General features: G+C 35.2%; 4 protein-coding genes across 9 annotated transcripts; 2 read left to right on the top strand and 2 right to left on the bottom strand.

Annotated features, from left to right (window-relative positions):
* The first annotated feature begins 24,574 nt into the window (after positions 1 to 24,574).
* On the top strand, positions 24,575 to 32,641 carry LOC132640747 (NAC domain-containing protein 19-like). Of its 6 annotated transcripts, XM_060357500.1 has the most exons (4): positions 24,575 to 28,423; positions 29,022 to 29,071; positions 29,768 to 29,886; positions 31,159 to 32,641. In XM_060357500.1, exons 3-4 carry the CDS (start codon positions 29,859 to 29,861, stop codon positions 32,019 to 32,021), a joined length of 891 nt encoding a protein of 296 aa, XP_060213483.1. In that variant the 5' UTR covers positions 24,575 to 28,423; positions 29,022 to 29,071; positions 29,768 to 29,858; the 3' UTR covers positions 32,022 to 32,641. The 6 variants fall into 6 exon arrangements, with proteins under 6 accessions (XP_060213483.1, XP_060213481.1, XP_060213486.1 ...); XM_060357498.1 differs by having other exon boundaries at positions 29,022 to 29,886; XM_060357503.1 differs by having other exon boundaries at positions 24,575 to 29,071; positions 29,768 to 29,881.
* An 8,253-nt stretch (positions 32,642 to 40,894) lies between these two features.
* Positions 40,895 to 45,017, top strand: LOC132640745 (small ribosomal subunit protein uS15-like). Its single transcript, XM_060357496.1, has 5 exons — positions 40,895 to 41,017; positions 41,104 to 41,176; positions 43,154 to 43,292; positions 43,394 to 43,580; positions 44,658 to 45,017. The coding sequence occupies exons 1-5, from the start codon at positions 40,995 to 40,997 to the stop codon at positions 44,689 to 44,691; spliced, it is 456 nt and encodes a 151-aa protein (XP_060213479.1). The 5' UTR covers positions 40,895 to 40,994; the 3' UTR covers positions 44,692 to 45,017.
* A 9,091-nt stretch (positions 45,018 to 54,108) lies between these two features.
* LOC132640744 (UDP-glucuronate 4-epimerase 3) lies at positions 54,109 to 56,458 on the bottom strand. Its single transcript, XM_060357495.1, has one exon. The coding sequence runs from the start codon at positions 55,857 to 55,859 to the stop codon at positions 54,546 to 54,548; it is 1,314 nt and encodes a 437-aa protein (XP_060213478.1). The 5' UTR covers positions 55,860 to 56,458; the 3' UTR covers positions 54,109 to 54,545.
* A 7,055-nt stretch (positions 56,459 to 63,513) lies between these two features.
* LOC132640743 (3-phosphoshikimate 1-carboxyvinyltransferase 2) lies at positions 63,514 to 71,881 on the bottom strand. Its single transcript, XM_060357494.1, has 8 exons — positions 71,507 to 71,881; positions 69,537 to 69,781; positions 68,580 to 68,733; positions 66,934 to 67,148; positions 66,735 to 66,852; positions 65,794 to 66,004; positions 64,559 to 64,620; positions 63,514 to 63,981 (listed from the first exon to the last, which is right to left on the bottom strand). Exons 1-8 carry the CDS (start codon positions 71,825 to 71,827, stop codon positions 63,763 to 63,765), a joined length of 1,545 nt encoding a protein of 514 aa, XP_060213477.1. The 5' UTR covers positions 71,828 to 71,881; the 3' UTR covers positions 63,514 to 63,762.
* Positions 71,882 to 72,089: the final 208 nt, after the last annotated feature.

Raw genomic sequence — 72,089 nt, 5'->3', positions numbered from 1 at the left:
TTTATTTTGAAAACTTGTTGAAATAACTTACACCTAGTTTGTGAATAGTCAAGTCTATTTACACCTGAGTAAAAATAAAGTAGGATTTAAAGGTCATTAACAAGAAGTATGTCACTTAAAGAATGAAGGATTATAGGTGTGATTTACCTAGGACTAAGAAGGAAGGGAAGAAAAGTTAGAGTTTCTAGTCAAATTCAGTCAAGTCCCTTTCCATTTTTGTTGTTGTGGTTTCCCTATATGAAATCATATATTAAAGGATTAATATGCTCAAATAAGTCATTTTTGTTGAAGCCATCCTTTAAAAGTTAAGTCTCACTTCAAAAAGTTTAGGAATCTATGACTTTTTACCTTTTAGCATAAACTGTGTATTTGAAATAGTTAAGTGTTGCCTTTTGTTGGGTTGACTGCCATGAAAACCCCTTTATTTTTTCTTGTTTTGTTGTTGATATACATGCTATGTATTGAATGTATGCGAAATATACATGACTTGTATACATCATGATGTATACAAAGAAGTATATTTTGTATACCTCATAAACAAGTTCTGAAACCTGTTTTATGTTGGGCCAACTCTTTCCCTTTAAGTATTTATCTTATGGGCCTGTGTGTGGATTGTGGTGATTTGGTCTTCAGTCTAACTCATTTGGGCCCAATCATATCTGTTCTCTTTGGGCTTTGAGGAAAATGTACTCGTTTGTTTGTCTGAAATCTATTAAGAATATATGTGGACTGTGGATGTGTATTTATGTATCCACGTCTACTTTAATGTTTTACTTACTCTCTAAATTTTTTCTTAGTCTTATAAGATAGTTTAGATACTCCGTAACCATACCTTCTTTTTCCCCCTTTGTGTTGAATGGGATTTCTGCTCGGATCGATTCTTACTTGCATAAGTTTGTTGGGCCTGAGGCCCAACTATTTTCCTTGATTGAGTCCAAAAATAAGAAAAAAGGGAAGCTAACATTATTGAAGGCCCATCCATGGGTAAAAATAGTTGGTGGGCTTAGGTCGGCCCATCAGCTCAATTCTCTTCCTTTCTCTCTTATTTTATATTTATACGTCATATGTGTATGTAATTGTGAACACTTGAAAAATTATAGAAACCCTTATGTATGTGTAGAACCTAGGCAAAAACACTTAGTATTTTAGGAAGACACTCAAAAACATTTTCAAACTCGGGTAAACCTCAATCTGGTATGATAATGGATACTTGACTCATTTTCTAAAAAAAAAATCAAAATTGTTTGGACATGTCTAACCTGAATCATTTTCAAAAAATTGGCTAATCTCTAACACATGCATGAAATTGGTAGTTAAACCTCTTATTAGATTTTCCCTTTCAAAAATTCTAAAACTGGTTTGAGGGTGTGATTAATATGAAACTAACTTGTATTTTGGGCATTCTTCCCCTTGTGAAAATCTGGAAACGAAACAAAAAACAAGCACAAACTTAATTTGCGCCTTAAGCTCACTTGGAATATTTTTGTCACGCCCCGAACCACGGCCTGGACGTAACACGGTATTCAGGTCTTGCTTGCATGTGTCCGAGCGAACCTCATGGATTGCTTGTCAACATGGGCATCAAAAAAATATAATCTATATGATGCAATTTAAATGAATCATGAAAATGGAATTTACGGAATAAAGTCTTGAAATTATCTCATAGCATGAAATATCATGAAAACGTAATAGTCTGCAAACATGAAAGCATAACCGACTCCATGTTGAACCCATAGAGCAGTGGGGCTCACCAATAAGCTGATAACTGAAGTGATCCTATTGCGCAGGTGTATGCTCCTGAAAATCGGTATCTACACCGTGAAGTGCAGGCCCAGGCAAAAGGGACGTTAGTACATGGTGAATAGTACTAGTATGTAAAACCTGCTGAAATGAAGAACATGACACAACATAGGTATCAGACATGAACTGAAACTGAATGTAACTTGAACATGAGCATGAAACGTGAGTAAAGTCTTAAAACAATAAATCAATGGAAATACATGTATGTAAAGCTGCTTGTAACGTGTCCTACCAGCAGAACACTCACACCTTGCCAGGGATATAAGATTTAAGTAATAATAAGCATGTAAGGTTCCAAACTGCAAAATGAAGGTATTGCCTCATTGCTAACAACCCTTATCCTCCGGTGGCTACGTAGTTTCAGGCTTTACTGTGCCTTCTCGATTAACTAAGAAAATCCCAAAAAAAATATGAACATGATATAGTTGGCTAAGAAGCCCATGATTTTCGTGAAATAACTTGTAAATAACTTGTAATCATGACTTCACGAAATAACTTGTAACATGGTTTCATGAATTATCTTGTAAGAGATAACTTGTCATAGTCTTGCAAACATGTTCTTGATTCGTGAGTAATAACAATAGTTCATAATTATATATATATATATATATATATATATATATATATATATATATATATAGTTGACTTGAAAACATGCTTGTAACTTGCTAGATAAAATCATAAATTTTCATATAAACATAATGAGAACACATGAGGAAGAATTCATGATTCATGGATTAAGCTAGGGTTCCTATTAACCGTAATGGTAGATTAGGAATACAACAACGAATATAGATACAAAATTCATGTACATAAATACATAAATACGGGCTACCAATATGTTGGGTTTAATTCCCTAGGATTTGAACTTCATGGACATCAAGAAACGGAGCATGGGGAAGAACGTAGAGATTTTCACATATGGATGGAAGTTCTACATACCTTAATTGCTCCAAAACTTGAATTAAAGACTTGAATTTTGGAGAAGATTTCCTAAATCCTTATTCTTGAACCTTGAGGTGGGTTTTCTTGAAAATTCTAGATTAGGAACAATAATTTCTTGCTTAGATTATTAGAGTATATGTTAGAATAATTAGAGTAGGCTTACCTTGGTGTTCTTGATGATGGAAGAGGGTAGGAGGTCGTTCTAGGGCTTGAAGGAATGAAAAATAATGATTTGAACTGATATGGATGAATATATACTGTTCTGGAAAAATTAAATTTTTTGCCCAGTTAAATACTGGTCGTATTTTAAAGTACGGGCTGTATTTTGAAATACGGTATGTATTCCGTATGGACCGTACTGCGTCTCTTCAGTAAAATGGTCATAGCTCTTTGCACAGATGTCCGTTTGAGCCCCATAATATACCGTTGGAAACGTATTTTAAAGATCTACAAGTTTCATCAAGAAAATTTCCGAAATTCCAAATAAGTTTTGAAATACGGGTCATATTTTGAAATACGGTCCATATTTAATAATGTAACATCCAAATGCCAAATTCCAGAATGTTCAGAAATCTTTGGTACTAGTTTATGACTTGAAATACCGCCTGTATACTGAAATACGATCACTGTTCATGGGCGTAAAACCCCCATCTTACAGCTCAACAGGAAAATTCCAATTCTCACATTCTTTATCTAATTTTCTATGTCTAGGATCATGGTCAAAGATTACGTTAAAGGTACAAGGTGTTACTGTTTTCTAAGCCAAAAATGTATAATTGTTTTGTCACTTGGGCCTTAGCATTAGATTGGACTGAAATTAAACTTCAATGAAAAATATGGATATTTCATGAGATGGAAAAGATAAATTTGGACCTGGAAGCCCAAAATTAAATTTGGACTGAAACAAGATTACTTGCTGGACTAATTTTGAGACTAGGTTGGATTTGGACTTGGAAATAGGTTGATCAAAACAAGCTTCAGTGATAAAAAATTGGACTTGGACAAACAAAAATTGTATTTCATATATATATATAATAAAACCTAACAATCATTTTATTAGGACTAGAATAGTAGTGACTCTACTTGAGAAGAATCTCTGGTGTGTCCTAGTCCGGCAATAAAGTGAGTTGAATGCTTACACAGATTTTTAAACAAAAAACCCTTTTTATAAGGGGAATTTTTGCAATTTGTTTTTCTAAAATTACGATAAAGAAATGAAATGATATTTTTGCAGAAAACTAAACACTTTTAAATAAATAATTATAATAAATCATACATTGACCTCCTGTGCCTGTGAATTAAAGAAAGGAGGAGGTCAATCAAAAAGAGATGTTAATTAATCAAAGGTCCAACTGATCACCACGCAATTGAAGCTCATAGGTCAATCGTATTCTATGGATCTTTAATACTAGGGTGCGTAAAATCTTCCTTAGGGAATCACCAAAACCCTTATCTCTAACTTTGGTACCAAAAGGATTTCTCTCTTCCTTGAAAAATCATTCACCCGATTTTCCTAGTTTTCTTTAATAAACTAGGTGGCAACCTAAAAATAATAAAATCCAACTAGAGCACCAATAACCTCGTAGTAACTTTTATGCACCCGCGTAAAATAAATCATAACACTCATGCTATGAAGCGATAATCTCTATTCTTAGATAAACAAACAATATTAACCAACAATAAACAATACCTATTAGTATTCTAGGGTTTTCCTTGGTGTTTGTATTCTACCCTTCAATTCCCATTAAAGGTCCTTTTGGTTGAAAAAGAATGAACTAAGAACATTACACATAGAAGTTAGTGATTAAGGCTTACCTTTGATGAAGAATAGTGCCCTAGCCTTAGAAAGTCGCCTCTATGCTCTTGGGAACTATTTTTGCGATTATCTGAGGAGTGGGTCAAAATAAGATATTTAAATCGGGTTTTTCATTTACTGAGGCCCGCTGCAGCGAGAACTACCCTCACTGCAACGACCATTTGAGAAATCGAACATTCACTACAGTGGGCCCGCGGCAGCAGAAATTCTTCCGCTACAGCGGTGAAATCTAGGCAGTGAGCTCGGAAATTTTCCACTTTTTATACATAGTCTTAAAATAATCGTTCTAAGGCTGTATTAACACAGCCAACACAGAACAAGTTAAAAACACATCAAAGAGTCAATTATAAGTCACAACCATAACATAAAATACACCCCAAGTTATTTAGGTCCACTCATTCCTAACGTCGAGAAAGTACTGGCAAGGGTAAAATGGTCAATGCACGCATAACGACTAAGCGGGTCGTTACAGAGGGCCATAGAATTTGACCCTCCATTGCTGTCGATGTTGCCATTAATGTTACTTCTGCTTCTGTTCCATCCATGGGTACTTGCTGTTGCTTTATGGAACTCAGGTTTGTTGCTTGTCCTCCTCCTTGTTGTATCCTTTTTTCCTAGTTGTCTCGATTGAAGATGAAATAATTGTGCTTCTGTTCCGATATTATTTGTCTGTTTTTGCTAAATATGTATTGTCCCCGATTATGTTTTGTGGTTGCACTCTTGGGTATTTGTAGTTGTCACTTGTTGTGCATATGTGTATTTCACCCTTATGCTAGTCATTTGGTTCCTCGATCAGCAAAATTGGTGGTTTTCATTTTCGAAAGGCCATATTTTCTAAGGTATTTGTTGGATTTATGGTCTTCATTACGTCTCAATCCTGTAATCTTCTCCAGTTCATAGTGTTATTGTCTGCTGATTTCTTGGTCAAAAGATTGAACATTTACTAGTGAATACACCATGTTCCCTGTACCTGCACATGAAATAGCTATTTTTGACACCTAATTTTTGACCTCCCATAATCTGTTTTAATTTTATTGAAGTACTTGAATTTTGAAGGGGATAACATATGTTTTCATTTCTTTTTTTTTTAGAAAAAAAAATCAAATCAAAATGGTTTTATAAACTATGCAAATAATGTTTTGCTCGTATTGTTTGGTAAAATAATTTCTATAATACACCATTTGGAAATTATTTATTTTTTATAACAATTAATGATGCATTTTACTAATTTCAATAAAAAAATAGTTAATTGTCCAAATTATCAGAAATTATTCAGTAAATATTTATCCCATTTTAATTTAAGGAAAATTGATTTATCAAATAAATAATCGCTTCTACCCCCAAATTTTAATTCTGCGCAATTATTTAGGTGGACAATTTTCAAATTAACTACCATTAATTGTGTTTAATATTTATAGTTTGCTTATTATGTGCTTAATTATGGCTACGATTTAAATAGTCAATTACTTAGCCAAATAGGGCCATGATTGAAATGGAAAATTCATTGTTTAATTAAATTAAGGCCATACTTGGGCATTCATATTTTGTGAAAATCAATTGCATTTCGTTTTTATTAATTGGTTATTTAGCTTTAATTAAATTATTTAGTAATCAATCTTTTTACTACTCTTTAACTCGCATTTTTTGTCCTTTATACACATATTGGAATTATTTTATATATATATATATATATATATATATATATATATATATGTGTGTGTGTGTGTGTGTGTGTGTGTGTGTGTGTGTGTGTGTGAGAGAGAGAGAGAGAGAGAGAGAGTGTAAAGGACAAAAAATGCAATTGATTACATATATAGGCATACCAGTCGGGCTGCCCCTCTCTCGTTTAAATGGACCGAGTCCAGCCTAACTGGGCCAGACCCAACCCAAATTGTTAAACGCATAAGGGGGCAAAGCCCCTCTCCGTTTCTTCAGAAAAACAAAAAAATAAAGCCTTAGGAGGTTTTGAGGGTTTCACCAAGTGAAACCCCTATGTCTCCGCGGGGCCACCTTATCTCTCATGTCGTTATTCCGCAATTTTTGGCAAAGCTGTAGAATGGGTAAGGCTTTTACAGGTCTGGTTGGGTCAATTTTGGGTAAGGCATAAATTGCCTCCTCCGATTTTCACCTATCTCTATCCAAACAAGGTGTTATCTCGTCCTTGTAAGCGTGTTTTTCTCTATTTTGTGAACGTTGAACGTTTATACTCTATAAATCTTTAATTGATTTTGGTCGTTTATGAATTTTGAACCTCGGGTTGCTATTGGTTCATTTGGAACCTAAAAGATCGACCTTTTGAAGGTAATATCTGACCCTTCGTTTGTTTTTGTGTCTAATCCTAACCCTCCAAAGTAGATGTGAGGAGGAAACCCTACAAACGGGAGTTATCCCATACCGAACGGGAAGGGGTTTTGAAGTTCTAGGTTTCTCTATTTAAAGGGCCCTATTTTCTTTGTTGTAAAAGAGGCTTTGAATATATTTTTTGAAAATATACTCATTCGGACTCGAAATACTTGAAGATTTCTTTCAAAATTTGATTGAAGTATTTTAAAGAAGTTTCTGAGTCCAGTAAAATTTTAAAGAAAAACGGGAAAACTCTTCTCTTTTTCTTGTGTTTGTTGAGTTCTGTGGCTTGAATTTGGGGTTTTGAGGAGTAAATCTTCAAGTTTGAATCTTGATTAGTGTCTCCACTCACAAAAGGTAACCTCTTTTCCATTTATTTGCTTATGAGTATAAAATTTCTAGTTTAAATATCATTTAATGTTGTTTCTGCTTATTGTGTTTAGTTCAAGTTAGTTCTCTTGTTTTCTTGTTCTAGTCATGTGCCTAATGTTTATGTGATTATTAGCTAGATAAGAATAGCTTAGTTTCATTTAGTTTTAGTTTCATTTAGTTTTGGTTGGCTGATCTAGAAGCTATGTGATGAAGAGGGACTCTGTTAAGTATAGTTTTAGTGATGAAGACTTTGCCTGCTGAGATTTAAATAAAAAGGAAACAAGTTTGTTGATCCAAATACGATGAGTGGAAGCTCATTTGATAATGAAGATATTCACATAGATTAACAGGGATCAGTGGTTTATTGATGCTAGGGTCTGTGTAATAAGATTTATATGAGAAGCTTGGTAACAATGATGTTATTTTTGGAAAGATGCTTAGTCTAGTTAATTAGAGCCTGTTTGGATGGGCTTATGCCTATAAGTTGTTTGTAGCTTATAAGCTAAAAAAATAAGTTGGGATAGTCTAACTTTTTTTTTTTGGCTTATAAGCTGTTTTTAGCTTATAAGATGCTTTAGATAAGCTAAGTCAAATGGGCCCAATTATTTTTTTGAGCTTATTTTAAGCACAAAATGACTTTAAGTTGACCAGCCAAACACTCAAAAAAGCTGAAAACAGCTTATAAGCAACTTATAAGCCAATCCAAACGGGCTCTTAGTCTTATAAGAGTTCATGTTTGAATCCCTTTGGGGAGCCTGGCTGATTTGTATGCATATGTTATTTGACTGATAAACTGTGATGGGATATATCCCTATGTAGTATGTTATTTGTTTTGAGTGGTAAGTAATTTCTAAGATACTCTGCCTGTTTTGCTGTCTCATCTCTAAAGGAAAGGTTATGTGCTATATGATGTCTTACCTTATTTAATCTACCTATAATGCTTTTGGATCATGTTTAGCTTAAAGAAAAAGAAAAGAGTAAAGGTGTATATGAATGAACATAGAGTGCAGAGTTATTCCTTGGATAGATAAATTCCTTGTAATATACTTGATCCTACCCTGTTAAGTGCAAGAAATGCATTTTTTGATCTTGTTTGACCCAATCTACTACTATGTGACTTCAAATTGGTGCTATTTTCTTTTGTGTCAACTGCTTTAACTATTTCTTGCCATGGCTAGATTTGTCTTCCTTTGTAAAGATGGTACAAGGTGTAAGTTGCTATGATGAGATTGCTTAAAACAAGTTTTGTTTTTAAATCTGCCCATAGGGAGGACTAGTCTAAAACTGTATCATGCATTACCTATTTTCAAAACTGTAGGCATGCTTGCTTTTGGCCTTTATAATCTGGTGAATGTAACACCTGGACTATGACAGTCTTGTGGGTGGTATATTTTCCATATCACTCTTTAAAATTGGAACCTTTAAAATGAACTGGAAAGGGGCATTTCTGCCACCTCATCTTTTGAATGGATTAGTGTCTTAGTTATAATTTCTTTAAAAAGATATGATGAGTTGAAGGTCTTACACTGGTCATTTTACTTGAGTTCCTAGAATATGGTTTTGTCACTTATGGCCTAAGGTTTAAACTATGTGAGTCCATTGTGTCATATGCTATGTCATTAAAGTTTGTCTTGTTTGAGGTTTTATTGAAGTAAACAAATGGCATGTATTGCCTTATTTGGTCATGTCTCTCCTTAATGGTTTGATATCATGATTTAAGTGTTGAATCATCACTGACTAGTAGAGTCACTGGTCTGACTTGGAAATAGAGTATGACAACACACCTTGATGACTGTTTTCCTGTAAATAAAGAAAAAGAGGAGAATGAATTTCTGTGTTAAAGCAATTTTGGCTGCACTAGGAATACTAACTAAAAGAGGAGAAGCCTTTTAAAGAGGAATGTAGAAGAGGTATTGCTAAGTCATATAAAATCAAATGTTCTGTTTTTGAAATTCTATAATCTGCTTCTAAACATTGCCTAACTTGTGAACATAAATCCAGACTTGGTTTTCTTTGGTTGATGATCTTCACATGAGAAATTTTGCTTCCTATTATTGTTCAGTCTGCTTATTGAAGTCTGTGTCTTCATCTCTTTCCCGACCCTTTTTCCTCACTTTTTTTAGGCCTCAGTTGAGTTGTTGGTTGTGAACTTGATCTTAGGACTTTATCAGTTTTGTTAACTATGATTGTGAACTAGTTCTGGCCTCGTATAACTATGTATGCAAACAGTCTTTCTCATGTATATCCCTAAGTTTAGCACAAAATAGGGAGGAAAATTAGCACTTAGGGATTAATCTTAAGCTTTCCCTAATATCTACCATGCCTGGGATTCATGAAATCCCTTGGTTCTTGCGTGGCATTATGATTGAGGAAGTGAAAGCTTTCCTTGTGATGTTGTTTTAGCATCTCTATAGCTGTGCAAATCAGTGGTATATCAGGGGGGGAAAGAGTGTATACCTACTCTATTTATGTATATATATGTTGTACTAATGTACGTGATTATTAGAACCCATTACGCATGTTAGAACTTAGGAAAATATTTAGTAATTTAGGTAAGTCGCTAAGTCAAATCGTTTTTCCAAATACAGCTAATAATTCTTTTCCTTAAATTAAAAGGTTTCAAGAGATGGTTTTTTAAAAAACTGTCACGATTTTAAAAGCAACAGTAGTAAATGGGATTTACCTGAAGAAAAAAATGGTTTTAAGTCCAAAATAAGTTGATTACTTCCTTCAAAAAATTTGATTAAAGATGCCTTTCCATTTCAAGTATGAAGCAGTTAATATTTTATGTGATAAAAGAGGCTAAAAACGTTTTTAAGACAGTTGGGTCATGGCTAAAAGGAAGCACTAATCTGAATACTTTTGGACTTTGGCAGAAAATTGGACCATTGAGACATAAACTTGGAATAATTTTTTCAGGTAAAGGATTTTGGGCCTGGAAGCCCAACACCGAAATCTGGGCTAAAATTGGACTACTTAGTAGGTTGGGTTTTGACAAATCTGGGAACATAGAATGCGGCTTGATTTTATGGGCTTCAAGGATTTAAAAACGAGTTTGAATAAAACAACTTGTATTTTTTTTCCATTTATATAAGTATAAAAAATGGAGATATATGAAAAAGAATGACCTTTTGATGAAAAATCATAATTATGATATGAAAAAGAATGACTTTTTGATGAAAAATCATAATTATGATATGAAAAAGAATGACTTTTTGATGAAAAATCAAAACACTATATGTTTGGCAATTAAATACATTAATCACACATTGAAGCTCGTAGGTCAATCGTATTGTATGGATCTTTAATACTAGGGTGCGTAAAACTTTCCTTAAGGGATCATCAGAACTCTTACCTCAAACTATGGTCCAAAAGATTTTTACTTATTTCTGAAAAATATTTAAACCCAGTTTTCCATAATAAATTAGGTGGCGACTCGAAAAAAAATACTAAATTCAATTAAAGCACCAACAACCTCATCGTAACATTTATGCCTTAACCCGCGTAAAAGCGAACCGTAACAGCTATGTTAGTGTAAAAAGGGATCACCATTCTCTTCTTCCTAAGAATTTGAGAATTTTGATCCCTAATGAATCCCCTTTTCCATTCTCCTGTCCATTGCTCCTAATTTCCTTCAAAAACCACCCATTGCATCATCTTTTATAGTTTCTCACCCTTAGGTATGGAAAATTACTTTTGTCACTGTTAATCACCTGTCTTCCCCATATTTCCATCTCCAAGAAACTGCTAGCAGTGTAGCCTCCCTTTTCCAATGCTAGTTTTGCATGGTAATCGGCATGGTTATTTCCTTCTTTGAAAATATGATTCATCAGAACAATTCTTTCACCTAATATTCTCCATATTTGCTCCACAATATAGATGCAAATTGAAAACCCCATTTCTTTGTGGTGTCATCTAGAGGTAACTTAGCTTGCCATAGTCTCCACACAAAGAAACTGGTCTTGAGAGGTAGCCTTTTCACCCACATGTATTCATAAATTAAGTCAGGTTCTTTCCTGTATCTCATCACCTGATATGAAGAAGTTACAGTGAAAGAGCCCCTAAGATGTAGTTTCCAAAAGGCCCTAGAAAGTTCCTCCCCTCCAGTGGGTGGCTTCACATGTTGCATGATAGGATTAGCAAACTTTTCAGGTAAAATCTCTCTTAATTTCTCTTCCTTCCATCTCCCTTCCTCCTGAACCAGTACAACTGTATGATCACAGTGAAAGGTTGGTGGAATCCTATGAAGCAAATCCCCCATTCTTGTCCCGAAGGCTACATATTGTCTATCGAACAAAAAAATAGAATTAAATAAGAGGTCCTTCAGGGGCCACAGATGACCAAGTAGCTCACCTTGCATGACCGAAAGATATAAGTCTCGCGTATCAGCCACGGGGCGTAGAACTGGAGCCTGGATCGTACTCTGCACTCAACAAAACGTGCAGCAAGAGTAGCATCAGTACAACACTAGTACCGGTAAGTATCATAGGCCGACAAGGATTAGATAACGCATGAAGAAGTGAAAATTAACAAGTAGCACACAGAGCAAATAGGCATGGTCACGTATCATATACAAGTAAAGTGTAAAGGAATCATAAAATCAACCAAGACAGATATAGTTCACCAAATGATCAGTCAAATATATGAGTGGATGAATGTAATGCAATGCAACAATCACCTCTCTCACTCCACTCTCGTACACACATGCTAAGGGTGGTGCCTCGAAGCCATGATCCATGGGGGACCCGTGAAGTCCATGTATCACTCATGCTCTCCGGCAGAAACCTATGAGGCTATCAATCACTCTCAACTTAGGAAAAGACCTCAGAGTCTCTCTGTCACTCTCACTCTCCAGAAAAGACCTCGATGTCACTCTGTCACTCTCAATCTCCAGAAAAGACCTCGAAGTCGCTCAATCACTCACCTCACCATCATCACAAGAATAATATGGAACATGATAGACATATTATTGGAACATATAAAGATTGAAATTGGAACATAATAGACATAAAAGTAAATTCAAAGCTAAAAGCCATATTCGGACATAGTCTTCAAATTCTTCTTAAGATTAAAGGGAGAAGGCTTGATTCATGCACCATTTAAGAATAGTCATTTAGTTTTCATTACTTTAGTAATGACAACTCTTCAAATTCTTCAGTTGTTGTATTTGACAGAGGTGAAAAGGTTGTGAAAATTAATTCTAAGGCACACGTTCTGGCTATAGATAATTCATCATTTAATATGATCTCATCAGTTCTCTGTGGCTAATTAGATTTTGATTAAAAGGCATTAAAATATTACTATTTTATTAGTTCATCAGTATTCCTCAATCATAAGTCATCATTATGTCCCCCACTTCAAATAATTTTAAAGTCATAAGAAACCGTAAAGACGATCCTATTGAGATTTAATATTATTACATCTCCAAACTCATTATATATAATGAATATTTCATTATATCCTCATTCTTAGACAATCATGAAATATATATATATATATATATATATATATATATATATATATATATATATATATATATATATATATATATATATATATATATATACACAAAAATCATTATACTACATCAAGAAACTATTTGAAACGAGAAATACCTAATGCTTCTACAGCTGCTAGTGCCCGAAGAAAAGTCCGTAGGTGGTTTTCTTTTGTTGTTGTCTATCTTTCTCTTTATTTTTCATGTCCACAGTAAATGAATTATTTTTAAACCCTAGGATTCTAATATATAAGGGCCATAAGAAGTGGGTTAAGCCCCATAAGTTATCCCAATAATTTCTACAATTTACTTATTCACTTAACCACCTGTAGAAAATATAGTCCTTCCGTCAATTACTTTATTTACCAACTTAAACCTTATATGTGTGAAACTCATATTCCTATAAATGAACTATTCACACATATTAAATAAAAAAGATATTTCAAAAATTACCCGCCAATTAAATTACCGTGTCACCAATTCCCGCAAGTCAAGAATGCCCTTTAAATTACGAAAAGGATATTTTAGCGAAAACGAGTTCATAGGTGCTAAAAAATCAAAAGGGTCGTTACATCAGATACTAATCAAACAATCACTCGTCCTAGAGCGACAATGGAAAATGTGGATAAAAGGAGGTACCTGAATTGTCGAACAACTGAGGATATCTACTCCACTTATCCGCCTCGGTCTCCCAAGTGTCCTCCTCAACCGGACGGTGCTTCCATTGCGCCTTGACTGAAGCAATATCTTGGGACCTAAATTTCTCACTTGCCTATCAAAGATTTCTACCTGCTCTTCCGCGAAGGACAGATTCTGATCAAATAATATTGAATCCCATTGAATGATATAAGACCCATTTGAATGGTACTTCTTCAACATGGAAACATGGAATACCTAATGAACACCTGCCAAGCCTGTTGGCAAATCTAACTCATAAGCCATCTCACAAATACGATGAAGAATCTCAAAAGGGCCAATAAACATCAGGCTCAACTTGCCTTTCTTCCCAAATCGCATCACACCCTTCATGGGTGAAACCTTCAATAGGACCTGCTCTCGGATGTAAATCTTGGCCAACTTCTCTGCATTATAAGTAATCTAAACCGGAATGAAGTGCGCGGATTTACTCAACCTATCCACAATATCCCAAACCGAATCAAACTTGCCCAAAGTCTTCGGAAGACCAACCACGAAATCTATAGCAAATCCTCTCTCACTTTCACTTGGGAATGGGAATCTTCTAAAGCACACCACTTGGTCTCTTGTGTTCATACTTAATCTGCTGGAAATTTGAACACTGGGCAACAAACTCCACAATGTCCCTCTTCATCCTACCCCACCAATAGTGTTGTCTCAAATCTTGATACATCTTTGTTGCACCCGGATAAATGGAATACCTGGAACTATGAGCCGCTATCAAGACTAACGGAATCAAATCACCAACTCTAGGAACGCAAAATATGCTTTTTAATCCTCAAAAAAACCTCATCATCAAGAATAGCTTCCTTGGCTTCTCCACTAAGCACCTTATCCCGAATTTTGCACAATTTCACTTCCTCAAACTGCTGGGCCCTAATCTGCTCCAAAAGAGATGACCTCGCCTCCACATAAGCTAGAACCTTATCAGGTTCTGAAATATCAAGTCTCACCATAATATTAGCCAAACACTGCACCTTCATGGCTAAAGGACGCTCTCCTACAATCAAACGCGGCAAGCTACCCATACTTACTGCCTTTCGGCTCAACGCATCAGCTACCATATTAGCCTTTCCCGGATGATAGAGAACGGTGATATCATAATCCTTAAGTAACTCCATCCATCTACACTACCTCGAATTTAGATCCCGCTAATTAAACACATATTTATTACTACGATGATCTGTGAAGACCTCACAATATACTCCATACAAGTAATGCCTCCAACTCATCAAAGTAAAGACCGTCGCCGCTAACTCTACATCATGAGTGGGGTAGTTCTTCTCATGGACTTTCAACTGCCTCAAAGCATACACAATCACCTTGCCTTCTTGCATCAACACACAACCCAAGCCAATTCGTGAAGCATCACAATAAACAGCAAAGTCCTTTCCCTTCATTGATAAAGACAAAATCGGGGCTAAAGTCAATAAAGCCTTGAGATTTTGAAAGCTCTCCTCACAATCATCAGACCACTGCAAAGGCACATTCTTCTGAGTCAATCTAGTCAAATGGGAAGCAGTAGATGAAAACCCCTTCACAAATCGATGATAATAACTCGCAAGGCCTATGAAGCTTTGAATCTCAGTCACCGAAGTAGGCCTGGCCCAATCTCTAACCATTTCGATCTTCTTGGGATCAACCATAATCCCTTCCATGGAAATAACATGTCACAAAAATGCTACGGAACTGAGCTAGAAATCACACTTGGACAACTTGGCATATGATTTCCTCTCCTTAAACAGGCCAAGCACAATTCTGATATGCTTCTCATGATCTTCTGTACTTCGAGAGTACATCAGGATGTCATCAATAATAACGATCACAAACGAATCCAAGTAAGGCTTGAAGATCCCATTCATCAAATCCACGAACGTTGCAGGGGTATTAGTAAGCTCGAAAAACATCACCAAGAATTCATAATGACCATAACGGGTCTTGAAAGCGGTCTTCAGGATATCCTCCACTCGAATCTTCAACTGATGATGACCAGACCTTAAATCAATCTTAGAAAAGATCGATGCACCCTGAAGCTGGTCAAATAAGTCATCAATGCGGAGTATTGGATACTTATTTCTTATTGTAACCTTGTTCAATTACCGGTAATCAATACACATCCGCATAGTATGATTTTTCTTCTTCACGAATAGAACAGGAGCACCCTAAGGAGAAACACTAGTTCTAATAAATCCTTTACACAACAAGTTTTACAACTGCTCCTTTAACTCTATCAACTCTGCCGGAGCCATCCGATAGGGTGGAATAGAAATAGGTCGAGTGCCTGGCTCCAAGTCAATGCAAAAGTAAATGTCTCAATCAGGTTGTCACGACCCGACTAGGGGCCGCGAAGGGTGCCCGGGGATAACTATCGAGCACTAATAGTTCTATGTCTCATCATACTCATTTAATGCTCTTTTATCACTTTTATACTCAAATCGTAGGAAAAACATATTCCATATAAAACATAAATACTTATATATATCTATATATACATATGCCTCTTAGCCATCAAAATAACATTTATACTAAATAGCATCTCGTGAGACCATCTAACCCATACTGCATATCTACGAGCATCTACTAGAGTGTTAAACATAAGGACGGGACAAGACCCCGTCATGCCCAAAACGCATATACGTGAATATATACACATAAATATAATCACAAGCACCTCCGGAACAATGGAGCACTCTCAAATTAGCTGACAACTACTACGAATCTGGGTCAAGCTCTCCTTCCTGTCTACTTGTGGGCATGAACACAGCGTCCAAAGAAACGGACGTCAGTACGAATATTGTACTGAGTATGTAAGGCATAAACAATAATGAAGCATCAATTAAATGGGGAGGCATCAAATGAGGGACAATCTGTAACTAATTGTGAATCATAAAAAAAAAATCATGTTGTCTTACTCATTCTCATCATCATGTCATATATGCATAAATGTATAAGTATAAACTGCCCGTCCATATAGGTACGGTGTGATAATGTATAAGCTGCTCGTCTATGTAGGAGCGATGTAATAATCATAGCCTGTGTCCAGGCCTCCCGCGTCCGGGGTATAAGCTGCCCACTATAGTGGTGTGTATGTCTGCCCGTCCATATAGGTATGGTGTAATATCATCATCATAATATGCTCATCATAATACATGCATAAGAACTGAGGGACAACTATACTTTATCGGAGTGTCGTAGGGTCGTGATCCCCCGACTTCATTATGGACATCTATAAGTATTCTGCCTCACCATGAAGGAAGTAGTGTATAGGGTGAGTGTATGCCATAACAGACATCTGTAACTTAATAGTGTTCTACCTCACCTTGAAGGGACAATACATAAGGTGAGTATATACAATACATGACATACTTAACTTAATGGTATTCTGCCTCACCTCAGAGGAAACAATGTATGAGGTGAGTGTATAAAACATACGACATCATTAGCGTTATAGGAGCATCATGACATGAACTCTAGAGTCTTTAGACTCAAGCTTATCATCATTGTACTAATAACATATCTCTTATCTCATATAGCTATTCATGATCATAGACTTTTGACTTTCCGGGATATATATAGAGAATTCATGTAGAGAAAGGAGAATCATACCATCGGATTCATGCCATAGAAAAAAAGGACTAGCCTCACATACCTTTTACGTTTAACTATTCTATCGCTTGCTTATTCTCCTTTGATGCTCACGTTTCTACCTTCAAGAGAAGCCGCATTAACATTAGTCAATCGATTACTTAAACGTGCTTACTGTTTCTAGGAAAATTTGGGCAGCATTTTCTTTATTTATACTACTCTCCCCATGTCATATTTCAACTCCTAAACATCAATAATAGCATTTATAATATCATCGTCATTATTCAATTCCTACAATTCACTCTCATGGTCATCCATAGTCATAATCATACGACAACCTTACCTTCATCCCCATATAATGTTTCTCCTATGTTCTTGATATCATTTATAACATAACTATACTCGTAACATACGGAGAATCATGATTCATATTAAGCTACACTCAAAAACATCACTATTCCCATATTTGTAACCCATTTTCTATTTCCTTCTATAATCCATGTTTTTCAACTTCTCAATATCTTAATCATCATGAGAATATCATAAAACTTACCTTAGATATTGTAGGAACAAGCCTTGCGTAGCAATACTCTTCTTGCACCAAAAACCCTAACTCACTTCCTTTGAAATTCCTTAGCTTGGATGAACTTCGATGAATTCCATACAGTTGATTCACTTGAGTTCTTGATATTGATCTTTGATTTCCTATGTTTTCTTGTGAATGAAGATGGAAATGAAATGAATTTATGAACTTGGGTCCTCTTTTTAATGGCTTAAGATTTGATCCGTCGGGCCATTCTACGCTAGTTTTTTACTGGCCGTCAAAATGTTTGACGGACCGTCAAAATGGTCCGCAAAACAGCTCAGCAAAATATGGGTTTCTGTGACCATTTTATGCTGGTCTGTGTCAATTTGACGGACCGTCAAAATGATTTACGGTCGTCAAAATTTCCTACGGACCGTCAAATGGTCCGTAGAAATTTTCTGCTCAGACAGTCTGTCGTATAATGGCCATAACTTTTGATCCCGAGATGCTGTGAGGGCCCACGACCTATGGTTGGAAATCTCTTTAAATTATCTAAAATTTCCTCATGTGGTGTTTTCCCAAATTCCAACTTTATAATAGCATTTTGGCCCCTCCAAACCAGATCATCCGAAAATGTTTCCTTAAATCGCCCTATTGGATGGCTTATGCCTATATTTGACTTATGGGTCCTTCTGAGGACTTGCTCAACATTCCATGTACTACTCATATACATCTTCATATGTCCATTATAAAACTCCGGTGTGTGGGCCCTACTAATCTTGTAGCAACGAGGGTTTTTCGGTAAGTGACATATGAACCAATTCAACCCATATGGTCTCCCAAATGTCATATGTATGCCATTATTACACTCTTATACTATAAACTTTATCCTTAATCCTCACATAATTTGCTCTTCCTCCACCCCATACAAAGCTGGCTACGACCTTGGTGGCACGAAATTTTCCAAGGTGTAACACAGGTGGCATACCAGGCAAATCTGTGGGGAAAACCTCTGAGAACTCACAAACATCTGGCACCGACTCTAGGGAAGGAGTATCCACACTAGTATCCGGAATATGAGCCAAATATGCTAAAAATCCCTTATCCACTAATTTCTTTGCCTGAAAAAATGATATGACCTTCTTAGGTGCTGGACTACGAGTACCCTTCCACTCTAACCGCGGAATACTTTGCATAGACAACGTGACTGTCTTCAATAGCATGATGGGGAGATAACCAATCCATGCCTAAAATAATATCAAAGTCGACCATATCCAAAATAAACAAGTCTACCCAAGTTTCGCACCCCATAAACGTGACCACACTAGACCTATAGACCCAATCTACTATCACAGAATCTCCGACAGGAATAGAGACACGAATAGGTACATCAAGCATATCCGGACCCATAGAGAAGTAAGTGGACACTTAAGAGAAGGAAAACCCGGATCAAATAAGACAGAAGTTGATCGGTGACAAATTGAAATAATACCTATGATAACCGCATCAGAAGCCTCGGCCTCTGGTCTACCTGAAAAAGTATAAAAATGGGCACGTCCAGCCTAGGATTGTGTGCCTCCACAACCACGATGAACGGCTTGAGATCCTCCTCTCACTGACTGAGCGCTGCCCCTACTAGACTGATGACCACCTCTTCTAGGCTGATGGCCACCCTTGCTAAACTGTGAACCCCCTCTACCAGTATATCCTCCTCTAGCTGGTGGTGCTAGAGGCCTAGATATTTGAACTCTGTAACCCTGCCTAGATCTAGGACACTCTCCCGAGTAATGTCCAGTCTCACCACACTCAAAGCATGCCCCTCTGGCCATAGGCTGCTGAACTGTCATAGAAGAACCATATACCCTCAGCGATCTGAAGGTCAAGAGTAAGAACCTCGGAAAGTCTGCTCAGAACTGTGCCCGCTATAACCTGAAGAACCACCTGCTAAAGCCTGTAGTGATGACTGGATAAGAAGGCTTGTGGATGATGACGAACCCTGTCATGGTATCCCCTACCTCTAATAGGACCTCTAAAATTGTCAAATATGCGAGCTTTCTTGTCGCCGCCCCCACTATGTGCCCGACCCATCTCTGAATTGACCCTCCTGGCATGCTCTACTACTGACTGAAATGAGGCTCCAGAAGCCTCCAACTGTAAGGTCGCCAGCCGAAGCAAAAGGTCTAAATCCTTCACAAATCTCTTCACTCTCTTAGCCTCTGTGGGAAGTAATGTCGTCGCGTAACGAGACAAAGTGAGGAATCTGGTCTCATACTCCACAACCGACCTACCCCGCTGCTCCAACGTCGAAAACTTATCCTTCATGTTGTCTCTCAGAGTACGAGGGACATACTTTTCCAGGAACACCTGGTAGAACTGGGTCCAGGTCAAAGGTGGTGACCCAGCAGTTCGACACTCCATGTACGATCTCCACCACTTGTTAGCATCCCCAACTAACTGGAAAGAAACATAATCGACCCCGTGAAACTCCAATATACCCAACCTATGAAGCATCTTATGGTAGCTAACAATAAACTCATATGCATACTCCTGGGAGTACCATAGAACCAAGGAGGGGACATTTTGGTGAACCCTCGAATAAATTTCGCTCCTAACTGGTCAACGCTGGCCCATCCATAGGGAGCCACTGCTACTGCCAGCAATACTCTCGATGTGCGAAATCCTGGAGCAACCCTAGCCTTGGAAGTCTGACCACCCATTCTAGTCTGTGAGCTATATAGAGTAATTGGAATCATGCCCGCCAGGGCAAAACTATCAAAATACCCCAACACTCGAAACATAGCCTCCCGAAAATCAGGAATAGCAGCGACCCCAGGCGGTGCCTCATCAGCCCTAATCTCCTCCTCCGAAATGTCCTCAAGCTCCAGAGTTAACTCTCTGTCAGGGTCCTGAGCAGGTGCAGGTGCTTGATCCCTACCTGGAATAGTTGCATGACCTTTGTCCCTGCCACGTCCTCTGTCACGTCCCCTGCCTCACCTACGGACGGCTGCTCAGGCAACGGGTATGGATGTCGGTGCGGGTGTAGGTGCAGGCGCAAGCTCCTGGCCTTCAATAACGGTCGATTGTGTCTTCACCATCTGTGAGAGAACATAGAAATGAGATTAAGATACCAATTCGAACAATCTCGTACGAAAAGAATGAACCAGATACCAATCGGATTGAATTAGCACAAAAAGAGAGAAAGAAGTGAAATGTTTCCTAAATGTCCTATAGCCTCTAGAGGATGGGTATAGACGTCTATGTACCGATCTGTGAGACTCTACTAGACATTACTATTGTACACATTAGACCAATTAACCTAGAAGAACTGATACTAATTTTTCACGACCCAATTCACGAGTCGTGGTGGCACATACACTATCCCTCCGAGTAGGCGAACCACATTACTAATAACAAGTTAAATAAGCGAAAAATTAAATAAGAAGAAGTTATCAAGTCTTAAATACTTATCATACCTAAAAATGTCACGACAACCCCAAAATCTGGTCAAAGGGTACAAGAGAGCTAAACATAGTCTGGAATAAAAGTCTGGAAATACCCGAAGGCTACATACTGTCTGTCGAATAAAAAAAGAATTAAATAAGAGGTCCTTCAGGGGCCACGAATGACCAAGTAGCTCACCCTGAATGACCGAAAGATGTCACCCTCGCGTATCAGCCACGGGGCGTAGAACAAGAGCCTGAATGGTACTCTGCACTCAACAAAAAGTGCAGCAAGAGTAGTATCAGTACAACACTAGTACCGGTAAGCATCATAGGCCGACAAGGATTAGATAACGCATGAAGAAGTGGAAACTAACAAGTAGCACACAGAGCAAACAGACATGGTCACGTATCATATACAAGTAAAGTGTAAAGGAATCATAAAATCAACCAAGACAGATATAGTTTACCAAATGATCAGTCAAATATATGAGTGGATGAATGTAATGCAATACAACAATCACCTCTCCCACTCCACTCTCGTACACACATTCTAAGGGCTGTGCCTTGAAGTCCATGTACCACTCATGCTCTCTGGCAGAAACCTCGGAGGATATTAATCACTCTCAATCTCCTGCAAAGGCCTCAGAGTCTCTCTGTTACTTTCAATCTCCAGAAAAGACCTTGGAGTCTCTCAATCACCCACCCCACCATCATCACAAGAATAGTATAGAAAGAATGTCATGCATGATATCAGTCTCAACAATATCACCAATATACAATCAATGAGTAAAAGTCATATTACTGTCCACTATGCAATTATCAATAAAATTCCTTTCCACGTGATGAGTGAGCTAGTATGTGACGAAGATATACACAGGTGATAATCACATATAATAACACATATGGAGACAAGCCCACATAACAGCTGACATAACTAACTTAATTGGAATTCACCTCCACTCCATGCCCAAAGCCCTAACATGCTATCCCCATCAATTCTACAACTACATACGATTCTCTAATCAGAGTCTAACTAAAGTAGACCGTAACCTACCTCGAAGGCCGAGCGGGTGCCACGAATGATCAAACCAATGCCTTCCCTTTGCGAAGAGCCACCGAACGATCAAAGTCTATCAAATATGTGATATACGTTAGAATACGAATCTAAAGACACCTATATTGCTATACTTATATTCGAAACCCAAAACGACCTTAAAAACGTGATCAAGGGCCCATAAGGGCAAAACTGGAATTTTATTAGAAAATCATATCACCCATAACCTAAGGGTCATATATCCAAAAACATTAGTCAATTTCATCCATAAACGGACTCTCAAATTATTAATCCTCATTTCTTAAGACTATGACTCAAAATCTTCAATTACCATACCATGAATTTGAAGGTGTTCTATTATCTAATACACCTATAATGAAATTCATAGACCCGATATATAAATATTGAAATTTGAACATGATAGACATAAAAATAAATCCAAAGCTAGAAGCTACATTCGGACGCAGTTTTCAAATTCTTCTTAAGATTAAAGGGAGAAGGCTTGATTCATGCACCCAATAATCATTTAGTTTTCATTACTTTATCAATGAAAACTCTTTAAATTCTTCAGTTGTTGTATTTGATAGAGGTGAAAAGGTTGTGAAAATTAATTCTAAGGCACACGTTCTGGCTATAGATAATTCATCATTTAATATGATCTCATCAGTTCTCTGTGGCTAATTAGATTTTGATTAAAAGCATTAAAATATTACTATTTTATTAGTTCATTAGTATTCCTCAATCATAAGTCATCATTATGTCCCTCACTTCAAATAATTTTAAAGTCATAAGAAACCGTAAAGACGATCCTATTGAGATTTAATATTATTACATCTCCAAACTCATTATATATAATGAATATTTCATCATTTCCTCATTCTTAGACAATCATGAAATATATATATATATATATATATATATACAAGAATCATTATACTACATTAAGAAACTATATGAAACGAGAAATACCTGATGCCTCTACAGCTGTTAGTGCACGAAAAAGAGTCCGTAGGTGGGTTTTTTCGCTGTTGTCTATATTTCTCTTTATTTTTCGTGTCCACATTAAATGATTTATTTTTAAGCCCTAGGCTTCTAATATATAAGGGTCATAAGAAGTGGGTTAAGCCCCATAACTTAGCCAAATAATTTCTACAATTCACTTATTCACTTAACCACTTGTAGAAAATATAGTCCTTCCGTCAAATACTTTATTTACCAACTTAGACCTTATATGTGTGAAAATCATATTCCTATAAATAAACTATTCACATATAATAAATAAAAAGGACATTTCAAAAAGTACACGACAATTAAATCATCGTGACACCAATTCCCCTAAGTCAAGAATACCCTTTAAACTACGAAAAGGGTATTTTAGCAAAAACGAGTTCACAGGTGCTAAACGATCAAACAGTTCGTTACAGAATTACTCCAGAAAAATTTAGCCAACAACCTGTGGATCTGAGCAAACAATTCGAAAGGTGTTTCACAAGCTGAGAGTAAATTGATAGGCATACTTTGTAGGACATGATTGGTAAGAGTAGTTATTCCACCAATTGACAAAAGTTTACCAGTCCATAGGCCCAGTCTGTTCTGAATCTTATCAATGATTTCCTTAAAAAGAGAAATTCTCCTTATTCCATAAAAGATTGGTGCCCCTAAATTGGTGAAAGAGAACTCCTTTATAGGGATATTAGTATTCTCAACAACAGTATTGACCACTCTCTAGGATACAGAGTGGTGTAAATACATAGCACTCTTCTCCTTTTTTGATTGTTTCACCACTGATCTTTTCATATTTTGCTAAAGTGTCCATGACAAGTATCAGTGAATTAGGCTATGAAGATGTGAAAATAATTTTGTCATCCGCATATGCCAAATGATTAATATAAGGGCTCCATTTTGGCATACCATATCCAGTTGACACCGAATTTTCACCTCATAAAACGTATATTTTTAATTTTCATATTTCCCTAGTCAAAGACGGGGTGAGGATGCCCTTAAAAATTAAAAATATAAAAATCCAGAGAAAATTACAAAATTGACGTTTAATTACTATTCTGTGAAAATTGACAATTATAAGAAATTATGAGCTATTTTATTTTCATAAATGTAAGTCAAAAAATAAATAATACACATCTCATTCCGTCTAACTCGAAAAAATTATTAATTAAAACAACATATGAGTTACGGTTCATTTTGACCCCATTTTTTTGCATACTTAAATATTATCCGGAACTACGTCAATATTAGGCTCGTATTAAAGCTCGACATATTCTAAAGTCTGTTATATTGAAAAGCGGGTTTATGTAAGGGTTTTTTTAGGCGAATACGTGGTTTTGTATAATCGTGTATTTAGTTTTTTAATTATATAGAGAGGGCCTTATTAAATATGTTCTAAACTACAAGGGCCTTTTTAAGTTTTTCATAAAAGTATTGGGGGAGGACTATATATACAAAAGGGACCAAAGTTGTCATAGGACAACTTCAGTCCCACTTTTCATAATCTTGGCCCTTTCTCTCACTGAAGCTCATTAATGGGGATTTTTGTTTTGGGTTTTATCGCGATCTCTATCCAGGGCAATTCTCGCAAAATTCTTGAGGGGTTTTGGTCCCCTCATCCTCCTACTATCAATGGAAGGTTTTAATTTCAGTTTTAGTTAAGTTTTAATGTTCAATTTTAAACCCTAATATTGGGAGTTACTCTTATTCTTCTCCTTGTCATGGGAGCCATTGACAGAGGCCTCAAGCCTGCTATTATCTTGACACTATGACACACAAATGATAATTATAAAGGGGGAAATCCCAATCCAAATTTTTTAGGAAATTTTGAGGGATTTTATCCTTTGTTTGTACTATGTGAACGTTATTGGTACTATTTTTTGGTTGTTTGTGTGACTCACTGTACTGTTCCTAGAATTTAGGTATTTTTGTGTGTAAAAATAGTACTATATGTTGGGAATTATTCTGATATTTTGAAAAATTGGCTGAAATTGGATAAGGATAGTACGGGTAGTACAATTCGATTATAAATTGGATTTGCCTTGACTTGTTTTTGAATTTTAAGATTGCATGTGTGAATTTTAGGGGGGGAAATTCAGTTGGGAATGTGTTTTTTTTTTCAAATTTGTCCGTAGAACCCTATTCTTCCCTATAAATGGACGGCATTTCTGCCATTCAAGGGCTAAAAAATCCTAAGTATTTAAGATTCCTATAAGTCTTATATACTATCATATACCACTATATACCATTACATACTACCTATATACTATAAAACACTACTAATATACTACTATAAGAACCTTACAAATGTTATACTCTACTTACACTACTCTTATATACATATAATATACAAAATATTCAAGAAGAAAAGTTTGTTTGAAGGATTATAAGTGTTGGTGTAAGAGGTTGATTCAATCTGTCCAATTTGATCTTTTGGTTTCCCTAAAAAGAGGTAATAACCTATTCAATCTACTTTCATATTGTTTTAATACCGTTTCAATGAAATTCTTGTAATAAATGTATCTATTCTTCACTTGTTATTACTTTGCTTAGTTCATATTTGTGCTTATCTACTGAAATTATGATGGTCTTGTGGCTGAATTGATATTAGTGATTGTTTTATTGAAGGTAATATGCCTGTGTTCTCCTAAAATGAAGTAAGATATAAAGAAATAAACTTGTTATAACTAAAACTAAGTAAACATTGAGGTTTTCAAATAAGTTTAAGGATTTTCAGAACTTTAGGATGAAAATGAGCTTAAAGGGTAACAACCGATTAAAGGTGTGTTAAGGATGTTAGGTGATAATTTTTCCAAAATAGGCTTGAAATAAGTAAAACTAGAGGTTGTTTGGTTCCTTGTGTCATTTCTGTGCCCTTTCAAATTTTGTAATGTCCTTTTATACAAGTAGTTGACATGTTTGTTAAGTTCAAAGTGTTTTGAGTCTTGTGTTGTGCATTTGTGATGATCATCTCTTGGCTTTTGAGGTTTTTGTCAAGTCAAGTCATGATCAAGATAAACAACGATACTAATACAAGTATAGAGTATAGTGCAAGCTTTAAAATATAGTTTTCTCGTGTGTTCAGATGTTGTACATGTCTAGTTAATGGGCTAATGGAACTTCTGAACCTTAGAACCTCATTAGAAGACTGTCCTCTTCGTCTATGTCAAATTTGTGTGTCCATTTGCCTTAAAATATGCTTATACTATCTCTTCACCATATCAGGATTAAAATTAAGTCAAAAACTACATGTCTAAGATTTTGAGTGCTTGAAAAAAGGGGGCCTATATTGTCTTAAAAGCTAAAAAATGTGTTGTAAGTTTTTGCAGTCAACTCTATGACATTGAAAATGGTTTAAGTATAGTAATAATGCCCTTGTGATATCTGTTTTTACCCAACTTGTACATTTAGATCCTCTATGAGATTTTATAACTTTGAATAAAAATGAATATTTGAGTTTATTTGAGGTGTTGGTTATCTGGAAAGATTTAAAAGATTTTAGGTTTTTGGGAGCCTTATGTATGTCTGCCATCTTACCTGAGGTATGCTGAGTGATTAATGATTTACCTGAGGTGGGCCCGTATAATGGTCCGTATAACCATTCCAGAGAAGGGTAATTCCATGGTGGGATTATACGGTCCATTTATACGGACCGTATAAATGGCCGTATAATTGGTCGGGCCAGCTTTTTTTTTGTATAAATAGATGACCCTTGTTCATTTATTTCATTTCAAACATTTTCCAAAGTCCTAAAAGCTCTAGAACCTTCCTCAAGTATATCCACACAACCCAAGAGAGATCATAGATCAAATAGCAAGAATCAAAGGATCCAAGTGTTGGAAGGCTCACTAGGGTTTGTAAAACTCAAGATTTTCTTTGGTGTTGGAGTTGGGGTTCCATTCAAGTGAATTATTTGATTCAAAGCTTACTCTTGTATGATTAAGATGAGTTTCTATACTTGTTTCCATGTTATTAAGAGTGTCTAGTTATTGAATAACTTGATTGAAGGAAAGAAAGCAAAAGAGGAAGTTCAAATGTGGAGTTGATGATGTTATGAGTAATAAATTGAATTGAGTTGTAATTGTTTGAGTACTTTGGGTATAATCTTGCTATGAATAGTAGTAATGATGATGAGGAAGTGTGGTCACGTGTTTATATAGAGTTGTATTGGAATTGTTATTGTGTGTTGGTTATGAAAAGGAGTTTTGGGTGTGTAATGAAGTCTCTTAATTATGAAATTGATGATAATGTCTTTGTTGATTGGGAGTTGTTTTATGATATAATGGAAGTTTATAAAGCAAGGGAAATGCTTCCCAATATTCGCTAGCTCATGAATTATTCTAGTCTGAACTTAAGAGTGTCTTTAAGACTTAATTTAGTATGATCATTTTAAATGTAAATCTTGTGAGCATGGAAGGAAAGCGTTAAGATATTAAGGAGACGTTAAGGTATGTTAAGTCTATTCCTTCTTCATTTTGGCATGATCCTATGTTATGAGCCAACAAGCGATTAAATGAGTTTCCATATTACTCTACTCTTAGAAGCGCTAGGAGTATTTCAGTCTTTGATGTCTTTATACCTCGTATGATTGTTCCTTCTGTTCATGGGTCTTGAGATTACTTATGTTGATGATGTTAGCTCAAAAGTTGTCCATCGGAGTTAATATGACCCTATGTCACTCCGAGAGTTCTATGTATACATCAGTTATGCATTGCATTTATATACATATGCATATTGATCCATGACCAGAAGGCGTTATATACGTGTATATCATATGTACATGGGGTATGGGAAAATGGATAGGTGTTATATACGCATTACCACCTGACCAGCTGGTGCACCTTGATGATGATATATGGAACGGGTCATACGTTCCTCAACATTATTATATGATATATGGAGCGTGTCGTACGTTTCTCGACGCTAAATATGGGATATAGATCAGGCTGAAGGTTTCCGTGCATTATGACCTATATCTATATACATGATTATAAGTATCATTAATTGCATGCAGATTATGCGCCCACAGAAGCATTGTCAGTTATACAGATACTTGTTCATACAAATTTACGCAGACAGTCAGTTTAGATTTGAGTTCCAGATTCCGTTCATGATACTTATGCTTATACTTATGCTACTCTTATGCCTTACATACTTAGTATATTATCCGTACTGACTCCCCTATTTCCTGGCGGATTGCGTTCATGCCCGCAAGTACAGGTAGACAAACAAGTGGTCCCGCTCATTAGGACCTTTACTCAGCAGTAGTTAGTGCGCTCCATTCGATCCGGAGCTGCAGTCTATTTTGGGTATGCCATTCTTTTGGAGATGTATATCCATATAGGTATGAAGGGGCCCTATCCCGTCCTTTTTACAGTTTTTTATTCCACTAGAAGTCTGTAGACAGGTGTATGTGTATGTCAGATATGTCAGATGATGTAGCCTTCTCGGCTCCTATTCTTTTATGTACAGTATATGTAGTGGCCTAGTTGGCCTACACTGTTATTTCAGCTTGTATGTATGTAAATGTATAGATTTCATGATGTCATTCCTTCATGAGGCAGTATGAGATCAGTTTAAATCACTTATGGGCCCTTGATGCTCAGTACAGTTCAGATATAAGTATAGGGGTGTTTGGTTACTAGAGGTCAGACACTCGTCACAACTCATCGATTTGGATCGTGACATAAAGGTTGTAGTTTGATACATTGATGTTGTTAGCTTATGGATTGATTTTTGAAGAAAGTTTCAGACGAATTTGTATATGTTTGTCATGTAGTATCTTGATTATGTTATTATTGATGTTTGGGAGCTGTTTTGGAATTGGTTCAGAGTAGATAATATAGAGGAAATGTTTTCCAAATTCCGATAACTTATTAACTAGCTAAGTTTGAGTGTGTAAGTGTTCTTATGGCCTGATTGTTGTATGAATTATCTTGAAGGTAGATTTGCAAGTTTGGGAGGATAAGCGTTAAGTAGTTAAGACGACAAGGTACGTTAACGCTGTCTTTTTCTTTCTTAAGGCATGATCCTATTGTTATGAACTTTCACAAATGATGTCCATAATGATTCCTCGTAAAAAAGCTAGAAGCTTATCTTATTGTTGTTCTCTTATGATATCATTAATGAATTTGTCTCATGATTATGAATCTTTATCTTATGATTGTTAATCTTATTCATTGATGTCAATTTCATCTTATGATTATTGTTTCTTCGAGGTGAGATATGTTCATGATGATAGCTCCATAATGATAATCGGAGGTCTACCAACCTTACGTCACTCCGATAGAGTCATAGCTTTTCTTTGGGCTCTCATGTATGCTTTATATATATGTATGTATTTTCTCATACCGAGCACGCTATAGTCGGTTGGGTAGGCACCTATTGTGCATACCATTGCAGTGAGCATGTTATGATGTTACCCCGAACGCGGGATGATGATGATATGATGATAACACCGAGCCTCTATGGCCAGGTACGGTATATATATATATATATGTTTTTCTTTAAAAAGGCAAGCATGCATAACATCCGCTTTAAGTGGCATTCAGAGGTACAAGTTGATCTCTCTTATCTTATGTTATGTTATCTTCATATTTTCATTATATTGTTATTCATACCTTACATACTCAGTACATTATTCGTACTGACGTCCTTTTACTTATGGACACTACACTCATGCCCGCAGGTAGACAAGGAGATGGTTCAGACTCATAGGTTGACCTCTCAGCTGTTGTATAGGAGCACTCCACTTGTTCTGAAGTTGCAGTCCAGTTGGTATGATCCTTTTGTGTACAGATGGGTACGGTAGGGTCCTGTCCCGTCCTTATTATGTTATGCACTCCAGTAGGGTCCTGTCCCGTCCTTATTATGTTATGCACTCCAGTAGAGGCTCCTAGACAGACATACATAGTTACATGTCCTATGGTCATCTCGGTTTATATTCTGCTGTATCATTATTATGGATAGCCTTGCCGGCATATGTACTTGATATTTGCTTGATGACGTAAGTATATTATCTTTTGGGCTTGTGTCCCATACGGTTATGATATTTATGAGTTAGCATGATGGCCCACTCAGGTATGAATATGAGATGTATGTACGTGTTGTGGTGCTCGGTAGGTTAGCTCCGGGCGTTCATCATGGCCCTTCGGTTGGGTCGTGACTATACATACATAACACCACTTCACTATAGCAGCCATGAAATTTTCAGACAAATGCTGCCATTAGTGAGGTTTGACTGTATAAGTCTGCATACTTAGTAATTCACAATATATGAAAATAATTGAAGAAAATCGTAGTCAAAGAAAGAGTTATTTAACTCCTCAAATAGTAAACCCTCGTATAAATTGGGACAGAGGGAGTAAGAAAATTTTCATGAGTTGCTATAAAAAAGAAGTTTCCATAAGCTTTATTGGGCGGAAGAAATTAAATTTGGGGAAGTTACACATTAGACTGCTTGGTCAGAAATATTGATAGTCGCTATACATATATTATACATTGACGATACGTATATTATGTATCAGCCATATATTTTTTGGGTGGACGACTATATAAGTTAATTTCCCATTAACTAAATTAAACAACGAAGTCGTACTTGTTACCGAGTTAATTTCCTAACACTGACTAATAAGCTGGATGAAGTTAATATTTTGAATTAACACACAAGAAAATAGAATAATACTTTTGTGTTTAATTAATTCATGTTGAAGTAAAAAAATTCCATATCAAACGTTCCAATATATGCTTAGTTATAGAAAAAGTTTCCAAATTTGCAATGTTGCTTTGGGCGGAAGAAGTAAACCAACGGCTTAATTTCCTAAAACTGACTGAGAGAAGCTGAAAATTTGTCTATAAATTCTCAACCCTCTCTCCTTGGACCTCCTTTTCACTAGTGTTACTGAGAGGAAGAAAGTGAGTACCAGTAATTTCCTAACACGTATAATCTATGTCCTTTTCTCCTCAAAAAACCTTTTTATAAGTTCTAGCCCTTCTTGGGCATTCTTTTCATTGTTATTGAGAAAAAAAAAAATAGAGGCATGGAGAATCTTAAAGATGGTTTCCGTTTTCGTCCGACAGATGCACAAGCGCTTATGTTCTTGTTGAGATTCATTGCTGGAGAAGTGATGAATGATTCTGGATTTATCACCACTAACGTTGATGTGTATGGCAAACAAGAACCGTGGGATATTTACAGTCATGGAGTACCCTGCGATAATGATGAAGGGGACAACAACGATTGCACTCACAATCGCTTCTTCATCACAAAGCTCAAGAAGAAAAACAAGTCCAAGTATAATCGCAATGTTGGAAACAAGGGCAGTTGGAAACAACAAGACAAGGGCAAACCAGTTAAATACTCATCGGTAACTATTGGATGCAAGAAGAGCATGTCTTACGTGAATAAGAATTATAATCGGAAAAATGGGCATTGGCTTATGAATGAGTACGAACTCTCTAGTGCTATTCTTGAGAAATTCAATGAGGATTGCAGAGATTATGTGCTCTGTGCCATCAAGAAGAGGCCCGTTACTATTTCTTCTCCTTCCGAGACTACTTCCACAGTCGCATTCTTGAATAATTTACCTGCGGAAATTCATCAAGTAATTAGTAATTCAAGAAGGAATTTGCAACACTCCCCCACGGCTTTCTTGAATTTTCAAGAATCAAGTAGTACCGATAAGCCATTACAAGTATATGATGCAGGGGACTATTCATTAGGTGTTGTTGAGTCGCATGAATGGGGCAACAATGACTTTGAAGAATTACACGGGATGATGTTACACCAGCACGACATGAATATGGTTGATCCATTATTAGCAGCAGAGGCTTCTTACACCGCCATGCTCAATTTTGTGACTGAAGAAGATGTGCTTAACTTGGATGACATACTACTCGACTCGGATGACATAGAGCAGATATTACAAACAACATTTTACTGATTTTGACCACTTGTTTTGCTTATTTACTCATGTTGGAAAAAACTTGTAATTATCATATAAACATTCTTCAACAAGCTGTTCAATTCTTTTCTAGTAGATGATTGAACATTGATTAAGTCCTTCTTTCCTTTGAATTTTTGTACTTTTATGTGTTGTTAGAGTATTAGTTTAACTGATTATGCTTTTTAGTCACAAGTGAATAGACCCAACTATACCAATGTATTCTGTGCTTTTTAGGTGTTTGATAAAATGACAAAGTCAATTTTATTCATATATTTGCGCTCAAAAGTTATTCAATAATGGGTTATTGAATTTAGATGCTTCAGACTTTTTGACCCATATTAACTAGCAGGTGCCTTTTTTTTTTTTTTTTTTGGTTTTTAACATGTGCTGCTACAAATAGTCTCTGCTGACTGGCAATTTGGATGATAGTTCTTCTCCTGACGTTTTGCAGGTATTAAAGTGTCTAGATTATAGGAAATAGCCACCTAGTTATTATACACTAGAGTTTAGAGATATCAAGATATTTTTGAACGAGTGAACTAGAGTTTGTCGAAGAAGACGATTCCGAAGCACCCCTTTTCCTGTTTTTTGGGAGTCAATAGTTTAGTACGTATTTGTTAACAACAACACTCACATTACTGTGAGACTTTAATATGAATTATGATTGGTGTGTTATTTCAGAAATACTACTCCAGAGTGCTTATCTGAAGTGAAGTTGAATGCTTAGGCATTTCATGGCTTTCTTCTTTTTGTTCTTGTACTCTGTTTGTGCAGGTATAAAGTTATTTAGGACATTGGTTGAGAAATTACAGGTTCTAGGTAGAACATTCGGATTTGTAACTGCAATGTGATTCATGAGTGTGTATGAAAATTGTAGTATTGCGATTGTTCTCTATGTTTTGTCATGACTGAGAGAAAGTTAAGTGCTTGTGAGTCCAAGGAAAATGAGCAAAGCTCTTGGTTCTGTTGCTGAATCAGTTATATACATAGAGGAAACTCAACAACTACTTCAAGGTCTCCATTCGGCATTCCATCAACTGCTTTAAAGGTGTGTGTATATTATTTAGTGGAATTAATGATAGAACCTGATATATCCTGTCCTGACCTTTGCTATTTCTGATTTCCTATATGTTAATTTTAGGAAACTGCTATTTCTGATTTCCTATCTGACATTGATTTTAGTTTTGAAATTGTTTTTAAGGTTTTTCAATCACTCCTGTTTGTTATTGTTAAAATTCACCTTTACAATTTTGGTATCTAAATCATCTACGTTGTGCTTTCCTTGCAAGATGATTTGATGACTTTAAATGAGTTGGAAATGGCAGATCTTTAAACGTTGCTCGGTAAGAACTACTCATACTTAAGTTGATACTAAGTTTTGAGAATCTAGATATCATGTTGGGTAAGAGGTTTGGAAGATCACATACACTCCTTGTGATTAATCTATATATACGAATTCATAATTTGGATGTCTAGTTTACCTATCTTGTGCTTTATCTACCTGTGGGCTGTGACTTTTAAGTATCTCTTTGCTGCTTTCCCTGGAAGATGGCTTTAAGTATCTGTCTTGTGTTTTCCATGGTTGATGCCTAAGTCTCGATTGGTTCAAAGACAAGGTAAATAACTTTCGGCATTTCAGTCTATAAGGCTTACTTTTCTTGTGGAGTTACACAATGACAATGCTATAAAAAAGTTGAATGGAAAAACCAGGGAGAAAAAAGAGAAGGAAAGAATAGAAAGCAGAAAAAAAAAATTAATCGTTTTCTTCTCTGGTCCAAAGCAGCAGCCAATCTAGGATGCATATTTTAGACTGGTGTGGTTTCTCCAAACAGAGAATTCCATTGGCAAAGGACCTGAGAAATTGCTGTAATGAAGGTAAGGTTATGACAATTTTTTGAGGTTACTCAAGTCCATTGGGACGTACCATTCATTCCATAAGATCTAAATACTCAAGATCTGCCATTCAGTTAAACAATTAAAGTATTATTAGAAATTGGACTATTGAACCCAAACCCAGGTAACCTCAATGCTGTAATTACTATTTCGTCTAACGAGGAAGAAGATAAGGAATGGTGAGTTATAACTTAAATTTAACAGGAAACTAAACCCGTCAACCGGTAACCAGACCGGTAAAATTGGAACCGGAACCGGTTAACTGATTCCGGTTAACCGTTTATTATATACCGGTCTGGTTTCAATTTTTTTGGAACCGGAACCGGTTAAACTGGTAAAACTGGAACCGGACCGGTTAAACGGTGGAATTTAAAAAAAAAAAAAAAATAGAGTCGTTGGGCAATGGTCCATTTGCAAAAATGGTCGTTGCCAAACGGTCCCAAACCCATTTTTTGCCCCCCCCCCCCCCCCAACCTCCCAAACATTTTTTTTAACACTTTAACCCATCCCCCACCCCTATATAAACCCCTCTCCATTTTCATTTTAATCCACACCAATTCACTCTTCTCTTTCTCTCAAATCTCAATCTCTCAATTATAGTTACTTTGCAACAATTAGCCACTTTAAATTTCTCTCAAATAAATATTATAAAGTCTTATTATAGTTTCAATTATTAAATTTGTAATTATAATATTATTGGTGGAGTTGGTGATTTTGCAACAATCCGAAGTAGCTTTGGTGGATTTGCAATTCTAGCCGCCTTCACTTTGTTGGAAATTAGTCCGGCAATTTGGTACCTTCGTTCCAACTCTATCTTTATTTTTCGCAATTTAATTTACGCAATTTATTTTCTTGTGATTTATTTGAGTGTGATTTAAATTAATTCTATTTAATAATGGCGAAGAGATTTAGACGTGGTGCCGGTAGTAGTGGTATTGTTAGGCGTGGGCTTAATGAAGAAACATTTGTGGAAGAAACACCTAATTTAGGTATTGATGTTGGTGGAAATAATTCACTTTTAGGTCATGAGGTAATGCAACAACAGTATACCGACACTTTTAATGAAATTGATGATGATGATGATGATGAAACACAACCCCCGAAAATCCCATAGGAGATACATGTCCTGCACAATCACATTAACAAGACAAACCGCCTAGAACTCGTAAGTCAACCGCTAAAATTTGAAAATTTATGACTAAGGATAGGGAAAGCCAAACAGCTAAATATACCCTATGTGGACAAGTATTTACTTTTAAGCAAGAAACTAGTAAGGATGGTGGAACGGGTACACTAAATGCTCATATGAGAAAGAAACATATGAATGTTGGGGGAGAGCAAACGGGTTCAAATGTGGGGGGTATTCAAATGACGATAGACCCACGAACCGGTAAAATTTTTAAGTATGACAAGAAAAAAGAGCGTGTAGAAATAGCTAAACTGGTAGCTTATGATTGTTTACCATTTTCCTTTCCTTCGGGTTTGGGGTTTGTTACTTACATTCAACGTTGTTATAATCCGTTATTTGAGGGTATTCCTAGAAGTACTTGTAGAGCGGATGTTATAGATTTGTATAAAAAATATAGATTTTATTTGCGCCATGTATTTAATTCTTTAAATTGTAATGTTTCTCTTATCGCTGATTTGGGTCTTAGTCTTAACAAGTTAGATTTTTTTGCTATTACATGTCATTGGGTTGATGACAATTGGGTTATGCAACAAAGAATTATATCTTTTTTATATGATGAAGGAAAAGGTCGTCACAATGGAAAATTTTTAGCGGATTCAATGTCTACTACTATTATGAGATTTTTTAACATTTATAGAAACACACTCTGTTGCTTTAGATAATGCTTCTAATAATACAAAGGCGATTGGTCTTTTAAAAAGAGAATTAAACCCTTCGCTAAAAAATATTTTTCATGTGAGATGTAGTTGTCACATTTTAAACTTAATTGTTAAAGTTGGTCTTGTGCGTTTTGACGATTCTATTCAAAAATTTAGAGAGCCAGTTGCGTTTCTTTTTTGTAATGCTAATAGGGGAAGACTTAGAGATTTTAAGAATTGTTGTGTGAAAAAATAGCCTTAGACCTAGAAAAATTCAAGTAGAAATTGAGACTAGGTAGAACTACACTTACATTATGCTACACCAAGCATATGAGTATAGGATTCTCATACAACAAGTTCACAACAAATATAATATTAATAGTAATGATTGGTTAAATTTTATGCATTGGGAAGAAGTTAAGGATTGTGTTGAACTCTTAGAATTTTTTTATAATGCAACTCTTGCTTTTTCTAAACAATTCTATCTCAGGGTAACCGGAATTTTAGCCTACTTAGCGGAAATAGCTAGAGTTTTACAAGAGTATAAATATAAACCCAGTTATCAAGCGGCTATTTTTTATATGACAACAAATTTAAGAAGTATTTTTTTCCCATCCCAACTTTATTTATATTGGATTATCTTTTAAACCCTTGTTTAAAAGTGTCTTTTACCAAAGCATTGGTTGGTCAAATTTATACATTTTTAGAAATTGAAGAGGGAGTTCAACCATCTCTAGCTGAAGCCGAACTCGTTATTAATGATGAGTTTAGAAAAGTTTTTACTTATTATTCTAATTTAGAAGAACATGCTACACCCGTTGTTCCACGCCCTACTACTTCTCAAAGTAGCAAAAAGGGCTTGTTGGGTTTAAAAGTTTTACATTCACATCCAATTCCTTCTTGTAATGAAAACTTTGATGAATATCACTTTTATTTGATGCAGCCAAATGTGGATATCAAGGAACTAGATGAGTTGGACGTCTTAGCATGGTGGAAGAAATACAAGGCAAGTCATCCGATACTCTAAAAAATGAATCGAGATATCCTTACGGTTCAAGTATCAACCGTGGCTTCGGAGAGTGCATTTAGCCAAGGAAGACAACAAATTGGAGACCATAGACACTTATTATCCGGCTTTAGCTTGCAAGTACTAGTGTGCATTCGCGATTGGATTAGATCGGAGGGACGCAACCAAAACTTAGAAGCGGAGGAAGGCGAAGAGGAAGAGATTGAAGATTTGATAGCAAGTGGATCGGACCAAATAGAAGACTTTGAAGATATCTCCATGGTCGAATATGATATGGGGGAAATTAACCAAATGATTGAGAATTGGTGATTTTATTATTCTACTATTTCTTTGCAACTCATGTATTATTTGCAAGTTAAAAAAAATTACAATTTGCAAATAAATGTTATCCAAGAATGAATAAAATATATGGCTCATTGAGCTTTCTTCTATTTACTTGTGTTCATATTTTTACTTATATTAAGTTAGGAATATACCTAAAATATACTAAGAATATACTTTTAATATACATCTACTTAAATTAAAAACTAAAAAGTTATATAAAAGTGGATTATTTCCACCAACATCAATACCTAAATTAGGTGTTTCTTCCACAAATGTTTCCTCATTAAGCCCACCCCTAACAATACCACTACTACCGGCACCACGTCTAAATCTCTTCGCCATTATTAAATAGAATTAATTTAAATCACACTCAAATAAATCACAAGAAAATAAATTGCAACAAATTAAATTGCTAGAATTAAATTGCGAAAAATAAAGATAGAGTTGGAACGGAGGTACCAAATTGCCGGACTAATTTCCAACAAAGTGAAGGCGGCTAGAATTGCAAATCCACCAAAGCTACTTCAGATTGTTGCAAAATCACCAACTCCACCAACAATATTATAATTGCAAAATTAATAATTGAAATTTAATAAGACTTTATAATATTTATTTGAGAGAAATTTAAAGTGGCTAATTGTTGCAAAGTAACTATAATTGAGAGATTGAGATTTGAGAGAAAGAGAAGAGTGAATTGGTGTGGATTAAAATGGAAATGGAGAGGGGTTTATATGGGAGTCCGGAATCAAAATAACCCAAAAAAAAAAGGGTATGAACCAAAATACCCCAGGAAAAAAAAACGGGTACAAAAGTACCTTTAACGCAGACGGAGCCGTTAAGTCCTTTAACGCATGATTTTCATGCGTTAAAGGTGTCCCTTTTTTTGTCAAATTTTTTGATGACCTTTAACGCATGATTTTCATGCGTTAAAGGTTTATCCCTTTTTTTTTTTTTAATTTCTTTCTTTCTTTCTTTCTTTCTTTCTTTCACACTTTTTTACATACTTTAGACATAGATTAATCATACTTCGAGACTCCAAAACTTGAATATTTTATATAGAACCCTATTTATTTTTGTGCGATTAATAAGGTAGGCTCAACACATCAAGGATACACAAAACTTCGGATTGTCGTTTTAGTGGTTGAAAAGTGCTCGAAATCCATTTTTGTTTGAAGACTTGTTGTCATTAGCTTTAAGTTATTTATGTTTTATGGTTACACATTATTTTTATATTAATGCGTAACTTTATTTTTAGTGATTATAACTTTATTTTTATAATAAATTAACAAAATATCAATTCATGATCAATTATTTATGTGTATTTTTTTTTTTTTTTTGCGTTATACCCTTCAACCCCCAACTAATTGGAGTCTGCAACTTAAATAACCCAAAAAGTGGATTTGGGTACCAAAATAACCCATTAAAAAACCTTTTGCGCAGTATTTATTTGTAAGTTGGTGAAATTTTAAATGGTCATAAATTTGTGCTCGGATGTCCATTTGATGCGATTTTTTTTTATTTTGGGTAGTTTTTCCAGATCTATACGTCTGAACTACCGCAAGGCTGTTCGGCCGCCCCAAATTTTTGAAAAACGTCAGTTATCCCATTCAATTTAAATTTTTCCCCAATTAGTGTGCAATTTTCATTTATTTCTTTTTTAAATCTAATGGCGAAAAATATATTTCAATTCCATAATCCCGTGATAATGATGTTTTCAATGTCAATTTCAAGGTTCCAAATTCAATTTAAGAAAACAAGTTAGATAGCATTAGTGAACATACAAAATAATAAAAAGTGTCTACATTTGTTACTTTAACCAACTTGGCATGGTGGTAAAGCCTTTGGCTTTTGACTGTTTTTAATCTCATCCACCAGGGATCAAACCTCAACGGGAGCGTTCAGAAGATATTATTAGTAAAAAAATGAACTAATTTATTTAACGATTGACATGGGATAAACAAGTAAATAACATGGGAAAAACAATTTCAGAAATAAATATATTAACAATGACATAATTAACAAATATTAACAATGCCATAATTAACAAATAATTAACGGAGATCCATGGAGGTGTCGTATTTGTAAATACTAAATTATTCATTATTCTTGAAATTAACTAAAAAAAAATCTCTAATTAGAACTTACTTAACTAGGATAAGTTATGGAGGATTTAATTAGTTATTTTGAATAATCCATGATATTGTATTGTTGATTATAATTTACTTAACTTATCTAGTTAAAGTAATAACGAACAAAATTTTATATTAACTAACTAATCCTTCATCAAAAAATTATGTTAACTAACTAATCCTTTTCGGAAATTCTGTTAATGATGTTCAATCTAAAACTAAGGATTTAGCTTATCGTTTGTTATTCAGGATTTAGTTTATCGTTCGTTATTCGGGATTTAGTTTATTATTCGTTATTCAGGATTTAACTTATTGTTCGTTATTCGTTATTCGTTAATGGATTATTTTGGTACCCAAACCCACTTTTGAAGTTATTTAAGTTGCGAACACCAATTAGTTGGGTGTTGAAGGGTATAGCGCAAAAAAAATAAATTACACTTAAATAATTGATCATGAATTGATATTTTGTTAATTGATTATAAAAATAAAGTTATAATCACTAAAAATAAAGTTACGCATTAATATAAAAATAATGTGTAACCCTAAAACATAAATAACTTAAGGCTAATGACAATAATTCTTCAAACAAAAAGGATTTCGAGCACTTTTCAACCACTAAAACGACAATTCGAAGTTTTGTGTATCCTTGATGTGTTGAGCCTACCTTATTAATCGCACAAAAATAAATAGGGTTCTATATAAAATATTCAAGTTTTGGAGTCTTGAAGCATGATTAACCTATGTCTAAAGTATGTAAAAAAGTGTGAAAGAAAGGAAGAAAGAAAGAAAGAAAGAAAGAAAAGAAAGAAAGAAATTAAAAAAAAAAAAAGGGATAAACCTTTAACGCATGAAAATCATGCGTTAAAGGTCATCAAAAAATTTGACAAAAAAAGGGACACCTTTAACGTATGAAAATCATGTGTTAAAGGTACTTTTGTACCCGTTTTTTTTCCTGGGGTATTTTGGTTCATACCTTTTTTTTTTGGGTTATTTTAGTTCCGGACTCTTTATATGGGGATGGGGGATGGATTAAAGTGTTAAAAAAAGTTTGGGGGTTGGGGGGGGGGGGGGGGGAATGGGTTTGGGACCGTTGCCCAACGGTCCAAATTAGAAGCCCAACGGCTACAATTTTTTTTTTTTAATTCGACCAGTTTTACCGGTTTAACCGGTCCGGTTTCGGTTTTATCGATTTAACCGGTTCCGGTTCTAAAAAAATAGAAACCGGAACCGGTAGTTAATATACGGTTAACTGGAACTGGTTGAACCGTCCGGTTCCGTATTTACCGGTTTGAACCGGTTAACCCGAACCGGTTGACGGGTTTAATTTAAAGGCACCGGTCTTTAATTTTTATCCCTCAAATTTGAAATCTTTAATTTTTGTACTTCGTTTGGATTCTAAATTTGAACTCCCACTCAGTCAAATATTAAAAAATAACAAGGCAACAATTTGTAACAAAGTTAGGCCTATTTGGGCGAGATTTGTAAAATTTCAACTAAGTAAAAAAAAAAAAAAAAATTGCCTGAAGGCAAACCTACAAAATTCTGCTTGAGAAATTCAAACTCTTACATTATAATTTTGTTTTTTAATTTTTGACTAAGCGAGAATTCGAAGCTGAAATCATTGAATTTGAGGGGGTAAAAAGTAAATAACAGTGCAAATGACCGAGAAAGAAGAAAGTTAAAAAGAGAGTCTATAAAGCCCAAATTACCCGCAAATAAACATGTTTTAGGTTTTAGTTTGCTGTAGCTGCACCTCGGAGCGCCGCCACCATGGGTCGTATGCACAGCCGAGGGTCCGTTCACTCTTTCTTCATCCTTATTCTATTCCCCATATATATATATGTATGACACATTATACTGACTGATTTTGTGTACACAGTAAGGGTATTTCAGCTTCAGCACTTCCATATAAGAGGACTCCACCTAGTTGGTTGAAGACATCTGCTCCTGATGTAAGCACTTGATATAACTATTATTTACCCCTTAATTAAATCTGTTTAAACATTTTGCTCAATTTTTGTGCGATTAACATTTGTATTTGTATGATTGTATTATTAATGCAAATACACTGTTGAGGTTTAGAAATCCTTATTATTATGCATTGTTTAATTCTATGGATCAGTAGTATTTGTGACATAGGCTATTTCTGTAAGTGCTGAGCATTATGTCTCCTCACTTCACCTTTGATCTTGTCCATGTAAGCAGTTACTAGCTTCTTAACTCCTTCAAAATATATTTAAACTTAGGGTGTGTTTGGTATGACGGAAAATGTTTTTTTTTTCTCGGAAAATAAGTGATTCTCCTTGTACATTTTCTTGTGTTTGGTAGGCAAGTTGGAAAATGTCATTTTAAGAGTATTTACATATATATTCAAAGCAAAACACTGAAGTTATTGAATTCAGAGTGCAACTTCTGATGGTGGGGGTAGGGGGAGGTGGCGTAGGGGTGAGGGTAGGTTGGTGGGATAGGCAGGTAGGGGGGGGGGGTGTTGGGATGCATTGGTGTGTTGTTATTGATCCGGAAAATGTTTTCCTCAAAATTTTAAGAAACCCATTTTCTCCTATTTTGAGGAAAATATTTTCCATCTTCCAAGATATTTAGTGCAACCAAACAACGGAAAATAGGTAACATTTTCTGTCATACCAAAAACACACTTATTTTGCTCAATTTCTGTGTGATTGCCAAGAGGGTTACATTTGTATATGTATAATTGTATTAGTTAGGATGAAATGGAAACGGAGTGTCGAGGTTTATAGATCCTTATTATGCATTGTTTAATCCTATGGATAGGTAGTGATTGTGAAATGTTTGCCTACATTTCAACATAGGCAATTTCTTATTTCAACATAGGCAATTTCTCTTCGTTTTAACCTTTCTCATTCTTATTGTTCCTCTTTAGCTTCAGAAATATACCAGATTAATTCTGTACTATTCCAAGTCGTGTGCCTAGTATAGCCTGTTTTTCTTTCATTCTGTAAGTCTTGTGGAATAAATGTACACACACACACACACACACATTGTTCACAAATGCAATAAAACTTGTGTTCCATGTCCAGCCATTAGGGTTTGCCATTTGAAATGCCACAGCTATTTTCTGTTTTCTCACTCTTTTGACTAGCTAAAAGCTTGGTGTTCAAAGATGTTTCAAGGGTGTAGGTGGAGTTTATCTCCAGTTCTGTAATGTACTTATCCATTTCGACTTTGTTTACCATTCTGGTTTACTGACAACTACTGGAAGAGTTCCACCTGTACTCTTATTCCATCACTAAATTCGATATTACAATGTCAAGGAAAAGGAAGGTATACAAGGTTTCTTGCATAATATGTAGATTCTATAGCCTTGAGTGCCTAACTATTCAATCCATAGGGCTTTGATCTAGTGGTAAGGGCGTAACAAGTGATGTGTGGATTAGGCCTACTTCATAAGTTCAAACCCTATGGCAGACAAGAACTTGGTATTTAAGTGGAGAAGAGTAGAGGGGCATGATTATCATCCATTGAGTTTCAAACCCTGCATCACTGGTCCTCTGGGATTGGTCGGTTATTAAAAAGTGTCTAACCATGCAAAATTTCCCTCTTGGAGCATTATTCCCGATAAATAATGGATATATAGGTTGGTGTTGCTGCTCCACTGCATGTGTATGTAAGAGCAGAAAAGTGTGTTCATTGATAAATTACATGAAATTTTTCTCAAATCCTGTTTGAACATTTTGATTCTATCCTTGTGATAGATCTTGTTGGAGTTCATCCAATCTTAAAGTATCAAGCTAATACCCGGAAATAATATGATAACTATTAGTTGCACAACTGACTGATCATTTTGTTGACATCGAGTTTCAGTTATTTCTTTAATTTTTCTGAACTAATAATAAATGCTCTTTATTTTTACCAATAATAAAGATTAATAAATTCACTTTCTTGAGTTTCAGGTTGAGGATAATATATGCAAGTTTGCCAAAAAGGGTTTGACACCTTCTCAGATTGGTGTTATACTTCGTGACTCACATGGGATTGCTCAGGTGAAGAGCGTAACTGGTAGCAAGATTCTCAGAATTTTGAAGGCTCATGGTACTCATTTTGCGAGTTGTGTGATTAAGTTGATACCTGGTAACACTTATCTAATGGAAGTGGTTGTTTGGTTGATTAACCTTTGATTAATTTCATGCTAGGACTTGCTCCTGAGATTCCCGAGGATCTCTATCACCTTATCAAGAAGGCTGTTGCAATCCGGAAGCATCTTGAGAGAAACAGGAAAGACAAGGATTCCAAGTTTAGGTTGATTCTTGTTGAGAGCAGGATTCACCGACTTGCTCGTTACTATAAGAAAACAAAGAAGCTTCCACCAGTCTGGAAGTAGTAAGTCCAGTCTCTTATTTATTACTTTAGTATGGTGCTTATGAGACACCATAGAAAACCAGTCGAATCTTCTTTTCGAATTACAAGGTGTTCAATGCATGTCAATGGGGAAATTCTAGTAGGAAATAATTTATTACCTAAGAATGTGTGACAACTGTCTTTGGGAATGTGGTGGCTGGGTTAATTCTAATTAGAGACCTTTTCTATGGCTTCACCAGTGTGTTATGCATGGTTGTCTCTGAAATTTAGTTTCGGATTACTTTCTAACTGGAGACTGTTGTTCCATGGAAAAAATTGAATGCTGTCGCTTCACTGGTGAACTCTTGGTTTCACGAGCTGCTGTATCCCTTGCAGTTTAGCTTTACATCTTAAATCGTCTTGATATTATTCCTGTGGGTTTGATTCCCGCCGGATGGTGTATCCGTTATATTTTTAGTTTCGTGTCTGATGAATAAGCCTGCAGAGTTTTCCTCTTCTGTACTCTATGCTACATTCAAATATATTGAGAAGGGTATGGAAAATATAGAGGGTCAGGCCCATAATCTACCGAGTTTCGAACCGTACATCACTAGCTATCAGAGATTCCTAGATTTCTGAAAAAGAGGTTTTCAGTGTGCTGCTTCTGACTTTTTAAGGTTTATGTGGTTTATAGTTTAAGTTTAGTTAACTGAAAGAAAGAATCGTAGGGTCTTAATGTTAATTAGTAAGACAAGCCTTGTTATAATTGGTTTTTTGTATCTGCCTCTACACTTCTTATTGTATTACTTGAGCAATCTTTGCGTTTAATGAATTGTCTGCTGCATTTTGATGGCATTATTTGCACAAAGTTCTTGAGACAGTCTCAATCTGTATAGCAATAGGAAATTGCTGTTGTCTCCTGGCCCTTAAGGCAAACACTTAGCCAGTTTACTTTCATCTCTCTGTTTGCTCGAATTGGTTTATGTGAAGTTAGTTTCAATGCCAGGTTTTATGTATTGTTTCAATGGTACCCTTTCCTCTTTTTTTTTTTTTTTTTTTTTTTTTTTGAGAAAATGTGTTACTAATGCTTTTTTTTTTTTGTTGGTTTGTGCTTTGCAGTGAATCAACCACTGCCAGTACTCTTGTGGCATAGAGAAGACTGGCATTAGAATGCTTTTTTTTTTGTGGTCCACTTCTGCCTCCAAAGTTGAATATTAAGTTCGGAACTGCCAGGATGTTAAGTGAGGAATTTTTTATTTTTTTTTGTTGTCAACATCTTGGTGATGATTTAGTTCTGTTTTAAGTTGGTACTGGATTCCCTTTTCTTTTTTTAATGTTGTGATAGTTGATCTTACCAGAGCCTTCAAATTGTTAGGTATTTGAACATCAGTGATTTCAGTAATGGATAAGTTTATGCCAAAAGAACTGAAAATCTGGATCATGGAAGATCTGGATATTTCAGTTACTACGGAGAAGTTATTTCTTGGTTTCAGAATATAGCTAAGTTGTCTTAGGAAGTAGCTAAAAGAATCAATTTATTTGGAGTGAGGTTAATTTCACTGGCTTGTAACGTTCATATTTGCTTTCTACTGGTCTTAGAAGTTGCTAGCCTTAACCAACTTATTTTGGAGTAGTTTTACATATGAATAGGTATGACTGGGTAGTGACAGTGAAATTTCTAGTCGTGTCCTAGGAGCTAAATCACCCACTTTTTTGGAGTTCGGTTAAGTTTCACTGGATGGTAATACTCATATATCTAGTGAATGTTAGAGGTAGAATGGAACAGACTTATTTTGCAGTCAGGTTAAGGTGATACTTTTAGAATCAAACTTGTTTTGTAATCTTGCTCAAACGATCATTATATAATCTTGATATTGACCTCAAGAGCTAGTATCTAATACCACCAAAAGTTGTTGTGGGTATTTATCTTACCTCCTTAAACAGAGATTTTGGGTTTGAGCTTTGGGAAATGAAGTCGCTTTTGGTAGGGCATTTTATTCCCCAAAGTGTAACTTCTCGGTGTGAATCTGGATTATTCTGGCCCTAAAATGATATCAAACACTGGGTGGAATACCAAAAAGAAGTTACATCTGCCGCGATAGAGTTGAGTGGATTTTTCACTCACAAGATATAATCAGAATTTGGCACTTGGCTGCTGGAGTGCTGTTAGATGATCAACCACAATACATTAGCATTTCACTATCCCACTGGTTAAATACTGTGTCCTAATTAAGGGTGTCAGTTTTGATGCACTAACAATATGGTAACTAGTTTATTCCGTTTAAACTTTAATGAGTTGGGTTAATAATACAAATGAACCAGCAAATGTTTACCTGTGGGCAATATTGCATGGCAATTGACATACTGTAATTTGAGAGAGACGACGTTGAAGGTATGGTGAGTTTTGATGTCTCTTTCACATACTAACAAGTATAGTAGGGATCTTTGCTGCTAAATTCATTATTCAAAGAACTCGAGTTAGGTTCAAAATTTGTCTCAACAAAATAATCTTTGGTACGTAAAGACTAAAGACAGTTCCACGATTATCTTTCGAGTGTAACTTGAGGCCCTTTACCCTCCCTATTAGAGGTCATCAGTTGATCTCTTGGCATGAGCCCTATTATTATTATTTTTTTTTATTTTTTTTGTGTGTTTGATAAATAATCTAAATTCAAGACTTAAATTTGATGGATTCAACCTTTAGGCATGGTTTGAAACCGTGTTTGAACATGCAATTTGGATATTTTAAGGAGTATTTTCTCTTATAGACATAAAAACCTCACAAGTTGTGAAAATTATCAAAACATTCTCAATGCTTATACAATCTTACCAAATGAGTAAGTCATAGTTCATAACAAAATTAATACGCTAATTCATAACAACCGACTCAAAATTAATACTAGAAGACCTTTCTAAAAATACAACATAAATTGATCAAATTTTAGTTCAATAAATAAAATTGGTAGACATATATAAATTAAAAGGTTGGTAGACATAAATTTTTTTTGGTGGAATTTAATAAGATTGGTAAATGATTGATGGGGGTAATTGTTAAAAATATCTATCAACTTATGGGTCTTTGTTTTTACAAAATATAAACTTATGGGTTAAATGTTATATTTAAAAAAGTTAAAATCATGATTTCAAACCATGTCTGAAAACGCATGTCCAAACGCTGATTTAAAACCATGATTTCAAAATTGATGGTCAAACGCCTACTTAGATAACCTCTTTTGCAGTCGCGACGTCGGTCAACTTTACAGATATTGAATAGAGCTCTCTTATTACCCGTCTGTATTCAACTGAAGAGGGTAAGGTTGGCTCCTATGGTAAGTGGCTAAGTTGACTGCCACAGAAATCTCCATACATGCACTCATTATTTTTCGGGAGAATTTAACCTCCGTTGTCTTCGTCTGCCAATAGTGGGCACTTGCTTTTAGAAAATTTAACCTGAATGGAATAAAACCTTTTTTTTTAATCTTTATGGAACTAATTATGGAGAAATAGTTGGTTAATAAGTGAAGGACATTTGTAATTGAATGCTGTGAATTAGTTGCACTTTTACACATGAGGCGACATGTTATTTAATTTATACAGATTCACTGGATTGCGGTCTTTCTGCTGTTCTATATAATTTAATTGGAGGTTAATACAATACTCTTAGGAGTCTGTTTTGGTCATGAAAATTGTGCGTATTTAAAAAAGTAGTTTTTATTTTCATAGTAACAAATGATATTTGGAAATTAGAGTTGTGTTCAGCCATGAATACAAATTGAAGTTTTTTTAAAATTTTGTAAGTGATTTGGAGTGAAAAAACTGAAAACAACTTTTTGATATTTTTCAAATTCCGAAATTTTATGGCCAAATATAATTTACGAAATTCAACTCCGGAAAAAAGTAAAAAATATTTACAGCCAAACGTTCACTAATGATTCACTAGATTCTGATCTTTCTACTACTCTATATAGTTCTATTAACGATTCTTGCCTTGGTTGATGATAAATGACTTTACTTCCTTTCCATATCGGGTCTAGAGATATAGTCTATAATATCCTCATCTTCTATCGTAGAAATAGTTGAATCATTCTTGCTCATGGTAGTGCCACAGAGGCCAGAAATTCTTAAATTTCTTACCAAGGTCGGCCCAATGCACAAGCCACTAGGTTGATGATAAATTACTTTACTCCCTTTCCATATCAGGTCTAGAGATATAGTCTATATATAGGGGTGTTCATGGTCCGGTTTGACTCGATTTTTTGTTAAGACCAAACCAAACCAATTAAGTCAGTTTTTTCTAATATTCAAACCAAACCAAACCATCATAGTATAAATTCTATCGGTTTTGATTTTGTCGGTTTTATCGATTTGGTTCGGTTTTTGCGATTTTTTTCGAATTTTAAGAATGTATTAATACAAAGAACCTTTGAATCAAATGGTAACTAAGTACGGCTTTGACCATGATCCATTCAAATCTAAGAATCTTCTTAATTAATTCATTAACTTTATTTAGGTATAGGCCTATGGCTTGGGTATAGGAATTACATAAACGTAACATCTACGTTTCATGATTCTAGTTACCTCCCTACATATAGCCTTTTGGTATTACGCAGCCCCTCAGGAATTTTTGTTATCTAGACTCATCGTGTTTATGAAGCATTGAGTAGAAAGCACAGAAGACGGAAAATGATAAACAGAAAGATAAAGTCATCTACCAAATCTTTTTAAATTCCAATTGCCGTTTTCTTCCCTTTAATTTGTTACGGATAAAATGCTAGCTTATCAGTAGTAATTCAGATGGCATGTAAATGAAGGAACCGTAAAATTGAATAAGGCGAAAATTCTATTTTACCTTTAGCAAATTTCTTTTTATTTTACCTTAAACTTAAATGGGCTACACTTTTCTTTCTAATTTTTTGATTTTGTATTGGACTTGGAATAAGCCAAATTATATATATATATATGTATCTATCGGTTTGGTTCGGATTTTTTTGGTTTAACACCAAACCAAACCAAATGTTATCAGTTTTTTAAAATTTAAAACCAAATCAAGTCAAACCAAGCTGGTTTTCAGTTTATTAAGTCGATTTGACTCGGTTTACTGGTTCGGTTCGATTTTTCGATCTCATATGAACACCCCTAGTCTATAATATACTCATCTTCTAGAAATAGTTAAATCATTCTTGCTCGTGGTAGTGCCCCAAAGGCCAAAAATCCTTAAATTTCTTACCAAGGTCGGCCCAATGCACAAGCCACTAAGGCTAGTGCTTTAGGCCCCTAAATTTTGGGGCTCATTTTTCAATAGTTACTAAAAGTAGAGTTAGGTGTATAGATCTTTAAAAAAAAAAATAGAATTAAGCTAGAAAATAGTTCATAGTAGTAGTCTCATTTGCTCAGCAAACTATTCCAAGAAACAACAGTTCCAAGTTTAAACAAAGTCCAAGAGTTTAACTATCAATTCTGGTGAAATAGGATCTTCCTTCACATTTTGAGCTTGGAGTAATTTTCTTTTGCTTTAGATGTACACCTCAGACACAAGTTTAATAACAATATACATGTGATTTTAAAATATTTGTACTAATTGACACGGGATGCACGCGCGGCGCACGAGATACACATATGACATGACGTACACAGAAGCTAGTTTTATTGAATATACTTGAGACCTCTTATTAAAATTTGACTTAGGGCCACCAATTCCATTGAGTTATCCCTATCAATAGTAAAATGATAAAAAATGATGGAGAAAACCTCATTTTATATTTGTCTGGCTTTTTTGGTCTGTGTTTGCAAAGGGTGTTTCCAATGAATCACACAGTTGAATGGGAGGAGCTCATAATTAGAGACCGAGCTAGGAACACTCAAATTTTGCAGAGTTTCGCCGGCGGAGTCGTTAATTTTCCAATTGTCGGTTCCTCGAACCTCTTTCTCCTCGGGTATCTTTGTTACTACGATGAATTGAAAAGATTAACTAGCTCATTTTGTTTTATTATTATTGTTTTCATTTTTTCTGTTTAACTTTGTTTCAATTATTTGGATAGTAATTTTGGTGAATTTTGGGAACATTTGATTTTTTATGAGGTTATGGCCTGTGACACCTTTGATTTTTTTATGAATTAATGGCTTGTGACACCTCTATAGACAGTTTTTATTTATTTGGTGCACACTGAATTTTATTCCTGAGTTGGTCGATGAATTGGGAAGAAATTTTGTATTCGTTTTTAGTTTGAGGACAATTGGCATCTATGATAGGTGCATACCTATATTTTGCATTTATTAGTTGCTAAGGTCTCTTTATGAAATGACTTCGATATTCCTTAGATTGAAATGTGTAAAAATGTTCTTTCTGTTATAGGTGGTGCTCGAATGTTACTACTGATGGAATTGGTTTGATGCCAATTTGTTTGTTGTAGCTCTTATTGTGTCTTGTTCTGAAGTTGATTTTTTAATTAAAATTGATGAACTTGGTATTATGGTTATATTTAATACTCCATATGATTAAATTTGGCATTTTTTGGTGCGATTATCGGAGTTGATGATTGTAATGATTGTTGTTATAGTATTTGGTATATACCGTAAATATCTAACTCTTTCTACATAGTCAATATCATTGACCATCGTCTTTCTCTAATTTTCTAGGCTTTGTTGTAATTTTAGCATTTATTATACAAAAGTAAAATTGGGACCTCCACCAAGAGAATACAATGTGCAGATTGATACTGAAAGTAAAATCTCGTGAGTTACATGTAGTTCCTTCAACGATTGTCTTGAAACAAGTGGATTCGGGGTAGAACTTCTTTTCCTTCGAACTGTTGTTACTTCCAGTTTCGTGTATAAGTATTATATAGCAAAAGTATTCTTTCAGAATTTCCTAACACCAGTATGTTTTTACAGATTGAGCTAAACTTCTGTGACGCTGTCAGCTCATCAACTGCATCTCTCATCTCTCATTCAAACTCAATGTGTGCTTCGACTGAGTGCTCTAGTGAGATGAATCAGTGTGCTTAAATTTGCCTTACACATATGAGAGTTGCACAACCGGCTATTACGTGTCAAATTTATTATATTTTGACGTAATCCTGAGACCTCACTAATTGCCAACTCTTCAGCATCAATTATTTTTGGGTGAATGTGATTACTTGGATGACTATAGGGATGTACCCTAGTATGTATGTGCAACTGAACCAATCAGTAAATCCTATCGAAAAGAGATGTCAACGATAGGGAGCTCCTAATGTACTTGGCAAGCATTAGAGTGTTTTGAGCTTGCACTAGTTTTCTTTTACGTTAGATGTACACCTCATTCACATGTTTCACAACAACATATATGTGATTTAAAAATATTTTTACCAATTCATATGAGATGCACGTGCGACGCACGAGATGCACGTGTGACACACGCAAATGCTAGTTTTATGTTGAATATGCTTAAGACCTCTTATTAAGATTTGAACGCCATAACTTTTATTTGTATTTTACTTTTATTGGTGTTATTCAGAAACTAAAATACAAATAAAAGTTATGTCGTTCCATACTAGTAAGAGTAACACTTTCCTGGTAGCTTATTGCCTCTCAATTTCCGTCATTATTTGTCTCTTGTACTTCGATTATCGTTTTAGTTTGCTGTCGTAACTGTTTCTTTTTGACATTATGCTATGTTATGCTCTTATTGTATTTTGCGATGATTTCTTCACTTCTGTTAATTCTTATCTAACTTTTTTTTGAAATATCTTTTCTTGAGCCGAGGGTTTACCAGAAACAACCTCCCACCTCCCAAGGTAGAGGTAAATTCTGCGTACACTCTACCCTCTCCAGACTCCACTTTACGAGAATATACTAGGTATATTGTTGTTGGTGGTATTATTGAGAATTCTGCACAAATAAAATCACATACTTGGTCATTTGGTTCCATAGGGGTCCCACTCCAGTCTATTCAGTTGAAGTGAGAAAAGTTTCGTAAGACAAATTGGATTTAGTTTTGGAATATGCATCTGATCCACGTGCTTTGAACTTTATTCCTGTGTAAGCCGTAAGGTGTCGGCTAATGTATAAAATAATCCAACAATAGGTCGGTGCTGATCTATTTTGGTATAATAATTATTAGTATTTTATTATTAGAGCCCGTGAATCATAAGCAGATGCAACCATTTTAGTTTGCCAGAATAGTACACACATAGTTTAATCTTATTTACGTGCACCATAAGAGGTTGCACATGCCATAACCTTGTTAACGGTAACTGCAATTGTGTAAAACTTTTCACACCTCGGTGTATTTATCCAAGAAAGACATACTTGGGACAATTTTCCTCTTAACTGCGTAGGAACAAGAACAAAACACGTGCATCCAAACACGCACAAATGGCTATTACAGCACTGCCCAGTAAGAAGTCCGCAAAGTGTCGCTGCAACTTGAATTATTATAGAACAAGAAGAGTCGTCTCAGAAATGACTTAAAAGACGGATGTAGCCGCTGCAAGGCAAGTGATCAACTTTAGTCTTGCGGTGTACTCATTCCCGTTACGAGAATGAAATGACGCCCCAACTTGACTCAACACCAAGATTCCTTACAACTCGCACAATAGCGATATTGAGCGGCTGGAGAATGACGGAAAGTGCAGGCCCAACCAACCCTCTCCCCCCTATCGCCCATCCTCGTGTTCGTAGCTCGATAGAAGGTCAAGTCTGTGATCTGACAGAAAAACAGAAGTTGTATGTATCGAATGATACATGACATGTTGTAGCAGCTAACTAACCTTATTATCCATGTTATCAATCCTACTTTTTATGGACGATGATTACATGTAGTTATCTTTTAGGTGACCTAATAACTTAAAAAAGAATTTTATTCTGATAATATATAGAAGTTCAACTCTTCTAAGATAAAGAAAACTTAAAATACAGTAAGACATTCCGAAGCAACACAATACAGCTTGATGGTAAATGTTGCAGTGCTGGTTAAACAGTGATACGGAATTGCAGAAAACAATACTTTCAATGTAAGAAAACACAACTGACATAACAAGGTATATAGACAGTAAGGCAATGTAGCTACTAAGCAACTCCATGAAGGGCTGACTAAGATGACAAATTGGAACTATTTGACCCCAACACATGGCTAATTGCACTAACTTGACAACACTGCAATCATTTTGTCACAGCTGCTATCAGCTAGCAATTGGCAGCACTTTGTCCAAAATCTTTGGCTAAATAGCAACCATCCATTTAAATTCACTCAAACTTAAAAGTGCAAGGATTTTGTCATATCTGCTATCAGCTAGCTATTGGCAGCACTTTGTCCAAGATAAATCATCTTTCTTTGGCTAGATAGCAACCATCACCATGTATTAATAACTTAATCAAACTCAAAAGTGCAAGAATTCTGTCATATCGGCTATCAGCTGGCAACATTGTCCAAAATAATCATCGTTCTTTGGTTACATAGTAACCATCCATGTATTAACATCTTACTCAAACTCAAAAGTGGATTTACCATTATTCAAACTCAAAAGTTTAGATGGCCACAAAATTCTATGAGCATTTCCCAAATGTCATAAAGATCACTACAAAGAAGATGAAATCTGAGCAAAACCAGCAACGTAGACCCCCATATAATAGAGTTTCAATAATTTTGTGCTTAATTTTGTGTAAGAATATGCAAGTGTTTCTAGAATCAATCGTGACAAGCTATTTTAAAAATGCACTAAAATCCAGCTTTTCACCTAGAAGATTGCCTTTATTTGAATATTTCGCATTTTTCAAATCTAAATGCACTTGTTTCAGAGGCAAGATTATAATATCTACATACAGTTCGAGTTTAACGTGTCCAACAAATCATATTTGAAACAACCATTGGAAAAAGCAGTAATTACACAAGAGAAACCATGATTTAGAAGTCACGATTTTCATTTAATCCACACCTGGCTGCTCATTCAAGGCCTTACTATCATCTTGAGCCATCCCATAATATCTTTACTTCTTGCAACTACTTCAAATGATGTAATCATCGGATATTGCAAATACAAAGGCCACGTCTTCGTGATTAAACTAAGGCTATGTGTTGGATACATATGCTACTTTCCCCCTTATCCTGACATCACTATTCAGAAGGGAAGAGGAGAAAAACACAGGTTCCAAACATTTTGACCTTTCTGGAAGAGAAACGTACCAGAGTTTTGTATGAGCCAGCAACATGTTTCAGTATGACAGTAATGTTAGCAAAATAGTGAAGGCTAAACTCTAGAAAGACTGATTTTATCAAAAGATACAATTTTTTTTTTTTTTGAGTAAAGAAGATACAAAAGTATTTTAATGGGTTATTACATGTGTCTAAGATTTTACATCTCATGTTGAGGATTGTTACAAGTAAAAGAAGTAAAAACTGTCTCCAAGACTCCTCAACTTTTAATAGTACAACATGAGATACATAATCTTAGATTTTGAATTAGAAGGATCTAACTTCAGCAACTATGTACGAGGAATGATCACAGAAAAGAAATATCAGAAAGTTGAAGCAACATAAATTAAAAACACATAACAGGATTAATCAAAATTATCTACTTAGAACACAACATCATCTTGATAAAGAAATATTCAATTTAAAAAGATTGTATACAGAGTGAACCCATATATGGAACTATCTCGTGCTACTTTTATTAGAATTTGACAGAGATGATACATGATCACTGTCCATCAATCAGCAGCAGCTCTATCTGTCATGAATTCTACAATTATAAAACTACAACAATTACACTTAAAAAGTGGAAAAAGAAATAAAAAAGATGGTTTCCGCTTGCATCTGATACATATCAACTTGCCCAGCAAACACCGTCCATCCACCACAAATTCTTCGTTGTGGGATCGGATGTGCCCCTTATATGGTATCATTACGATAAAGATCAAAAAAAAAAAAAAAAAAACAAAGGGGCAACAAACAGAGATACATTAAAATAATCATAAGAATCAAAGTGAAAAGAATTAATAGTCCTACCAACTCGATTGAATCAAAATATATCACTGCACGCTTTTCTTTCCATTACCATAGTAGCTTAAGTACCATCGAACAAATTTCTTCAATCCTGTCTGTAGATCTGTGGTAGGCTTATATCCGAGCTCCTTCTGAGCCGAGCTTATATTTGCATGAGTAAACTGCACATCTCCATTCCTTGGCAACTTCATAACCAATCTCTTAGCCTTTACCTTTAACAACTTCTCCAAAATACTAACAAGACTAGATACCGGGACAGGGGAAGTGTTACCCAAATTAAACACCCTCAATTGAGCCGGACCTTTTTTCTTCCCACCACTTCCAGTGCTCTTCTTAGCAGTGTCCAATGCCCCCAAACAACCCTTAACTATATCATCTATATAAGTAAAATCCCTCGCAACCGTGCCATGATTAGCTGCCTCGAATATTGGAATTGATTTCCCCTTCAATATATCCCTTGTGAAAAAGAAGTAAGCCATGTCTGGCCGACCCCACGGTCCATAAACCGTGAAAAATCTCAACCCCGTTATCGAAAGCCCGTATATATGATTATAAGTATGAGCAATTTCCTCACCAGCCTTTTTAGTAGCAGCATATAAACTAGCAGGCTGGTCAGTCCTATCCCTCTCCGAAAAAGGTACCTTAGTATTCAAACCATATACAGAACTCGAACTCGCCCACACAATAGCGGGTTGAGGATTCACACTTTTGCAAACTTCAAGCACATTAACAAGACCAGCAATATTACTATGCACGTACGAGCTAGGATTTTCCATAGCATATCTAACACCGGCTTGTGCAGCCAAATGCATAACATGAGTAAATTGAACAATTTCAAAAAGTTTCTTTAAGAGAACGACATCATTGATGTCGCTCTCAACAATGTGGACACCAGAGCGCTCTAACAGCTCTTGCCTCGCTCTTTTGAGCGAGGGATCATAATAATCATTGAAATTATCCAAACCTAAAACGCCGTCTCCACGGCGTTTCAAGGCAGCTGATACATGTGTTCCTACAAAACCAGCAGCCCCAGTAACCAAAACACAAATACCATTATGTGACCTGATTTTTGCCGAGTTCTTGATCTTTTTTTCCCATGCTGGACCACCATATGAGCTGGAACTAAGAGATCTACGTGATAGATCTTGAGAAACATCATTGGAACTAGATGGTGATCTGTAAAAGAATACAAAGATTAACCCAACAAAAACAAGTGACCAAAAAATTAGCTTGGCTAAAGAAAATTGTAGCCTAATAAGCCTATTATAAGGGGATTTATCAATCTTGAATTTTCCTGGAGTTGATGGTGTATTATCAATAATGTGCTTCATTTGAGACATTATTCTAAGCAAATCTTGAAAATTTGAACAATGCCAAGATCAAGAAAATCAACAAATCTTTTCCTGTGATGTTGCTTGATAAAAATTCAAGATTAGGGTTTGAGATATTTTTTTTTCGGTCCCCCAATGAAGGATTGATTCTTGATAATGTAACTGGGGATAGGAAAAAGAAAAGGGGTATGGAAATTATAGCACTTTATTTATATGAATAAGAATCTTATGGTTTCTTGGATGGTTATTGTTCAAGTTTACTTTTGTGGGTTTTTTTTTTTTTTTTTTTTGATTTGTAAAGAAGAAAGATTGATGATTGATTTAAGAAAAGGGTGGTGTGTTGACTAATTGGGGAGAGGAGGGAGAGGAATGAGGTTTGAAGAATTTAAAAAGGGAATAATGAAGATTTGGAGTGGACTAATAAGGGGGATAAAGAACAAAGTCAAAAGGAAAAGTAAAAATTAATGAAATGGATTAACTCTAAGCTTTTGATTAGAGATGTTTTTGTAAATGAAAGCTAAATTTTTTACCATTGCTGAGGTTCTTGGAGGAGAAAGAGTTGGGAGATGGGAGGAGGAGATTATTGCATTGATTGGTGGAGAAAAAAATCCTTAAAATTGAGGCCCTTATGTAGATAAATTGTTTACTTTAAATGGGAGTTTCTTGATTTTTGGAAAAGGGAATAAATTTGAGGTACATAAAAATTGTTTTACTTTAAATATGAGGGGAGTTTCTTGATTTTGGGAAGAGAGATTAATTTTGAGTCCTTGAGTTTCTCCGTCCATTTTTGTTTGTCATGGATACTTAAAATATATGTCCACTTTTATTAGTCCAATTTGAAAAATTAAGAGATAATTTACTATTTCATACATATTTTATCCTTGTTATTAGTTATTGAGTTGGAAACTTTAAGAAATTGTTAGTGATTGCACAACTTTTAAAGTATATTTGATTTATTTCAATTAACTTAGTAGGGCCGATATAGTAATTTGTCATTTTATTTATGACTTGTTAAGAGTATGCCAAGTCAATACAGGACAAGTAAAAATGAACGGAAGGGGTAAATACGAGGGGAGTTTGTTGATTTTGGAAAAAGGTATAAATTTGAGGTGTTTTTTTTTTTTTATTTGTTCACCATAGACTTTGCACACCCCTTAAGAATAATAAATGAAGTGTGTATTTTACTATAATACTCATATTAATTGATGTATGACTCCTTAGTGAATTTGAAAAATGATTTGGAATGAGCAATTAATGTTAAGTGTAAAACAGAAAAAATATTTTTTTTTTCTTGATATGCGAAAGTGGACAAGTAAAAGTTAAAATCTATTTTTGAAATAGTAGACAAGTAAAAGTGAACGGAGGGAGTACATAAAAAAATGTTCAAATATGAGGGGAGTTTGTTGATTTTGGGAAAAGGGATTAAGGTTTAAGTGTTCTTGAAGTATGAGTGAAATGTGGATGGTTTGTTGGAGATGGGAGTGGACGAGATTTTGGGGCTAATTATGAGGGGCTTCTAATTTACACCTCATTGGTTGGTGGAAAAGATTTATAGGGATTTGATGATTTTGAACATCCACGTTCCTCGCTAATTTCAATTCTTTGATAACAATGATAGTGATAGCGTGATGATCCAACTTACTCACACTCAAGTGACCTAACAATGGAGGATAGAGTGTATTTGGTTGAGAATTTAAATTGAATTCGTATTTTGGACACAAAATGGAGATACATATGTGAACTACTAAACTCTCAGGGGTCGTTTGGTGCATGGTATAAGCTGGGATATCCCGGCACTAATTTTTTGTACCATGTTTGGTAGAAGGTATAAACTTATCCTGGAATAAATTTATACCTTGTACCAAACAAAGTATAAAATGCATCCCATCCCAAGAGATGGGATATCCCCTCTTATCCCACTTATACTGGGATTATTTTATACCATCTTTTAGATGGTATAAAATAATCCCGATAGATGGGATAAATTAGTCCCAGAATTATAATCCCGAAATAATTTTGACTACCTACCAAACGACCCCTTGAATTACATTAACTTCTAATTTAATTTTAGAAGTATAATGAATTTAACAGTAAAATCATCAAATTTAAATCTTGAATTCGTCTTTGATATCAGACTACATTAGTTGTTGAGGTTAGTAATAAAACTTGAGGTAATAATATAAATAATTAACTAGAGTTAAGTGATAACACAATCTAAAATTGAAAATATGTCCTAACATAGTGAAAATGGTTTAAATTTGCTATTCTTCCACCTATTGAACCCTAATTGCCTTTAACATTAAATTTCAGGTTAAAAGTAATCCTTCCACCTATTGGACCCCAATTAACGTTAATTATTGGGTTAAAAATATCCATCCTTTTGACGAAATTATAAGATGACACTTGTAAGACTTTAATTAAATAGGTTGTACTGATCTATTATTCACGTGGCTTCAATCATAAATAACCCGACCCAACCGGTTAACCCAAAACAACTATTGGTGGTGTCAACTTCACAAGGCTAGAAAACATTGAGTTCCGCAACCAACAAATCCCACAATAAATTTCCGAGTTTAAAATTCTCCTCAAGCTCTAATGATCCTTCAATTATAGTGATCCAAAGTTTTCTGGCTCAAATAAAATTAAAACAACAAGTATTGACATAAATCGTTTTTAATAATGGTTTTTCTGCGTCATAAAATCAACAAACTTCAAAAAAATCCACAAGCTTCAAATTTGTTCGTATATCTACTTCGTTCGATGCTTCATGTTTTGTGATTGAATGGATTCAAAAGACAACAATATTTTCTTCGTTGCGATTTTTGGTTCAAAATCCGTGCTGAACAAATAAATTTGGAGGGGTCAGGTTATTTATTGGTTGGGTCTCTAATAGCCACGTGGACCAATAAATCAATATCACCAATTTAATTAAAGTCCACATATGTCATCTCATAATTCTGTTAAAAGGAAGGATATTTTTAACCATAAGGACAATCGGGGTCCAATAGATTGAAGGAGAGCAAATTTAAATCATTTTCTATATGTTAGGGGTGTTTTTGACGTTTTTCATAAAAACACATATTTTTAGTAGAGTAGTATAAATACCAAACTTACTCACATCTCATTATAACATATTTATGGCAAACTCGCTTCCATTTTGCTTTGTTTTTCTGTACTTATCGTTATTGAATTAAAAAATAAGGGAATGGAAAGTAGCTTAATTACTATTAAAAATGGAGATGAGTAGATAAGGTGAAATGGTAGATATGTAAACATCTCGTCTCAAATGCAAGAACATTAGCATAATATAGTATGAACTTGATGCATATATAGCTCAAGAATGCTGTTTTTTTCTCATAATTCCATTTATAGACAAGAATATGTCTTGAAAAAGTCCAAACAAATAAAACTAGTGTAAATCATGATCTTCTTTGCCTTCATCTAACTCAAAATCATTCCGTATTGTAATATTGCACGAAGAATTTGAGAAATATAAGTGTCTTGGTGGTAAAATACTCCAGAACTGGTGTTCCGAATACGTTATCACTAAGGATTTGCTCTTTCCAATTATGAGATTATGTAAGAAAGGCTTTACTTCTTACTTTGTACTAAGAAAGGTTTTACTTCTAACTTTGTACCTCAAACCATAGTTATAAGCTTTTAAGGAAAAAGGGACATATTTGCCTCTGAATTATATGAAATAATTTAAATTTGCGCATGAAAAAGCGGGGTCAAAAGTTCTAAACTACCCACCTCCAAAGTCATTCTTTTAAATCTTATTCTTAAAAAGATTCAAGGTAGCCGCCCCTATGATAATGTTATTGAAGTCATTGTATTAGGCTCCAAAAAATTAAGGCCTAAAATAACGTTTATTGTTATTTTTCTTCTTCTTGATAGGGAGCATTTAGCTTTTTTAATTGATAACCATAAACAGAAGTTACTGATGCAACTTTAAATGGGAGAAACAAGATAAAGCCCCAAAAAGGAGGTAGAAGTTACTTATGCACATCTCAACCATGCCTTTGTTCTCGGTTTGGGCTAGAAAATTGAAGTGTGAGGTGTTGAGTTAATACTAAAGCTCTAAAAAGGAGACAGAGTCATGTGCGAGTCACACTTTAGTTTTAGGTAATAGAACAAACAAACTTGTAAGCAAGGCAAAAGATCCTACTTTTTAAGAATGAAAACCCTCCAACACATTTAGGACGGATTATGTAAATTCAGCTAAACTCATTACTTTCAGCTTAAATTTTATATTTATGCATATATACAATCATAAAATATAATAAAATCATGCTCTTTCACCCCTGCCTTTTATCAACTTAGCTTCATTCTGCTCAGGGGCAGTGTCACAATGGTGATCACGAGTTCGGCAGAATCCAGTAACTTTAGCTCATACTCTATATTTGTGTGAACGAATTCACTTAAATATGTACAAATAATCTATTCAGAACCCAGTAAACAGAAGTATCTTGGCTCCGCCTCTGATTGCTTATGTTCCACTGTTTGTTAGTTAGCTATCTGTTAATTTGTGTGCAAATGTTGGCGTCAAAACTTGGTAGAATCAAACTCAACTTTCTTTTCAATTAGCTGCCCTTAACGTAAAGTCTCAAAACTTTGCCTATCTAGGACCTTAAAAGAATAGGGAAAGAAATGAGAAATGAGGGAAGGCAAACGAAAAATAGTTTGACATTCTTGATGCTCCCTTTAATTCCTTTTATTTGTCGCTTTAGCCAAATAAATTTGGAAAAAATGATTGTCTAAACCAGAAGGCCCTAACTTTTTCTTAAAAGGTAAAATTACTCAAATGATTACCTTATTGAATTGAGACGGTATTTTGTAAATACGTAATTATCTTGAATATATTAACCATTTTTTTCTTTTCCGATCGCCTGGGAGGGACAAAAGAAAGATATTATAGCTTCCTACCATTTGTAACTACCCTTTTAAATATTACCATTTGTAGCTACATTTTGGCAAAATAGTGTATGTTTTCGCGTGTCAACAAATACACGAGAACATGGTAAAAAAAAAGGATCCTTGATTTTAGCCTTTAACGGTGGAGCTATTAAATTAGATATTAATATTATTATTTTTGATGTATTTTAGTGATTTTTTTTTTTTTTGCTTTGATGTATTCCAGTGATTTTTTTTTCTATAATGTATTTCCGTGTCTTTTTTTTTTATGTATTTCAGTGATTTTTTTTATGTATTTTAGTGATTTTTTTTTTTTTTTTGCTTTGATGTATTCCAGTGATTTTTTTTTCTATAATGTATTTCCGTGTCTTTTTTTTTTTTATGTATTTCAGTGATTTTTTTTTATGTATTTTAGTGATTTTTTTTTTTTGATGTATTTCAGTGGCTTTTTTTTGATGTATTTCAAATACATTGTGTACATTCCAACTACATATGAAGCCAAATACATTCAAATTTTCGTATATTTGAATGGATTTCAACAAATACATTCAGATACAAGACAAAAAATTTCAAATACATGACAAATACATTAAAAACAGTGTGTTTGGCTATTAACAAAAATACAATAAAAAATACACTAAAAAAATACAAAAGAGAAATACATTCAAAAACAATGTATTTGTGAGATGTAGATTTTTTGAATGTATTTGTATTTGACTTTTAACAAATACACACAAAAATCCAAAAAATACACACGGCCAGATCTGAGACACCACCAAAAACCCTAATCTCTCCACCACCACCAAAACCCTAATCTGAGACACCACCACCACCAAAAACCCTAATCTGAGACACCACCACCTCTAAAAACCCTAATCTCTCCACCACCACTAAAACCCTAATCTCTCCACCTCCACGTCATCTTCTCTGCCGCCATCTCAAAATCAGTGCTATCGCCTCCACCACCAAAAATACACACGGCCAGATCTGTGCCATCGTTGTCTGCATCTTCTTCTTCCTCACCGAGTCTTCATCGTCGTCGTCTGCATCGTGTGCCATCTCAGGCCACTCAATCGACAGGTGTTTGAGTAACAATCTGACCATCTTCTTCCTTGAAAGTAACGATGCAGATGGCGGATAGAGTGAAAAGAGAGAGAGAGAGAGAGAGAGAGGTGAGCACAGAGGGAGAGGGAGAAGAGAGAGAGAGAGGGGCGGCGCGGCCGTGGTGGTGGTGGTTGAGAGAAGGGGAGAGAGTTTTTTTTAGGGTTTTGAGAAACGAAAAATCTGAAATGGGTAGTAATTGGGAAACAAGAAACATATATGTATTTGAGTATGTATTTTTTATATAGCTATCAATAGTAATTTATAAAAGTTAATTAGCTACTAAATATAATTAAATAAAAGGGTAGTTAATATTAATAATTAGGTCTTAAAAGAAACTATAATGAGTAAAAATTCCTTCTTAGAAATCTACCGTTGCTCCAATAAATAACTTACACAATTTTGATAAAGAGTAATTTAGTCAAATAACCCTTATAGTATGCTGTTAAATAATTTTCTTAACAAAAGTGTGAAAACCTTTACGAAAATTAAAAAAAGGACCGGAGAGAGAACAGTTTGTTCTAATTATTTTTTAGCATACTGCACATATTTTGGCAACTTCTTCACATGGAGCAGGCGCTGTTAATTTCCCATTATATATCAAAATGAGTGAGATTCTTTTCTCAATATTATTTTCTTAAGTACTACTCTTCATTTTGATTTATCTGTACTGACCCCATTTAGCATTAGCTACTAAATTAGGGGTTCTTTACATCCTTTTCCATTGTTCAGTTTCCATTTACTCTTTCTGATAGTATACGCCAACGTGTTTAACTAACATAAAAATCCTTAAGCCTATGCTCAAGTAATTGACATTGCACTTTCTCAGGGACTCCTAGATTAGTCGGTTCCTAGCCTATTAAAACTTTGTACTATTAAGTATTAACCAAGGAAACATGCACTTTGTTGGTGACACTAAAGAAAACGTTATTCAATTCACTAGTGCAACTGAAGGTACGTACCCTCTTTTGGACTAAAACAAGAAAGAATTCTAATAGTTTTTTTTTATCCAATGAAGAGATTCCAAGTTTTCCCCTAAACAACAATTTATGCTTCAAAATTTGTGACTCCCTATTCCCATACCCTTTTTTGGAGTAAAATGAAAGAAGCCAAGGTGATTATTGGTTTCATCTGTCAAACAAATTGCATGTGCTACTTGGGGAATCTTATGATTGTTGCTTGAGATTGTTTTAAAAGAAAAACTAATTGTTTATGACTGTTTTTGTTTTTTTGGTGGCGAAGACTAACATGTTTACATCATAAGCTTCATTTACTATAATTTGTGATATTTGAAAAAGAAAATTATTGCGTGTCATAGAGATGAATTAATTGATTGCTTGTGGTTCCCAAAATTGCAAGAGTTCAAGTTATAAGTAGATTTTTTTTTTAAAAAAAGAGACTAATGAGACCAAGATGAAGACAAATAATGGCGCAACTGGAAGGAAGAAGGCAGTTGTAAAAGAATAAGAGGAATTGATCCTTTTTTAAAAAAGAGAAACAAGAAATACATATTAGAAAAAGGAAAAAAGGTTGAATACATAGACAGCCCCTCCAAAAAGTGTAACAAAATTCATTTAGACACATCAATTGAGGCCATGACCCACAAGCAAATCAATAAAATAAACCAGTAAGTAACTCAACCAGATCATTCACAAAATTCAATCAATAAAATAAGAAAATAGTACTAGTACTCTTCGCGCTAGCCCATACTAGGAATTCTTAACTCTATTACAGTATACATTCCTTCAAAGACAAAAAGGAGCTCAACTTGAACAAATACACAGAACATCATCACATGGCAAATACGCCCATCAGATACCAGTTATAACCTGTCTTGTACATGATCTAAATAATTTCACATGTTCTTACTTACACTCTGCAACATAAGGAAGCGGTTTCAATGCTTGGAGTACTGCTGAAGGACATCAAAGTAGTTCGGGAAGGTCTTCCGCGTGCAGCCAGGGTCGTTGATGGTGACCGGAACATCTGCACAAGCAGCAAGAGAAAAAGCCATGGCCATTCTGTGATCGTCGTATGTATCAATATCGGTCACATTTAATTTCTCCGGTGGACTGATTATGCAGTAGTCAGGTCCTTCTTCAACTGTTGCTCCCAACTACAATTTTCATGCAAAAATGGCAAGAGTAAGGGGGGGAAAAAACAGAGAACGAAAATGGAAGAAAATACAAGGACAATTTCTTCAACATTAGGCCTGGGAGGTGTGGTCACAGGGGTGGCAAAATCGACCCATGTAAACTCGACCCCCCACCCCAACCCGTTTAAGTTTGGGCTGGTTATTAATCCGCACATTTATTAGCTCAGCCCAACAAAAATTGGGCTGATATGTAGCTCAAATTGACCCATGAGAAATCTTGTCAAAATAGTTATAAATAGAATTTTTTTATTTGATATGTTTATGTAGCCATAATAAAGATTTTTTTTTTATTAGGTTCCAAACAATTATGAAAGAACAAATAAGGAAATTAAAACTTAGTAAGAATTGGATGAGTTGGGTTATGCCCCGCTTTTTAGTCCATTTCAGCCCATGTAACTTTTGGGCGGGTCAATAACCCGTCCATTTATTAACTCAGTTCATTTTGACCTGCCCAAATTCAGCCCAACCCACCCATTTAACACCCCTAAACACTAGGCTTGGGAGGTGTAAAATGTGTTGAAAGCAGCAAGGAGTTTACCTTCCTAAGTTCTGTGCATATGGCGATCATGCGCTCAGTTTCCTTGACTCTCCAACTGGCAACTGATAAAAGAGAAAAGAGCACAATAAAGAAAGATGGAAGAACAGGGAAAAGATAAATGAAACGGACTGTGAACATTATGCACTGCTCAAATGAAAATTTTGCTAAAGGTTAATAATTTAAGCCATTGCTATATGAACTTAGCCAAACACTATGGTATAGATTTTGTTTTTTGATCTGCAGTATAAAGATCATCGGACTCAGCACATAGATATGCAGAACCTTTTTTAGAGCTTGTCGAACACGTGGAAGTATAAATCAACTTTCAGTTTCTTCTATCATATCTAACCAAATACACATGATCTTTAGTACATTGGTATGAGTAGGTTAGACGGATCCTTCAAATTATTAGTAAAATGACAAGAAGTGAAGGTACCAGTTATGGAAACATATCAGTATATGATACTCATTTCAAAGTCATTTTCTTTTTTAAGCAAAGCAATTTGAGTACAACCGTGTACTCAAGAATGAGGGAATATCAACATCAAACTATCACTAATCAAAAAATGAATCTAAAATACTGATTTATCCACATTGACAGAAGAAGAATTGAACCCTATTTCTTAAGGAGAATTGAACCCATGACCCCAAAGTTTTGGTACGAACATTCATTCTCGCAAATTACAGGCTCGGAGAGAAAACATCAGAAGTTTCTGAATTTGGTGGAGGTTTCTTAAATTTCACTATCACAAAAGACACCCAATTTCTAGAGGCCAGCGCTATTATATCCGGAAGAAAATCCATGATGCACGTCATGCACATAACAGGCTTCCAACTAATTTATATTGAACTTATGTCAGAGCATTCCATATTAAACCCAGAAATAGGGCGAGCTCATCCTAATGTGATAGACTAAATACGAAAAATTTACCAAAGCTGGATAAGTCCTGAGAAGGTATTCGAAAACCTCTTTGCTATAAACTAGTCACTTAAGTTTTATTTCCAGCACATTCTTTTTATAACAGAGAAATCCCCGAGGGACAGAGACGCATGGTCTGAAACTCGTTAGATATTTTCAGCTAGTACATTATGTGAGTAATTATGAAGGGAAATTCTCTTAAGATTTTGGATATAGCAGCATAGGGCATCTGGTCCCACTCAGCTAGTTAATTATGCAAGAAATAGAAAGAAAACTTTGAATTCCATCTGATTGCCAGAAAGTAAGCTAACTGTACCGTCTCTTATAGCAGTGGGACCATCAGCAAAAAGTGCAACTACAGCAAGTGTCATGGCAACATCAGGCATTTTATTCATGTTCACATCAATGGCACGCAAATGCTTCCTTCCAGAAGAATTCCTTGGTGGTCCTTTGACTGTGACGCTATTCTCTGTCCACGTAACTTCTGCTCCCATTTTCTCAAGAACCTCAGCAAATTTCACATCCCCCTTCACAAAGGCAAACATAAAAGACACAAATCAGATGTTCTAACTTTAAATATGTAAGTCATCTCAATGCAGTCCTCAATTTGGGTGCTACTGTAAAGGATGTATCATTCACCTAATACTCATTAATACCTAACAAAACTAAAGGGATTTTCATTTTTGTCCCATTCGCTGAAATTAATCACGGGCGCTAGACAAAATATACAAAACCTATACACTGATTATGTATATTTATTTATGTATACTATTTGTATATTTTGTGTATACAATATGTATGATATGTATATTATAATGAATATACAAAACCTATACAACTGCAGGTTATTTTTCTTTTGAGAAGTCCCAAAAATGTAAATAGCCCAAACCTCTGAGCTTGTTGACAGACAAGATGTGAGTATACATTAGGTTGCTAACACAAAGTCAACGCGGAAAGATAACAGCGAGGTTCAGAATGCAGACCCCATCCCCAGGCTCAAATAGCTTGAGAAATACTCCCTCCGTCCCATTTTATGTGAAGGTGTTCGACTGGGCACAGAGTTTAAGAATGAAAGTAAGACTTTTGAAACTTGTGGTATAAAACAAGCATTAGATATTTGTATGGCTATAAATCATCTCACTAAGGGTAAAATGAAAAATTTAAAGTTATATTTTTACTAAATGTTGAAAGATGTCATTCTTTTCGGGACTGACTAAAAAGGAAAGAGTGTCACATAAATTGGGACGGATGGAGTACCTGTAAACTGTTTGTCCCACAACCTTCAACAGTTATGGTTCCACCTGTGACAGCCGCACCGGCCAAGAAGTAACTAGCACTTGAAGCATCACCTTCCACATAAGCTTTTCCAGGAGACCTAAGATTTCATCGATTGCTACTTCAGCTGTTTTTGGTAGTCAACTTCTCAAGCCATTAGAATGACCGAAAACAGACTTACTTGTATTTCTGACCTCCTCGGACGAAGAACCTGTCCCAGCTACTGCTGTGCTCCACCAAAATACCAAATCGTTCCATCAACTTTAATGTCATTTCGACATAAGGTACAGATATAAGTTTGTCAATGATTTCAATCTCGACATCTCCTAAAGCCAGTGGAGCAGCCATAACCAGAGCAGTCAAGTATTGGCTGCTAATGGATCCAGACAGCTTCACCTAAAAGATAGAAAAGCAAGAATTTCTGAATGATAATGGTATTCTATGCTTCAGAAAAAATAAAATAAAAGCTGAATAGTGAATAGGAACCACCGATAACATAAGAACCAGGATTCATCGATACATTCACAAGAGAAAGCAAAATAAAATTCTTCTGAAAAGAAGCTAACTAGTGAACCAAGGGCAACATAAGAATCAGGATTCATCAATATGTTCGAAGCAAAATTAATATATCTTCTTCTCTTTAGTAGCTGAGCAAGTCCCTAAGGAAAAGCTGAATAGGAGAAACCAGTAGCTCTGGCAGAACAAGTTACTCAACAATTGGTCAAATTTGCCCTTTCTTTTAGGACTTCTTAAGAGGACTGAAACTTAAAGAGGCCAAAGAGACCGTCCCAGAACACTGTAATAGCAAATTATTATTCATCAAGTAATGTTGCTGGTCCTACCCATAGTAGTCATTGAGGTTTATTGCTTAGCTTCTTCCTTGTTTTAGGTAAGTTTTATTATTTCAATCCGCTTTGGTTTAGGACGTGTTTGACACTCCCTCCATCCAATTTAGGTGTTTTCATTTATTACCCCATGACATTTATTGTAAAGGTTGAAGTTTCATTATTTTTATATTAAAGTTGAATAAAGTGGAGATAGAGGTGACTTTCAAAGTATTTGAACCTTTTTAAATATAAAAATGTGCTTCTATAGTAATACCTTTTTCATAGATTAGAATAATTGAAATAATTAAGAAGAGTGATGGAAATAAGTTACTCTGCAAAGAAAGTGGAGAAATATTCCAACTATAAATAAAGATTAGGACAACAGCTAATTTAGAAATGTGAGAGAATTGTTTTTTTTTTTCCCTCAAAGAAGCTCTTGATTGACACGAACCATGAATCCTATATTGATTGGTAATATTGTTCCAGAATCTTATTTCTTAAAAATACAGCTAGCTACATTTCTTTGAGCTTCATACAGTTTTGTTATCATTCAACTTACTGCTGTTGAGGAATTTAGAGTTTGGCTTTTGAATTCATTCATAGAAGTTAGAACGTAGGATATCTTTGCTTTAAGCCGGCTATTGGTCTTCCTTGGAAATGATCTCTTTGTCTACAAACATTTAGACTTTGGAAACATTAACCTATAGGAACAGAATAGTTCCTTTAAACCATACACGAAAAAAGGTATGTCTAATGCACTGGAAATTTACAGTATTCAAAATTATGAGAAACATATTTTCGCTTACTAAGCGACGATATATACTCAAATGTATTCTCGAAATAGGTTAGACAATGCCAATTTCTTCCAGCTATAGAGTACTTTAACTTTATAGGCAAAGAAATCTTGGCTTGTGCATCCTAGTTATTTATTCATATTACAGTTTTAAGATGTTATTTATTAACATTTTAAATATGGCATATTAGAATTTGTAATCTTCACCTTCCCTCCCGGAAGACCTCCCTTGCTGACGATTCGAACAGGAGGACATTTCGTACCGAGGAAACAATCAACCTCTGCACCAAGCTGCTTCAGACCATCAACCAAATCACCAATCGGTCGTTCTCTCATTCGAGGAACTCCATCAAGTACATACCTGTAGCAAAAAAATGACCTATTAGAGTTAGTAATGCTGTATTGTTTTAATCAATAAAATTACCTGCCAATAAAGAAGCACTGAGAAAATGGTAAGACAAATGTCCGTACCATTGTACGCATCATACAAACTTTTCAAGATCTAGTAGACATCTAATCATTCATGGTCTCAAAACCTCAAGCTGCTAACAAATACCTTACAGGAAATCGATTTAGCTATCTATGTCAAGAAAATTTATAGCCTGTTTGGCCAAGCTTCTCCAAGGCCAAAAGTGTAAAGAAAAAAAATGCTTTTTTTTCCAAAGTTGAGGTATTTGACCACACTTTTAGGAGAAGAAAAGGTGCTTTTGAGTAGAAGCAGAAGCTGTTTTTGAGAAGCTGAAAAAGTAGTTTCTCCCCAAAAATACCTTTTTGAAAAGCACTTTTGAAAAAATACTCTTAGAAACACTTTTTAAAAGCTTGGCCAAACACTAATTGCTGCTCACAGGTGCTTTTCAAATTGATTAGCCAAACACAAATTGCTTCTCAGCAAAAGTACTTTTCTGAAAAGTACTTTTCAGAATAAGCTGATTTTAGAAGACTGGCCAAACAGGCTATTAGTCAAAAATACCAAAAAGGAAATTCATGAAGAATATCAGAATAGCTTTAACTGCAATAAATCAATTAGCTTCAATACCAAGCTAGTTAGGTCGGCGTAATGAATAATCTCTAATCATTTCGCTCAATTTAGGCCCATTCCATTCCAATTGCTTTAACTGCAAACTAAAAGAATAAAGTGGTATTAGAAAAAGGAAGATATTAGACCTTGAATTTCCACCAGCTACAGCAACTGCTGCTGTTAGTGGCCGCATAGCAGTTCCTGCATTTCCAAGGAAAAGTTGAATTTCTTCGTTGGAGTCTTTACCAACAGGGAACAGCCCACCACAACCTTCAACAACAGCTCGTTGGTTTGCACTGTCTTCTTCTACTTTCAGTCCAAGTGTTTTTAAGGCACCAAGCATGTAATGAATATCATCACTACTTAGCAAATTGTCAACCACAGTGGTTCCCTGAAATTCAAATGCAAGTCACGTTTAATGGCCACAAAATATTGTTGAGATATATAGCGAACAAAATAAAGTAAAAGATTCTTTACATACATTTCAATGTAACGACCATCTTATGCAAAACTGCAAAAGAATGAAAAATGAGAAATTTTCGCAGCTTAAAGAAGTTCACAAAGTTGATCATGGTTCAGAGCTATTATGCTATATAAGTCGTCCAAGCCGCCTTCATCTTTAGAAGAGATAATCCTAGTAGGTAATAGCACCTTATACTTCGACTAAGGTGTTGCTAAGAACGCACTTTCCTACCCACACTAACTTTCCTAAGGGGGAAAAGAAGAGAAAACTTCAATGTTGAAGAAACACATCAAGTTAAGTGTTAAATGATAAACAATGATAAACTTGAATCATGAGTCCTTTTTCTTTTCTTTTTGCCTCCCTTTCATAGTAAGCAGGCAAAGCATACCATTTCGACCATATATTGGCTGTATAGATTGTTCTCATACAGAGTCATTCTTGTGTTGTGCTATCTGATGCACCACTGAACACCCGATCCCACCCTAATACTATTTCTATGTGGTCACAAGGATGAAAAAACCACAAAGGGATGCTGGAGAAAGACGAAACAGAAATGCATGATAACAGATTCTTCGAAACCAAGGTGGCCCCTATTGCAACCATAAGAAAGATACATGCATTATGCAACACATTTGGCGTCGTTTGGTTGTAAAGGAACCATGCATAGCACTAAACAGGCAGCCGCCGAATACACTGACTACATCTAACATGTTATAGGAATAATCAACCCCATTACATAATCATGCATAAGTAAATATAGTGTTTGATTGGTTGCTTGACTTATGCAACATTTGGTTGATAGTAATAAATAATACCCCATTAAGGGGTCGTTTGGTTGCTGGTTAGGAAGGAAATTATCCATGTACTTATTAATTTCAGCACAATTAGTACCGTGTTTGGTAGCATTTTAGTCATTATGTATAAAATTCAACACACCAAGTACGGTTTAATTACCAGTTTATAATCCCGCATAACTAAAACATGTATAAGTTATGAGTCAATTTACGTATAATTTTAGGCACGATAGAAGATGGAGACCCTGCAAACTAAACCTTGCATAACTAATCACTGCATAACTAATACCTGCATAACTCTAACCAGCAACCAAACAACCCCTAAATTATATGAGTAATTTATGTATTACTTTATGCGGAATAAAATGTGATAAAAAAACATGCATTAGCAATGCAAACATTAAACTCAGGGGTGGATTTACATATAGGGTAAATTTTCTGTGTTTATATGCATATATTAACTTTTGAACACACTGAATAAATTATATTTAGCTTTTTTTTTTTTTTCCGAACAACCTGAATGAAAATCTTGCATCCGCGACTGATTAAACTATGTAAAGACAAAAATTCTTTCACGTATTACAATCTCTTCATTCATCACCACATCACAATTCCTTCAATATTAATCATTGCATAACAACAACAACAGCCCAGTGAAATCCCACATCTTGGGGTCTGGGGAGGGTATAATGTACGCAGACCTTATTCCTACCAAGGTAGGATGGCTGTTTCCGAGATTAATCATTGCATAAATAACTAAAATGTGAACCAAACACACTAAAAATTGGCTACTTGTTCAGATAGTGCAGCAAGAAGGAGAATGCGATTGGACCAAACACACTAAAAATTGGCTACTTACTTCAGATAGTGCAGCAAGAAGGAGAATGCGATTGGATAATGATTTAGAGCCAGGTAATTTAACAGTGCCTGATATTTCTTTAATGGGTTGCAACACAACATCAGAGGTTGTAGCCATTGATGATGCTGAAATCCTAAAAGAAGAAGACTTTGTTGTCAAAACTGAATCTTTTTTCAAGACCCATGTAGATTTTGATGAATTTTTCAGATTTTTAGATCCAAAAGAAAGAGAAGGTGAAAATGTGGGGAGTTGGGGTTTATGAATATTGGAATTGGGATGAAGGGTTTGTATCCCTTGTGTCATGTTGTTAATCTGTGCCATTTTTTAGTGTGTTCTGTATGTTATGTCTTTGGTAGTTGATATGCAAAAGTTTGAGTCTTTAGCTTCTTCTTTTTCTAGTTTTGTTTTTTTTATTTACTAAGGGCATGTTTGGAATGCCACCCAGGTAATTGGAATTGGGTGTAATTACATAATTTGACTTGTTTGTTTGACCAGGTAATTACACATTTGGGTGGGAATTGGGTGTAATTGAGAGGGTGTAATTACACTCTCCAATTCTCAAGGGGGACTGAGGATTGGGTGT

The sequence above is a fragment of the Lycium barbarum genome, chromosome 5 (genome assembly GCF_019175385.1).
Source record: "Lycium barbarum isolate Lr01 chromosome 5, ASM1917538v2, whole genome shotgun sequence".
Taxonomy (NCBI): domain Eukaryota; kingdom Viridiplantae; phylum Streptophyta; class Magnoliopsida; order Solanales; family Solanaceae; genus Lycium; species Lycium barbarum.
Note: the sequence above shows the minus strand (reverse complement) of the source record. Positions and strands in the feature narration are given on the sequence as shown.

What these genes read in the sequence shown, in the direction of transcription:
- LOC132640743 (XM_060357494.1), bottom strand. Translation starts at nt 71,827, where the DNA reads ATGGCACAGATTAACAACATGACACAAGGGATACAAACCCTTCATCCC. An exon ending in GTGGGACAAACAGTTTACAG is followed by an intron (nt 66,005 to 66,734) that starts GTACTCCATCCG and finishes GCCTTTGTGAAG; the next exon opens with GGGGATGTGAAATTTGCTGA. An exon ending in TATGCACAGAACTTAGGAAG is followed by an intron (nt 63,982 to 64,558) that starts GTAAACTCCTTG and finishes TGAAAATTGTAG; the next exon opens with TTGGGAGCAACAGTTGAAGA.
- LOC132640747 (XM_060357500.1), top strand. Translation starts at nt 29,859, where the DNA reads ATGATCCTTTTGTGTACAGATGGGTACG. An exon ending in TTTGTGTACAGATGGGTACG is followed by an intron (nt 29,887 to 31,158) that starts GTAGGGTCCTGT and finishes TTCGTCCGACAG; the next exon opens with ATGCACAAGCGCTTATGTTC.
- LOC132640744 (XM_060357495.1), bottom strand. Translation starts at nt 55,859, where the DNA reads ATGTCTCAAATGAAGCACATTATTGATAATACACCATCAACTCCAGGA.
- LOC132640745 (XM_060357496.1), top strand. Translation starts at nt 40,995, where the DNA reads ATGGGTCGTATGCACAGCCGAGG. An exon ending in GGTCGTATGCACAGCCGAGG is followed by an intron (nt 41,018 to 41,103) that starts GTCCGTTCACTC and finishes TTGTGTACACAG; the next exon opens with TAAGGGTATTTCAGCTTCAG. An exon ending in TGAAGACATCTGCTCCTGAT is followed by an intron (nt 41,177 to 43,153) that starts GTAAGCACTTGA and finishes CTTGAGTTTCAG; the next exon opens with GTTGAGGATAATATATGCAA.